This window comes from Oratosquilla oratoria, chromosome 33, assembly GCF_046742065.1.
Source record: "Oratosquilla oratoria isolate Oo_2021 chromosome 33, ASM4674206v1, whole genome shotgun sequence".
Taxonomy (NCBI): domain Eukaryota; kingdom Metazoa; phylum Arthropoda; class Malacostraca; order Stomatopoda; family Squillidae; genus Oratosquilla; species Oratosquilla oratoria.
In genome coordinates, this window is record NC_134809.1 from 5,521,124 (window position 1) to 5,593,212 (window position 72,089).

The following is a 72,089-nucleotide window of genomic DNA, read 5'->3' on the forward strand; positions in this document are numbered from 1 at the left end:
CAAAATTAAAGATCAAATCGATATAAAACAGTATGGCAACATGAAATCCTCCTCCACAACTCACTATCTTGTTAATCTTCTGGACTTCTTGCACAGCCACTTAGACAAGCGCAATACTTCTCTAGCCTTGACCTTTATTGACTTCAAGAAAGCGTTTGACCTTGTTGACCATAACATCATCATCTCCAAAGCCATACAACTGGGGATCCAACCACACCTGGTAGCATGGCTAGCCGACTTCCTGACCGGACGTCAACAGGTAGTGAGGTACCAGGGAACGACATCCTCCCTCCACCCTCTAACCTGTGGGGTCCCCCAAGGGACCAAGATGGGACCACTGTGCTTCCTCATCCTCATAAATGACGCATTAATGGACACCCAACATAGATGGAAATACGTCGATGACTGTACAGTTGGCATTCCCATCAACACCAGGCAGCCTGACTTTTCTCCACTACAAAACATCCTAGACAACCTCAAAACGTGGACTGAGAGCAGGAATGTGACAGTTAACCACAACAAGACCGTGGTCATGCATGTTTGTACATCCAAACAGGCGGTGGCACCACCTCAACTGTCATTAGGAACCCATTCCCTTCAAGTGGTCCAGTCCGCCAAGCTACTAGGCATCACAATAGACGACCACCTTAACTGGAACCAGCACATCAACAACATCATCAGGACAGCCTCTTACAAACTCTTCATGCTGCGCAGATTGAAGTCCCTTGGTACCCCATCACCAGATCTAAAGGGAGTCTACACCACCTTCGTACTCCCCACCCTCATGTACGCCTCCCCAGCCTGGTCATCATCACTTAACATCACACAGAGGAGCAAATTAGAGAAAGTGCAAAAAAGAGCGTGCAGAATTATCTTGGGTAATCAGTATGAGGGATACGAACACGCCCTCACCACCCTCAGCTTGCCAAGATTGTCCGACAAACACAGTGAGGCACTGAATAAGTTTGGACAGGACCTAATGCTACACCCACGTCACCGTCACTTCCTCCCACCTCCCACCACACCCACCCGCCATGCAACTCGGCATTCAAACAAAATCAAGCCCATCAGAGCGCCGAGAACTGACCGATACAAGAACAGTGCCATTCCATCCATTGTCCGCACAATAAACTCATCATAAATTTTAGACTAAGCATATCACTCTAATAATTACTATATTACTCATAAAAGTGCCCAATTGTATTATTGTCAGTGTATCACTGCTATCTCAATAAACCTATCATTATTATTATTATTATTATTATTACACACACACACACACACACACACACACACACACACACACTTTCAACGAACGGACGGCTTGACGAACGCTCTGAAGAAAAGTGCAGATTGAGGATACCAACGCAAAGAGAAGTGCCTTTTTGTATTTGCAGGGGGGGGGGAATTGCTCGTGAGGTAGTGGGAAAGTAAGGAAAGAGGAGAGGGGGAGGGATTACTGGGGAAATGGAAGATAATGAGGATGTGGAGGACTTGGCCCAGGCAGACGGGCGGAAGATCAACATGAAACGACCACCGGATGACGAAATGGCAAATAAAAATGTAAAGATTAGAAGTATAGAGAGGAGAAATACAGTAGAAAGTGACGAGAATATGTTCCAGGGATTTAAAGAGGGTGGGGGGGACACAACCCCCCCCAGACTGATAAGACTAGAGGAGAGAGTTGATAAGGTGATCGAGGACTTGGAACGTAAGTTAGGTAATGTAGGCTCCATTCTACAAAGAATTGAAAGATTGGAACAACTAGAGAAGGCTAACAGAAACTTAACTGAAGAAGTAGAGGACCTAAAAAGACAGTTAGGAAATGTAAAGGAGGAGAATGAGAAATTGAAGAAGAATAGTAATGAAAACAGTGAGAAAATAGCTACAGAAGCTAAAAATTGGAGAATAACTCAAGAAGGGAATAAGGTTTCATTCACTGACATAGTCAAACAGCAATTGAAAGAACATAATGAAGACTCAGTTATTAAAGTGATGAGACAGAAGGAGAATATAGTAAGAGAATTAGCTGACAAAAAGAAATGTATAATTATATTAGGAATGGAAGAGAAACATAACCCAGATAGAACTGCAAGAATCAAGGAGGAAAATGAAAGGGTAAGCAGTTTATTAAAATTAGTCCAGGAAGATGAACCAGAAATTATAAAGGAAATTGAGGAAAAATTCAGACTCGGAAAATATAGTACAGATAAGACCAGACCAATTAAGATTAAATTCAGGTCACAAACAACGGCAGAGAAAATTCTATCCAAGACAGGGAAACTAGCAACAAATGATCAATATAAAAAGGTATGGATAAAAAGAGAAATGAATAAGGAGGAAAGAGAGGCAGAAAAGCAGAAAAGAATTGAAGCTAAGGCAAAAAACGAGGAAAGAACGGAGTCAGAGAAAGAGAGATTCTATTGGAGAGTAGTGAACATGAAAATAAAGCAGTTCGACATACTAAAGAAAAACATAAGGGAAACAGAGAACACAATGGAAGTGGCAGAAAACTAAGAGTGTCTTACACAAATATAGATGGATTGATAACAGGATTGAATGAACTGAATGATTATTTGAAAGAAAAAGAACCGGACATAATGGGAATTGTAGAAACAAAATTAAAAGGCCCACTACCACCCAACAGTGTAGGACATGATACATACAATTATTGGATTAGAAACAGAGAGAAAAAACAAGGGGGTGGAGTTATGTTCCTGACAAAGAAGGATATAAACGTGAAAGGTGTCATATATGGAAAGAATACAGTAGAGATGATTATGATAGAAGTGGAAGACCGAGATAAGAAGAGCAGAAAATTTGTGATCAACTATGTGCCTCCGAAAACAGCCTCATGGGAGGAGAATGAACATAAAAGTATGTTAGAGGACACAAAGATAGCATTAACTAAAATAATGGAAGACGGAGGAAGAATAGTTATGATGGGCGACTTTAATTGCAAAGAAATCTGCTGGGAAGAAATGACAGTAAAGAGTGGTGATGACTCATGGGGAAATGCTCTACTTGAGATGATTACTGACCATTCAATGACACAATGGATACAAGAGAACACTAGGTATAGAAATGAAGAAGAACCATCGAGGCTAGACTTAATAATTACATCTGAACCTAGAATAGTGGACAAGATTGAATATAAAACACCAATAGGTAAAAGTGACCACATATTGATTGAACTGGAACTTAATGAAGAAAAATATATGAAAAGAAATGAACAATATAGAAAAGGAAGAATGATGTATGAAAAAACAAACTTTGATAAAATAAGAGAATTCTTCCAACAAGAAAACTGGGAAGAAATATACAAAGAAGAAACATCAGTGGAAGAGAAATGGAATATTTTGACAAAAATTTACAAAGAAGGAGTGGAAAAGTATGTCCCAAGACAAAAACAAGAAAAAGAATATGTAAAATGCTGGTACAACAAAAGTTGTAGGGAGTTAAAAGACAAAAGAGACAAAGCCTGGACCGGATGGAAAAAAGACAGAAGACCTGAAAAATGGAAAATATATACTGGTTATAGAAATGAATATGTACAAAAGTGCAGAGAGGAAAAAAGAAAATATGAAAAAGATGTTATAGAAAAGTGTAAAGATCAACCAAAACTATTCTACAGATTTGTAAACAATAAACTGAAAAACAAACAAGACTTGGAGAAATTAAGACAAGGGGGAGTTGAATACACTGAGGAAATGGAAATGGCAGAAATTATGAACAAACATTTTAAATCAGTGTTTACAAGGGAAAATATACAACCTGAAGAGATTGAGTGGAAGGAAAAAGTCCCCCCTATGGAAGAAATAGAAGTAACGAAGAATGAAATATTGACACACTTGGGTAATTTTGATGTCAGAAAATCGCATGGGCCAGATGAAATAGCAAACTGGATTCTGAAAGAATGTAGGAATGAACTGGCAGACAAAATACATAGCATAATAAGCAGTTCCTTAAAAGAAGGAAAAGTTCCAGAAGATTGGAAAAAAGCAAATATAGTACCTATATATAAAGGAGGAAATAAAGAAGAACCTACCAACTATAGACCAGTCTCTCTAACAAGTACAATAGCAAAAATATGTGAAAGAATTATCAAAAGTAGATGGGTAAAATACTTGGAAAAAAACAACGTACTAAATCCAAGGCAATTTGGATTCAGACAAGGACGATCATGCGTCACCAATTTAATATGTTTCTATTCAAGGCTAATAGATATAATACAAGAAAGAGATGGATGGGCTGATTGTGCATTTCTAGACCTAAAAAAAGCTTTTGACAAAGTACCACATAAGAAGTTGCTTAAGAAATTAGAATATGAAGGAGGAATACAAGGTAAATTGCTAAATTGGATGGAAGACTTTTTGCAAGAAAGAAAAATGCGAGTAGTGATAAGAGATCAGCACTCAAAATGGAATGAAGTAATAAGCGGTGTCCCGCAGGGAACAGTTCTGGCCCCAATAATGTTTGCTATATATATTAATGATATGGATGAAGGAATTGAAAGCTATATGAGCTTCTTTGCAGATGATGCAAAATTACTGAAAAGAGTGAAAACTGAAGAAGATTGTGAATCACTACAGAGAGATCTAAATAAAGTACAAGAATGGAGTAGGAAGTGGGAGATGGAGTTCAATACAAAAAAGTGTAGTATAATGGAATTTGGAAAAAGCAAAAACAGAATAACAGGATCATATAATTTGGGAGAAGAAGGAATAAAAAGAGTAGAAAATGAGAGGGACCTGGGAGTCATTGTTATGAATAATATGTCACCTGAGAAACATATAAATAAGATTTTTGGAGAAACTTATAATTTAATAAGAACAATCAAAGTGGCATTTACATACCTGGATGAAGAAATGGTGAGGAAAATCCTAGTCACCCTGATAAGACCAAGATTGGAATATGCAGCAACGATATGGTCACCAAGTACAAAAAAATGTATAAAAAAACTTGAAAGAATACAAAGAGCAATTACTAAACTGGCACCAACACTCTCAAAACTATCATATGAAGAGAGACTACAAAAACTTAAACTACAGACACTAGAGAAAAGAAGAGAGAGAGGAGATTTGATAGCTATTTACAGAATCATGAAAGGCATAGAAATTACTGATAGAGAGAATCTGATAAAATGGGATGACAGAAATACAAGAGGACACGGAAAGAAAATAAAAAAAGACAACTATAGAAGAGATTTGAAAAAGAACAGCTTTCCTCACAGAGCAATAGACAGTTGGAACAAGTTAGATGAGAAAGTGGTGTGTGCAAAAACAATACATGAATTTAAAAATAGTTTAGATAAAATGAGATATGAAGACGGGACCTCACGAGCATAGCTCCCCTTCCCGTAAAATACAACTAGGTACAACTAGGTAAATACACACACACACACACACACACACACACACACGAACAAGGATTGTCCAAATTGGAACTACCAACTCTGGAACAAAGAAGAGAAAGAGGAGATCTACTGATTATTTATAGAATCATGAAAATAATGGAAATCCTAGATAGAGATGATTTATGAAAGTGGGACAAGAGAAAAACAAGAGGACATGAAAAGAAACTCAAAAAGGATAATTACAGTAGAGATCTGAAAAAGAATAGCTTCCCACACCGAGTGGTGGATATGTGGAGTAAACTAGATAAGGCAACTGTGTGTGCAAATACTATTTAAGAATTTAACAAACTTGATGCTGAAAGATACAAAGACGGGACACTACGAGCATAGCTCTCTTCCCGTATAATACAACTAGGTAAATACACACACACACTCGTGCGCGCGCCATCTTTTGATCCAAAGGAAAGGGTGACTGTGTGCATTGTTTTTATAATTTCAAAGTCTGTGTAGGGACCGATCTCGGGACTCCTGCTATAGCAGTGCGAGACGGCACCACCACTCGAGCAAGCGGCTATGTGTATGTGTGTGTGTGTGTGTGTATGTATGTGTATTCACTTGGTCTTTGGATCACGTGTTGGACTCGTGATCGACAGCTATTTCCCTCCTGGAAGAGAGCTCAGAGCTCGTAGGTCCGATCTATGGGTAATGCTATGACCTTGCACACACACACACCCCCAACTCCCCGCCCACGAGAGTCAGAGTAACGACCCGAGGCACAGCGATACCGAAATAATTTCGGCCCTGGGCAGGATTCGAACTGGGTGCTGGGAGCATTTCTGCTTCCCAGTTCAGCGCTTTACCAACTATGCCACCGAGTCGGTGTGTGTGTGTGTGTATGTATGTGTGTGTGTGTGTGTGTGTGTGTGTGTGTGTTTTTGTGTGTGTTTTGCTTGACACCGTATCAATGGCGTTAGTCATTCGTTAAAGAAAAATGGATACCTATCTGGTTTTACCATATGCATTACAAAGAATAATTCATGTTGTAGGCAAAACCTCTATATACATAGTTTTTTCATTTTAGTTTATAGCCCTGAATGTCTTCAAGTCCCTTGTTTTTCATCGAGGTCTCGTTTTTTCTAGGTTTGGAAATGGAAACACTGCCGTTTACGACAGTAATGAAAATAAGTACAACATAGCTTACTTTTTCTATGCTTCTCAACTTTCTAGTCGTTTTGTATGCCCACTCTCTAATTCATTGTGATTTATAAGCATACATAGATACACCCTGCAGAACATGGCGACATTATATTAGTGTATGCCTGATTTCCAGAGATAATTTCCATCACTGATTTACGTTTATGAAATTAGGCCGAATTGCTGAAATAGAAGTTTCTTTAGTATCGACCAGCGAGGCGTGTTCAGTGAACTTTCGCGCCACTTGCCTACGTCATGTCGCAAGTGGCGGGAAAGATCATGGAGTTTCCTAGACATAGGATGAAATATTAAATATATGAACAGAATAATTACCACTGCCTCATTTAAATGGATATACAATCAGTCAGTTTAAGATCTCATACTATCTTGCACTTTGCTTGAAATTTTGTTCTCACGGCCAGGCCCATGCAGAGAGGGCCCCCCCCCCCCTCTCTGCATGGGCCTGGCCCGAGCACTTGCCCCTTTGCCCTATGCCCCAAAAGTGCCCTTCATCACAAAAATATATAAGAAATGAATGAAAAGTGATTTTTTACAGGCTTTTTCAATTTTCTTACTATTCAGAAATTACGTGAAAAATGGTGTCGCGCCCTACCGGATAGTTGCCAAATACGAATAATACAAAAGAGTGAAGTGCCCAATTTCCAGCCCAAAGCACCTGCCTCTTGCAATGTCTGTGCACGTTACTGCTCACGGCCGTTACAAAGATGTGAATTTTAATTTAATTTGCACGTAATGAAAAACTATCTGTGTAAGAAATACTTTTAGTTCATTTAATTATCAAATGATCTTCCCCGTCGGTAGTACGTCATATACAGTGAATAACATGTTTTCATGTGTGTGTGTTTTATTATTTCACAGGTATCTATGAGGAAATTGTATATAAATATAAGATTTCATTGGATATAGTGGATACTGAACAGACAACTACCATTTAGCCTGTGGATGCACTATCCCTCTTCGGATTATCAAATCTATATCTCTCTCCCTAAGTGTAGCTTGATTCATCACATCTTCTGTAATTAGTTATCACAGATGTAGATAATCAGAAGCGATAGGAGATGAGGGGGCAGCCTAGCTGTCGCCAGCAATGAGGAGAACTCTGTTGGACGATACAAGGACACACATTCTGCACATTTTTATGTGATCAATGTGATATCTTTGATGTCTACATGGGTTTCCATTAAGTAAATGAAATAGCTGGACAGTAACCATAACCACAAAATTCAAATATAGGAACGATCCAAAATTCCTTTTAAAAATCCTCGGCTGAAAGAATTTAATTTGTCATCGACATTTTAAATCACCAAACAATTCTAAATTGTGAACACGAGACTATGTCAAATTGAATTACACCTATTATTTTAAGTAAAGGTATTAGTTATCCACCTTTATATCCACAGGTCATAATAGTAAAAAAACCAATATATTCCTCATATCCTGGTCCATAAAGATTGCAACACTACCGAAGAGATTGATGAAACTATCACACTTATTTGCAGTCTCATGGATGATGAAAGATTGAAAGAAAACATCGCCACAAATGATAGATAATGATAACATTAATTCAAGGTATAAATCTTGAATCGGTAGAGACTTTTAATGTCCTCCTGTCAATCTCCAAACTATTTTATTCAATTGATGGAGGGGGAGGGGCTAATTTCTGGGGCCAAAATGGCAGCAAATACAGCATTTTTTTGTACAGTACTGTGCTGTACTTGGCACCTGTAACTAAGGCTTTTCCTATCTTGGTCTAATCTTGTGTCGAAGATCGAGAAAGATAAGTATTTTTATAGCTATTACCATCTCTTTATAGCATTGGGAATAAACTTAGGGAGCTAAAAGATTCTTCTATCAAAACCCTTGGATTATCCTGCAAATGATTTTTACCCCTAAAAATGTGCCTCATCATTCTTACCAATATCTATATAAAATCATACCAATATGCTACGGCATTACTTTGTTGTGATTTATATAAAAGATTGTATACTTCACATTATTATTATAGTCTCCCCGTAACAAGTATTCATTTTCTCTTTGGTTTAAATTCCAATTTCATTGTTTTTTATTTCCATAGCATAATTGTATATATGTACATATTACATCTCAAACTACATACTTCTTCACATGTTTTAATTCCTTATAAAACGGTTAATATGAGCCTTTCACTAGGTTGCAACTGCCGAGTTCGTTGAGTCCTAGCTCTTCGTTGCTAACGACAACTTCGGGAGGTAGTGTCAATAAAACCGTCAGAGGGAGTTGACAGCAAAACTTGCAGGATGGATGTAAGTCTTGCTCACATATTCTTTTCTAATGTATTTAGGTAGAGACGATACGTGATTATTGTGACAAGAATATTCCTATTAAATGAGTTATTAAATCTGTCTTTTACAAGATAGGGAGCAATTTATCGACATGGTTGTAAAATTTTCTTAGGTCTACCGGTATAAGATTGTGTTCACATTCCGTTCATGTTCTGCAGTTCAAGTCCTGTAGAAGGCAGAATTCATGCCAAGAACACATGAAAGGTGTACTGTTAATTTGAGTAAATCTTAGTTTCATTATATATTTTTTCTGTGTGCGTGTGTTTATTTTAACAGGTGAATAGGTGCGAATTAATTTTTTTTTGCACGAAACTGGAAAGCTCACATAGTATTGTGAACATTTCATTATTGTATAATCACAAGGATTAAATTAATTTTATCGTGTTATGTATGGAGAAAACAAGAGAAAAACAAATATATTATTTATGCTTTGTTATGCTGTGCTCTACTGGGTGCCTAGAAAGGCCACAGGGATAGAGCTAAAGGTATTGTAGTTGGATAGCTTATTCTTATACACCATAAAAAAAGGGTATGTGGTTATATGCAGTTGAGGTTCTAAACACTGAATTACATTATCTTGCTATGGAAGTTTTTTGTTACTAGTTGGCTCAAACACCAAAATTAACCAGTAAATTGGCAGCTGACATAAAGTATAAACCTAGTCAAACTTACCTAACCTGAAGTAGGTGAGATTAGAAAAACCTGTAGCATGCAGAAGACTGTAATTATATTTCGCCATGTTCATGAGGGTATGTAGCCAACATGGAGCAGTTCCTTTGTTGCTGGCCAGTGGATTGGAAGAAATAAAAAGGTAGTGAGGATTTGTACCAAATCCTTAATCAGGATCACCCCCATCAAGGATGATGAAATTATTTACGGGTGCACTTAAAAACCTGTTGAGTTATTTGGAGTTGGAAGGGTGACTACATGAGAGCTTGCCCAGAGTGACTATGGGGACTGCCGCTGGTGTGTGAGTGAAGCAATGTGTTTCCTGGCGTATGCCCTCAATTGACGATGATAAGAGAGATGTAGGAAAAGATTATCATTAGAGTTTGTTCTGCAGGACTAACATACACCTGTCATTGGCCACAATACTTCATATAGTCAGATAAAACGGACATTTCACCTCGGAGAATAGAAAATTAATAAACAGATTGGTATTGTCTGCAATCCTATTGCGAGTCTGCATAATCCAGAACAGCTTGATTTTCATAATTAAAACTCCCTTGTTAATAAATATCATAGCATCAATACAGCCAATGGTCCCCCTGGCTACTTATATATCTTACTGTGAGGTTGTCTAGATTAATGGAACAGCATTTGAGGCACTGTATCCTAAAAAGTGGACCTTGCCACATTAATCAATGTTTGAAGTTATTTCGTCTGTTATTGACGCAGCTGAGATGGATCACCACTGAGGGACAATGCGCCTTTTGTACTTCACCACTGGAGCTTAATCCTGCTTGGTAAAGTTGTATGTAGGGTGAGAGGTACATGTGATTTTTTTTTTTTTTTTTTTTTGTATGTTGGCATGACTGTGGTTGTGAATGAAATTTGAAATCGGTGTAACGAGTTTGATCATATTGACTAAGTGCTAGCGTATATATGTGACACTGATCTGTCACACCTCTGATGTCTGCTGTTGTGAAGAGGGGTTGGAAGGCTATTAAAGTGCTTAACTAATCGAGAAACAGTGAGGAAATAAGAAGTAAACTTATTGTCGTGATCCCCACCTCTAGGAGTTGTTAGCCAGTTATTGAATTAATTTTACGTGTCTGTCGTATCAAGTTTTAAAAGAGGCTAATGAGGGCGTGGTCATTTTCGCACTTACCAGGGATTGAACCCAGGCCTTCTGCATTCCAAGGCAGGGATGTTACCCACTCCTCCACACAGGCATTAGTTCACTTCAATGGGTCATCTTGTGAATTACCTAAATGGCTTCAGCATCTCAAATCTTCTGGAGCAAATTAGTATTGGCATGCCAATTCTATTAAGACAGTAACACTAGATTTGATGTAACTGAGTAATGAAAAGTGTGCCCAATGCACTTTGAATTCATTTACAGAGTTGGTAACTGTGATAGTAATTATTTCGTATCCTGGCAGGATAAAATAATAATATAACTATTTAGGGTGGTTATTCAAACTCAGAGTTGGCTCTATGACAGAATGTAGCAAAGATTTGAATGTTATTAGGTTGGGAGTGTTGATCATAAAAGGTGATGCATTTCAGATGGATTGCTGATTGAATAATCTTTTTTGACAGTCAATTGTTGAATGTTGTTCTAGCTATTGGCTCTCCTGTGTCATTATTAGTTTCGCATTAGAAGAGAAAGGAGGGATGTAGGTGGATACAGAAAAAAATCTGTAAATTCTAGGGCTGAGTGGAAAATTAATTTTAGTGCCAGAAAATGCAAAGTATTGGAAATGGGCCATACCTAAGAAAAGAAATTGTTTATTTGTTTAATTGGAAGTGAAATTGGTACAAAAGCAAATGAGGAGGCAGTTACAAGTGTTCATTATGGATAACTTGTCACCTGATAAAGATATCTCTAAGGTTGTGGGCAAGCCATATGGATTGCTTAAGGTGTGTAAAAGTTAATTTTTACTAAATATATGAAGAAATAATGAAAAAGTAGCTTTATATATCACAGATTGGAACATGCGTCACCACTATCGCTACTATCATCACCTTTGCCATCCCATTGCTACAGTGATGCACTTCACAGGTTTTCTAGCTCTTTAATGATAATAACAAATTTGTTTGGCATTGAATCAATATACTCATACATGAAGTGCAGATAATGAAAAGAACACATAGTATAATGTTCAAAAACTTCACAATATCTACCGGCTTATGCCAGAAAGTCAAGTGAGATTCGAATGAAAAATATGGCGTCATTCCTGTTTTATTTACTAAAGAAAACAAGATATTCAAAGATGGTAAATAATTACCCTCTTTCCCTAGATCCAAATAAATGCACAAACATAATCATATAAAAAATATTTACATATGTACAAGAGTCTCTCTCTCTCTCTCTCTCTCTCTCTCTCTCTCTCTCTCTCTCTCTCTCTCTCTCTCTCTCTCTCTCTCTCTCTCTCTCTCTCTCTCTCTCTCTCTCTCTCTCTCTCTCTCTCCTCTCTCTCTCTCTCTCTCTCTCTCTCCTCTCTCTCTCTCTCTCTCTCTCTCTCTCTCTCTCCTCTCTCTCTCTCTCTCTCTCTCTCTCTCTCTCTCTCTCCTCTCTCTCTCTCTCTCTCTCTCTCTCTCTCTCTCTCTCCTCTCTCTCTCTCTCTCCTCTCTCTCTCTCTCTCTCTCCTCTCTCTCCTCTCTCTCCTCTCTCCTCTCTCCTCTCTCTCTCTCTCTCCTCTCTCTCTCTCTCTCCTCTCTCTCCTCTCCCTCTTATCTCTCTCCTCTCCTCTCTCTCCTCTCTCTCCTCTCTCTCTCTCTCTCTCTCTCTCTCTCTCTTCTCTCTCTCTCTCTCTCTCTCTCTCTCTCTCTCTCTCTCTCTCTCTCTCTCTCTCTCTCTCTCTCTCTCTCTCTCTCTCTCTCTCTCTCTCTCTCTCTCTCTCTCTCTCCTCTCTCTCTCTCTCTCTCTCTCTCTCTCTCTCTCTCTCTCTCCTCTCTCTCTCTCTCTCCTCTCTCTCTCTACCTCCTCTCTCTCTCTCTCTCCTCTCTCTCTCTCTCTCTCTCTCTCTCTCTCTCTCTCTCTCTCTCTCTCTCTCTCTCTCTCCTCTCTCTCTCTCTCTCTCTCTCTCTCTCTCCTCTCTCTCTCTCTCTCCTCTCTCTCTCTCTCTCCTCTCTCTCTCTCTCTCTCTCTCTCTCTCTCTCTCTCTCTCTCTCTCTCTCTCTCTCTCTCTCTCTCTCCTCTCTCTCTCTCTCTCCTCTCTCTCTCTCTCTCTCTCTCTCTCTCCTCTCTCTCTCTCTCTCCTCTCTCTCTCTCTCTCCTCTCTCTCTCTCTCTCTCTCTCTCTCTCTCTCTCTCTCTCTCTCTCCTCTCTCTCTCTCTCTCTCTCCTCTCTCTCTCTCTCTCTCTCTCTCTCTCTCTCTCTCTCTCTCTCTCTCTCTCTCTCTCTCTCTCAGGGTCTTGTCTCCAGCTGAATAGAATTGTATTAGCCTGAACAAAATCTGGAGTGTAAGTTGTCTGGCATTAGCCAAATAGAATAAAGTATGTAATGGGTGTCATAGTGTCATAAGCGTTTGTGATTTGTCCATACCCCTTCACCTCAGGGACTCTTCAGAAGCCAAAATAAGAGAACAAATACCCTTCATTATAAGTAGGGTTGATTTAGATCAACTTGATCAGTTTCACAGAAGAGATGCCCTGGAAATGGACAGAACAAATTGGGAATAACAATTTTGTATGGGAAGGGTTGAAGATGTATGTGTTTGTGTATTGTACACGGGTTTGTGTGTTAGGTATGGCCTTGGTTTGGTGTTTTTTATGGTTGGGGAGGGGGGAGGGGAAGAGTTCCGTGTCATCATGAACAGTGTTGTCCTTCAGGGTGACTGTGTGAGGCTGTCATTTCGTAAAACATTGCCTGTCATCCCACGACCATTTATTTTTATTTTTTTTGGGTAGTATGGTGTGTGCGTGCGCATGTTTCTTAGAGAATGAGGTGGAAGAAACACTAGTCTTTTTATCATCATCTGTCCTCCCATTCTTCCTCATTCCTTCCTCCCATCCTTCCTTGCTCCTTCCCTCCTCCTCTCTCCTTTCCCTCCCCTGTCTCACCCCCTTTCCTCTTCCTCTCCTCCCCTTCCCTTCCTCCTCTTCTTCCCTCCTCCTCTCCTTCCCTTCCTCCTCTTCTTCCCTTCCTCCTCTTCTTCCCTCCTCCTCTTCTTCCCTCCTCCTCTTCCTCTCTCTCTTCACCTCCTCCTCCTCTTCTTCCCTCTCCCTCCTTCTCCCCTCCTCCTCTCCCTCTTTCCCTCCACCTCCCTCCTTCCCCTCCTCTCCCTCCTTCCCTCCACCTCTCCCTCCTTCCCTCCACCTCTCCCTCCTTCCCTCCACCTCTCCCTCCTTCCCTCCACCTCTCCCTCCTTCCCCCTCCTCCTTCCCTCCCCCTCCTCCTTCCCTCCACCTCCTCTCCCTCCTTCCCTCCACCTCTCCCTCCTTCCCTCCACCTCCTCTCCCTCCTTCCCTCCACCTCCTCTCCCTCCTTCCCTCCACCTCCTCTCCCTCCTTCCCTCCACCTCCTCTCCCTCCTTCCCTCCACCTCCTCTCCCTCCTTCCCTCCACCTCCTCTCCCTCCTTCCCTCCACCTCCTCTCCCTCCTTCCCTCCACCTCCTCTCCCTCCTTCCCTCCACCTCTCCCTCCTTCCCTCCACCCCCTATCCCTCCTTCCCTCCACCTCTCCCTCCTTCCCTCCACCTCTCCCTCCTTCCCTCCACCTCTCCCTCCTTCCCTCCACCTCTCCCTCCTTCCCCCTCCTCCTTCCCTCCACCCCCTCCTCCTTCCCTCCACCCCCTCTCCCTCCTTCCCTCCACCCCCTCTCCCTCCTTCCCTCCACCTCTCCCTCCTTCCCTCCAGCTCCTCGCCCTCCTTCCCTCCACCTCTCTTTCCCTCCTCTCCACCTCTCCCTCCTCCCCTCCTCCTCCTCTCCTTCCTTCCTTCCTTCCTTCCTTCCTTCCTTCCTTCCTCCTCCTCTCCTTCCTTCCTCCTCTCCTTCCTTCCTCCTCCTCTTCTCCTTCCTTCCTCCTCTTCTCCTTCCTTCCTCCTCTTCTCCTTCCTTCCTCCTCTTCTCCTTCCTTCCTCCTCTTCTCCTTCCTTCCTCCTCTTCTCCTTCCTTCCTCCTCTTCTCCTTCCTTCCTCCTCCTCCTCCTCCTCCTCCTTTCCATCCTTCCTCCTCCTTTTTCATCTTTCCTTCTCCTCCTTTTCTTCCTTCCTCCTCCTCCTCCTCCTTTCCTTCCTTCCTCCTCCTCTCCTCTCCTCTCCTTCCCTCCTCCACTTCTCCCCTCATCCACTTCTCCCCTCCTCCACTTCTCCCCTCATCCACTTCTCCCCTCCATCCCTCCAACCCTCATTCTTCTCCATATAACTGCCGCATTCTCCTTTAGTTTACTCGCCCGGCTGTCTCGTCCCCCTCACTTCCTGTCGCACACCCTCGCATCCCTCCACTCCCACCCTCTCCCCCTTCCTCCCTCCATTCTCCACGAAATGTAGAAAACAATGGAGATTTGGATGGTCAGAAAAAAAAGGAAGAGAAGATAAAAAAACATCGACTGTGTGTGGGGGGGAGGGGGAGGTCATCTGATTGACCACCTCAAGGTCTCTCGTCCTTTCCTCCCTTCCCCTTCCCCTTCCCCATCCCCATCCCCATCCCCTCCCCCTCCCCCTTCCCCATCCCCTCCCTTACCCTCTCCTCTTCCCACGTTTTCTTTGGCTAATCTTCCCTTCTTGACTTCACGCTCTCTTTCCTTCTCCGTTTTCTATCTGGTCTTCTTCCTTTCCACACTCGTCTCTTCCCCATCATTTCCTTCCCTCACTTCTCCCTTCCCCCTCACATCTCCCTTCCCCCTCACATCTCCCTTCCCCCTCACATCTCCCTTCCCCCTCACATCTCCCTTCCCCCTCACATTTCCCTTCCCCTGTCCATCTCCCTTTTCCCAACCCCCTCCCATCTCCCTACCCTCTTGCATCCCCCTTCTCCCAACCCCCTATCATCGTCCTACCCTCCTCCTCCCTTCACCCTTCCCCCTCCCATCTCCCAACCCCCTACCATCTCCCATCTCCCAACCCCCTACCATCTCCCTACTCCCTCCTCCCTCTCCCATCTCCCTCCTCCCTCCCATCTTTCTCCCCCTCCCCTCTCCTTTCCTTCTCCCTTTCCCCTCCCATCTCCCTCCCATTCCCCTCGTCTTTCATTTTCCCTTTGCCACCCTTTTCCCACTTACCTTTCTGCTTCCGTTTACCTTTCCCTCGCTGCATCACTCTTCCCACCCCCTTCCCTTTCCCTCCCTCGCGCTATCCCGGTTCCCCTTCCCTTTTCTTCCCTTCCTTAGCCCTCCATGACCTCATCTCCCCTTCCATCCACCCCCCATTGCTCTCCCCCTCATTTTACTCTCCTTCCCACTCCTCCCTGTGTCTTCACCCTCCCACTCCACCCTCCCTCTCCACCCTCCCTCTCCGCCTTCCTTTCCCTTTCGTTCTCCTACTCTCCCTTCCCTACCCTTCGCTTCCCCGTACCGCCCCTTTGCTCCCCCTCTCTCCCCCGTACTTCCCCTTCGCTCCCCCGTACCTCCCCTTCGCTCCCCCGTACCTCCCCTTCCCTCCCCTTCGCTCCCCCGTACCTCCCCTTCGCTCCCCCGTACCTCCCCTTCGCTCCCCCGTACCTCCCCTTCGCTCCCCCGTACCTCCCCTTCGCTCCCCCGTACCTCCCCTTCGCTCCCCCGTACCTCCCCTTTGCTCCCCCGTACCTCCCCTTCGCTCCCCCGTACCTCCCCTTTGCTCCCCCGTACCTCCCCTTCGCTCCCCCGTACCTCCCCTTTGCTCCCCCGTACCTCCCCTTTGCTCCCCCGTACCTCCCCTTTGCTCCCCCGTACCTCCCCTTTGCTCCCCTGTGCCTCCCCGTAGCTCCCCCGTACCTCCCCTTCGCTCCCCCGTACCTCCCCTTCGCTCCCCCGTACCTCCCCTTAGCTCCCCCCTAACTACCCATCGCTCCCCCGTACCTCCCCTTCGCTCCCCCGTACCTTCCCTTCGCTCCCCCGTACCTCCCCTTCGCTCCCCCGTAACACCCCTTCGCACCCCCGTATCTCCCCTTCGCTCCCGTACCTCCCCTTCGCTCCCCCGTACCTCCCCTTCGCTCCCCCGTCCCTCCCCTTCGCTCCCCCGTACCTCCCCTTCGCTCCCCCGTACCTCCCCTTCGCTCCCCCGTACCTTCCCTTCGCTCCCCCCTGCCTCCCCTTCGCTCCCCCGTACCTCCCCTTCGCTCCCCCGTACCTCCCCTTCGCTCCCCCGTACCTCCCCTTCGCTCCCCCGGACCTCCCCTTCGCTCCCCCGTACCTCCCCATCGCTCCCCCGTACCTCCCCTTCGCTCCCCGTACCTCCCCTTCGCTCCCCCGTACCTTCCCTTCGCTCCCCCGTACCTCCCCTTTGCTCCCCCGTACCTCCCCATCGCTGCCCCGTTCCTGCCCTTCGCTCCCCCTTTCCTCCCCTTCGCTCCCCCGTACCTCCCCTTCGCTCCCCCGTACCTCCCCTTCGCTCCCCCGTACCTCCCCTTCGCTCCCCCGTACCCCTTCACTCTCGCGTTCCCCTGCCCTCCCTTCCTTCCGTCTTCGCTCCCCTTCTCCTCTTCCCTTCCTCTCGCTCTCCCTCATCCCTCCCCCTCTTTCCCCATTCATCCCCTTCCTTTCGTTCCCCCTTCCCTCCCCCAAGCACTTCCTCTCCCCTTCCACCATCTACTGTCCCTCTCCCTCCTCTCTCCCCATCCTGCTCCCACCTTCTCTCCTCTCCCCCACTTTCCCTCTCCCATTCTTGCCCCTCCTCTTCGCTCCCCCTTTTTCTCTCCTATATTATGCTCCCCCTTTTTCTCTCCTATATTATGCTCCCCCTCTCCTCCTCTTCCTTCCTTCTCTTTTGTCCATCTCCTTTTACATCTAAGCCACCTCCTCCACGTCCTTCTCCCCTTCTTGCTCCTGTTTATCTTCATTTTGCTCCTCTTCCTTCACCTCTTTCTCCCCATTATGCTCCGCTTCCTCCTTCCACCTCTTCCTCCTCCTCCCACCTCTTCCTCCACCCTCTCCTCTTCTTCTCCCATTGCCTTTGCCTCCATCTCCATCTCCATCTCCTTCTCCTTTTCCACTTCCTTCTCCACCTCCTCTTCTTTTCACACTTCTTCTGTCTTTCTTCTATCTTATTTTTCTGTAAATGTAGTTAACCACTAGAATGTTTAGTGTTAGCTACATTAACTAAGTTAATGTGAATATAACTGAACCATTGTATTTTATCTTACAGCTTGAACAGCTTGACGTCTACAATGCCAAAAGTGGCAAATTTGTTACTTCTCTATATGGGGTAAGTAACCAAAAATTTGCTGTTCTATTTTGTTGTCCAGTACTACTCAAGATACAGCTCAACATTTATAAGTGTTAACACTTTCTTAACTGTCAAGTAAATTGTTATTCATAAGTTGTTTTGATTAATTGATACATGTACATTTAAAGATTCAATCATGTGCCATCACAATAAAATGGTTCCATTATCCTTCATAGATAATTTAAAACAAGTTGAGTGATGTAGCACACAATTCCTTGCCCAGGTTATCTTCCTGCAACAAAACTCTTGGATTACAATAGTGATTAACGATAACTTGTAGCATTTTAGAATTGAATATTAAATGCTGTATACAACAGCTTCAGCCATGGGATTAACAAGTACATTGGAATCACAACATAGGACCCATTTTTGCTATCCAAGATCAGTATCCAGATAGAAACAAAGACCCCTTTTTTCCAGCCTATCATCCATCCAACAGATTATGGATATTAACTTAAGTTCGGAAGGAAATTTGGAAAATTTTAGTTTCATATACTTGTTGCAGGTTATGTTGGGTATGGCACTGTAACCCTACATACAGTGTATTTGATTGTTGTACTTACATGGAAATAATTTTTATTAAAAGATATTTCCAACTCATTTGGTCATTTGGCTCAAAGTATATTGTACATTACTTTGGAAATACCTTTGAAGGAAGTTGTCCATATACCATTTCCTAGAAACCTATAGAAGACTTATAGCAAGACTAAGATTTTTGTGATTAATCTGTTTCATTTAATCTAATTGTTATTTTATGAGGCTGTAAATAGTTATAGAAAATGTACTCGATTCCAACAGCTAAAGACCAACAGCACCATCTTAGATGTCAAGAAACTTGTTCATATGCAGAAGAAGACTATGACCCCTTCACGTCAAGAGGTTCGACTGGAGCAGAAAGCAAAGGGTGAGGACAGATTCATTGTTTTCCAATTATTGTATAAATACTAAATGAGTAGATCATCTTTGATAATAATAATAATAATAATTATTGCTCTGAGTTGTACTGACAGACATTTGCCTCAACCAATCTCTGGGTGGAGGGAGAAATTGGACTATTTATGTTGTATTTGTAAGTGAATGTTTTTTCATCACTGATTGAAAGTGTTAGGAGGGTAGTATTTACTGGTTGCCAGATCTCCATATGTGAAAAGCGGGAGGAAACGTAGTTCAAAGTTGATAGAGATTTTGTGTGTGGTCCAGAGACCAAATGCCAGTCTTTTCTTTTTGGGGCTGCACCTCCAGTTGGGCCATTTTATAGATCTCTAGTAAGAGGTATTGGACCATTTTCTGTAATGTATTAGTCAGAATTGGGTCCAAGTACATTTACTTTTACTTGGACTCGAGTACAAATTTCCATGTACTTGTAGTTGTACAGGCCAGGGTTGGGTCCAAGTACATTTACTTGTACTTATACCCAGAGTTCTTGAAAAATATATTTCAAGTACAAGCAAATACATTGTATTTAATAATAGGTTATGATTCTAGCAAACTTTGTGATAATACTATTGGGTAAATGCACTCAACTCTTAAGTACTTGGACTTGTTAAGTACATAACAAATGTACTGTACTTGTACTTGAAAAATATTCAGGTACTTGGACTTACAGTCACTTGTACTTGGACCCAACCCTGGTATTAGTGTGGATGAGGAAATGATGTAGTAAGATTTGTCTTTATATATTTCTTAGGTTTATGGAGTTGGGGGGGGGGGGGTCATTATGTAATGAAGAGTTGAGGTAAACAAATTTTGGTTGTTGGACCCTGCTCTGGGGTTACTGACCTAAGCATGTGTACTGGGAGACATGGATGACTTCATCCACAAAGAGCTAAGATGGGAGGGATGACTTGGCCACCCCTTGTCAAATATAGGAAAAAGACCTTTTGGTATAAGTATTTATTTATGTATCACTGTTGGACTGTTTCTGTGTCACCAATAGTAATAACAGGGGAGTATTAGTTTGTCAGCTGTCCTTGTGTGACGATCTAGAGGAAATAAATTGATAGAGACCTTAGGCCTATTCCATAGATAGTATCAGACCATTGGGACTTCAGCTCAAGGTGGGCAGTGGGGAGTGGGGAGGTGATACTATCAGATGTCCATCTTGTAAAACCACCACTTAGAAGTCCTCATTCTAGGTCCCAAATATGGAGTGCTCTTGCTGTACTGATGTAGCTGATGCATACATGTTTGTGTTAATCAAAAATATTTTTTTCAACATCAAACAAAAAATAGCTTATGTACTGCAGTCACTATATGTCTTAAAACATTTTCCTAAGAACTTAGAAAATTTTCTATTTCAAAATTTCAGGTCTTAAAGATGATGAGGCTCTTGATAAATTAGGACTTGTATCAGGTGACAAAGTCTTCATTAAAGACTTGGGCCCCCAGATTGGTTGGACAACAGTGTTCATTGCAGAGTACACTGGCCCTTTGGTCTTTTATCTCTGGATCTATCAGCGTCCATGGCTATTTTATGGTGAAATGGCAGCCACTTTGCCCTATTCTACATGTACACAGTAAGTAGAGTTATGATTTATTTGTTGATAAGAAACTACTGGTAATAATTCTCCAATTAGGGAATGGGATGGAGTGAGGGGGCTCGGAATATCTCCCTTTGCATGCTAGAACTGTAATAATTGTCTTTAAATGTAATTGAATGTGTTACAAGTGAAAATAGAAGGGTCATCATTTACAAACAGTTAGCATGAGCTACCAAATTTTAAAATTGTTACTTGTGTATTCCTTTCATATTGGATATAATTCAAATATACATAATACATTCCTTGACCAAATTTTCCACAGCATTGCAGCTGGTTGTTGGGCAGTGCACTACATTAAGCGTATCCTGGAAACCATGTATGTTCATCGCTTTTCTCATGGTACAATGCCAGTTTTCAACCTCTTCAAAAACTGCATATATTATTGGGGTTTCACTGTTTATGTTGCCTACCATGTGAACCACCCCCTTTTCACGCCGCCACCACTTGTGCAGACGTATGCCGCTCTTGGAGCATTTGTGGTAAGCTATCTTGCACATAGTAGAATACAAGGAGAAGGATGGGTTGTGTTACATACGTCATGAGGATAGCTATTTAGTAAAGTATAAATTTATATCTTCAAGTATGTAGTGGTGAAGTAGTGGATTGTGATATACTTTTTATAATCAAATATGATCATTGTATCCTTTATTGTTATTTTGAATCTTGTTATTTTATTGTTAGGAAAAATAATGTAAACTATTTTTTTTTCTCTCTCCATAACCAAGCCTGTGTATTAATGCATAGAATTCTGCATATTATTCTTATAATAGTAGCAATATTGAGATAGTGCAAATACCATTTTTTCAATCCTCAGCTTTGTGAACTTGGCAACTTTAGTATCCACATCCTCTTGAGAAACCTACGCCCAGCAGGTTCAAAGGAAAGAAAAATCCCTTATCCTACAGGAAATCCTCTCACAAAATTGTTCGACTTTGTGTCATGCCCAAACTACACCTACGAGACAGGGGCCTGGGTAGCCTTTAGTGTCATGACACAATGCCTTCCAGGTAAGGATTATAGCATTGTAATTTCAAATCTAGAAATTTAGGTGTGCCAATACAATGCTTATATCGAGTGATTTCTCTGTTGGGTTGATATCTGGATGATTTTGGTGAAGTTAAGAATTTGATAGTCTTGTGGATTGCTTGTTTTGTGATCGTTTTTGCATGATCATGTTTTATGGTAAGAGGATATGTTATTGTAGATTTTTGAGTAGAATACTACACACATATATCAAAAGGCCTCTTGTTATCAGGAAAGTGGCCATCCACTCTTCCCCCATTTGTTTTCCCTTTTATCATAGCTGTTTATGGAGGAAAGCGCAACCCCCCCCCCCCCCCATTGCCTGGGGCAGAAACAATGCAGCTAGGTGCAGCACCTGCACAGCAGGGCCCAACATCCAAAGCTCTTTCCCTTACTGCTCCGCCTTTGTAATCCTTTGACCCTCCCTCCTTGGTCACTCAGGAGGTGCAGCCTTGGGAGGCTGACACTTGGTCTTTGGACTAGGCTCAAGAGGACCAGTTGTTATATTTAAATAGGTGGGAGGTGGGATTAAATTAGTGCCAGTTATCAGGACCTGCTATTGAAGATCTGCACCTCATTGCATCCCTTTTATCCTCAAGCATTGTGGTTGTGGACAAGGCAACACTTTGTCCAAGGTGATGAGATGAGGATGATGACTGAATGGGTTTTATTTGATGTGGATTTGTGTTTTGACTTGTCATTCCCCATACATGTTCTAATATTTCAGTCATCCCCCTTACAATAAAAAAGTCCTTTGGTATATGTTCTAATATTTCATTCATCCCCCCTTACAAGAGAAAGGCCTATAGTATGTGTACTAATATTTCACTTGTCTCCCTGAAAAGTTCTTTGGTACTAATACTTCAGTCATCTCCCTTTGGTATGTGCACTAATATTTCAGTGACCTAAGTATAGTTTATTCTCTTTACAGCTGCTATGTTTGCTCTTTGTGGATTCTACCAGATGTTTGTATGGGCTCAAGGCAAACATCGAAACTACAAGAAAGAATTCTCCAACTACCCTAAGGGACGGAAAGCAATTCTCCCCTTCCTTTTTTAAAAATTCAAAGAAAATGCTTTTTTCTTAGCTACTTTAATATTTAAAAACTAGTGTTTTTGAGTATTTTTATTTATCTGTAAAACTGCCCACTCTTTGGGGTTGTCCAATTAATTTTTTGTATGAAAAGTCCATATATACCTACAAGTAAATAGTCAAGTGCATAGTTGTTTCATAGAAATATTAGATAGGATTTTCTTCTGTTCCGTACAAACCGGTTAGTCTTTTGAGATTGTGCCATTTAGAAAACTGAAGAAATAAACATTGTTGTATAGTTACAGTATTACCATCCCACTCATGTCCTGGGCTACCACTCTGTCAATTTTAAAATATGATAAAAAACGAGAAAGGTATTTCATTATCCTTATAATGATCTTTGTAAGTTTTTCAAAAGTGAATATGGTAAAAATGAGAGCAGGTGTGAAATGGGGGAAAAGAATAACAAAATTTTGAAAGTAGTAAAAAGATGTTTTGGAAGGAAATTAAGAGAGGAAGGGGAGGTGAATCGAGTAGAGAAAAAAAGGTAAAAGGTGCAAATGGAGAGATGGTAATTGAAGATACTGTGGTAAGAGGAAGATGGGCAGAATATTTTAGGGAGTTCCTAAATGTGAAAAATAGGGAAAGATAGTTGCAGTGGGAGGTGCTAAGAATATGACGGTGAAGAATGAGGATAAATAAAAATGAGGTGAAAGCAGTTATTAAAATTATGAGAGCAGGTAAGGCACCTGGGTTAGATGGGTGTCATATGGAATGCCTAAAAAAAGGGAGTTACAGTGATGGTGAACTGGCTGGTGAGGTTGTTTAATGTTTGTCTAAAAGAGGGCAGAGTGTTGCATCCTTAAAAGTTAGCTGCAATGTCATCATCCAGCCTCTTCTGGTAACTGAAGGGCTGGATGGTGACCACATCATATCCTGACCAGGTGGAATCTGTCCTCTCAGGGTGGAGAGGATTCAGATGGATGGATATCAGGGAGTCTGGCATGCGGTAATCTGTTGTTTTTAAGTTTGTTGATGGAGCAGTGAGGAACATGATTATGGATATGCTTTGGAGAGAGTATTTGTGAGTGATATAGATATTTGGGTGTTGTTTTGATGTTTCTTGGCTTGTGTGGGTATTCTGCCATGTATAGTGGGTGAGCTGTGTTTGTGGAGACTGCAGCAAGTTTTCATGTGCCTCATGTCAAGATGATCCTGGACTTTGAGGACTTGTTTTATGGTGTAGATGGTCTGTAGGTGTTGTATTTGTGCAGCCTATAAATGTCTAGAGCTTTGTTCTATATAGTCTAGGGTGTTGTGGTGTGTCTCTATAAGATTAGGAGGTCAAGTGGGGCTTGCATAATTTATCACTGAGCATACATATTGTTTGTATACTGTAGTGGTAGCTTCTTTTTGTCAGTATTGTTCCTGCAATTGATTTAAGTGTGTTAAGTCTAGGTGTACATTTTATCTTTGTGTTGTTTGAATGACATGGATGTATTGTATGGTATGCCAAGAATCTTGAGTGTGTATGTGTGGTATGAGGGTGTTGTTGATAGAGGCATGGTATGTATTTGTGTTCTGCTGTGCAGTTGGTGAGAACTGTGGATTTGGTTGGGGCTATTTTGAGTCTATTTGTAGTGAGCCAGGTTTGAGTGTGTCAAGGTATAGCTGTAGCACACCTGCAGCTTTGTCTGTGTTGCAGTGTGTGCATGTAATTGTTATATCATCTGCATAAGAAGAGATTTGTATTTCTGTAGATATACTTCGGAGTACAAGTTGTAGGGTTACTAAAGATGGAAGGAAAGTGGAAAAGTAGGGATTCTAGATATTGAAATTTGATCTGCATTTCTTTTTCAAATGCTGTGCAGCTTGTGGCTGTACACCTTATCAACTGTTTTATAGCTTCTGGAGTCAATATTTCCAGACTGGGCACGAGTAATGTGCTTTCAAAGAAACCAGGGACAAGTTCAGAATTCCTCAAAAGGTTGACCTACAACATGGATTGTTCCCTGAAGTTTGAATACAGCCCTGTATAGCATAGAACAAGTTAATCAGTATGCAATACAAAGCCATCATAACTTTGAAAAACTGCTTGCAACACAAACCTGAATAAGGCACTGTTGCACTAGTACTATTAGACAAACCTGCAGTCTTGCCATGAAGTGAACTGAAGAAAAACCAAAAGACGAGTTTACAAGAGTCTTTATGTTGATAAGAACACAGGTACATGTGTTCACTTATGCAAAGTAGACCACTTGGAAAAATAAAGAAACTAACAAAGCAGGGGAATGTCTGTTGAGGAAGGACGGGAGAGGACAGAAGACGGGTGAATGGAGAATGGTTGTATATGGATGATGATGTGATGCATGAGGTGGAATGGGCGGGGGGATGGGGGGTGAGGTAGTATGTGAGAGCAAATGTTGACGCAGTCCGAAGGGATTTCTCCCTGTCCTCTCCTTTATGCATGGGGGGACGGAGAGGGGGGGGGGTCGCCGATTTAATGAAGTGGCCTTGCTGTGGATGTGCTGTGTCCTGCGACACTGCTTCTGACCCAGGGCAGTGGACAAGGTGCAGGGATGATCCGTCATCCAGGAGGTGCTAAGAGGAGGGGTGTGGAGTGTATTCAGGGATGGAATGGGTGGGAATGATTTTATGCCTTTTCCTTTTTGGCTACCTCCCTTGTAAGGGGAAAAAAGTCTTGGTATATGTATGTATATATGTACATCTTCAGTGCAAAAAGTACACAAGATGTAATATGCAAAAGTGCTCTGCTTTGTCAGTTTTTTTTTTCCCCAAGGGGTCTACTTTGCAAGTCTTTGTATATTCACTTGAGTTAAAAATATCACTAGCATCTCTTCATGCATGCAAACTGTTCCATTTGTACAAAAGACCAGTAAAAGCTGTTCAAGTACTAACTATGGTCTTGTTGAAATCATTTCTTGTTAAAGCTGTTAAAAATGCAAGTCCATCAGTAGCCTCATACATCTTGCAAGAAACCTTCAGCCTCAAGGCATCTTGTCATACCCCCCCAAACCAACCCATCCAATACTCAAAAAATATTGTCTGTATTAAGTATGTTAGGTATGGTCTTCATTAAGGTAACTGTATTTGGGTCAATGGTACTTATCAGCTGCTTGGTTTTAGTGTCTCTTATGAGTTAAAGTCTCTATTTAGTACATATTTTCTAAGCTCTGCTTTGGAAGACCTATGCCTTGCTGCATTGTTTTTGGCTTAAATGGTTATGAGGGACAAGGTCAAAGATAATCCTTCATCTGAGAAATGTGGAGATACATACACATACCAAAGGCTTTTTCCCAGATGGGAGTGGTTAAATGGGTTTTGTGTATAATGTGGGTGTATACTTTGACTGCAACTCCCTTATGAGAGGGAAAGGGCCTTTGGTATAGGTAACTGATTTTAAAAGTATATTCAAGTCAGGTTTGCAAGGCATGTTGCAGTGCCAGGCCCATGGTTAACTTTATTATGCATGTTGTCCTGGCAGCTTATCTGGAACCCTCAACCTGCTCTGAATGTGGTCTGTGAAGTTCCTGATTATTCTGGGATCACAGTTGCACCAATATAGATATTGTGTTGTATAAAGGCATTGAGCGAGATGCAGGGATGATCCATCATCCAGGAGGAGCCAAAATAAGAGGGAAGGAGGGAGGGGGGTGAATGGGAGTGGAGTATGTGGGGATGGAACTGGTGAGAGTGGATTTTATGCCTTTGTTTTTAGGCTATCTCCCTTGTAAGGGGGAAAACACCTTTGGTATATGTATGTATAAAGGCATTGAGGGCAATGTTCTTGTTGGCACCAAAAGGACAAGATGACAAAGGAAGAATTTGGCTAAGGTCTTGAACCAAACAAAATTTCCCATTGGTTTAATTATTTGTATGGTGTGGTTGTCTATGCTACAGTTCAGAACCAATCAACTGTAGTGCATACATACATATACCAAAGGCTTTTTTCCCCCTTACATGGGAGGTAGTCAAAAGACAAGGCATAGAAACCACTCCCACCCATTCCATCCCCTACATACTCCACTCCCCTCTCTCTTATCTTGGCACCTCCTGGATGACGGGTCATCCCTACATCTTGTCCACTGCCCTGGGTCAGAAGCAGGGTTATAAGACACAGCAAGGCAGCTTCATTAAATCAGCAACCCCACTCTCTGTCCCCTCATGCAGAAAAGGAGAAGACGGGGAGAAATCCCTTCAGGTTGCATCAATTTATTTCTCATACATACTCCCTCACCCACTCCCCCTTGTGCATCACAGCATCATCCATACACAACCATTCTCCATTCACCCCTATCTTCTGTCCTCTCCCATTCTTCCTCAACAGACATTCCCCTCTTTTCCAATGCCCCTTTTACCCCATCCATCCATCTCATCCTAGGTTGCCCCCTCACCCTCATGTTCACTCCTTCCACACCTCTTTTGCCAATCTTTCTTCACTCAATCTTTCCATGTGTCCAAACCATCCTAATACTCAGCTGTAGTATTTTAGTAAATTGTTTTTACTTGTATGTATTTCTCCATGATGAGGAATACCAAAGGAGACCATTTATAAGATTTAAATGGTATGCCACTAGCATGGGTTATCTGAGGTTTTGTGGACTTGAGGATTTAATAGATCTGTGGAATTAACATTCTCATACTATTCTATACAGTTTTTTTTATTTTTTTATTTACTTGTTTCTTATTGTACAATTGCAGATGATTTATTGGAAGTGATTTGGAGCAGCCTGTTGATACAGTATAAAATAAGGAACTTCCTAAAAGAAATTCCTGTTTGACAGTGCCTTAAATTTCTAAAGCTACAATTGATTACCTGTATTATATATTCTGAAAACAAATACCCAAATTTCACAATTGGCGTATTTTCTTTACAACAGTTAAGACTTTCTATTAACCTTTTTCCAAGATTATTTTTTCTTGTACATTTAAGAGCAATTTAAAAATATTACAATGTTTCTTCCTGCAAGATTTACACAGCTACAGTTCCTTGTAAGCCCAACCTCTTCAGTACAATGAAAGAAGAAATTCAATTGTTCCATGCCAGAAAAAATATATAAAATCTTTATAGTGTCAATGGACTATTGGTTTCTATTTCAGTATAGTGATAACCCTTCAACTGACTAAAACTGTCTGGCATTTACTGACACAAAACTTGTTAAGTTTGTCACCATGAAGAAGGGGTAAACATGACCTCTTTCAAGTTGTGTCCATCACTGCCAAGTCTATAATCTGAGGCCCAGTCAGGTCAATAACTTCCTCACTACTGGTGCTGACATCTTGTGGATCCCTGCTTAGTGTGTACTGTAACTGATGCAAAGCTGTCACCAGTACATGCAGCTGTTTACGCCGCAAGCTTAATTTTTCTTCAAGCTGATCCCGTTTGTTCTGAAATTATTTTAAAACCTACATGAGAAGGCTACACAATATTTATAAAGTATTAACAGTCTATTTTTTCCCAGAGATCTATGTGAAGGCCCATGTGTGACTACTGGCTATTGTAAGTCAGTGCTGGAGGCAACAATTATTATTATAATGCAAAGCCCCAGTCCAGATATGCCTATTTACTTATGATCCAATAACCACACTAAAATCAGGAAAGCACCCAAACAGACTGAAAACATAAATGACGTACTTTCAAAGAATGAAGTTCCTGTGTTAGATGGGCCAATTTATTTGCTGTGTCTGATCGTGGAGGATGCTCTTTGATGAGTCTGGCCAATGCATCATATTCCATTCTGTTCAGGCGCACTCTCTTTGCCTCTTCTAATTCTTGCTTGGCTGAATCAATTGAGACTTTAGCATTCTCCACGGCTCCACAAGTCTCCTTCCTGCAATCATAAAATATTTTGTGGCCCATTTCTATATATGCATACATGTACATACATACACACACACATATATATATATATATATATATATATATATATATATATAATATATATATATTTATATAGTAAAAGAGGTGTGGAAGGAGTGAACATGAGGGGGTGACCTATGATGAGATGGATGGATGGGGTAAAAGGGGCTTTGGGGAAGAGGGGAATGTCTGTTGAGGAAGGACGGGAGAGGACAGAAGACAGGTAAATGGAGAATGGTTGTATATGTATGATGTGATGGATGATGTGATGCATGAGGTGGAATGGGTGGGGGATGGGGGGTGAGGTAGTATCTGTGAGAAAAATATGATGCAGCCCGAAGGGATTTTTCCTCATCTTCTCCTTTTCTGCATGAGGGGACAGAGAGGGAGGTCACTGATTTAATGAAGTGGCCTTGCTGTGGATGTGCTGTGCCTTGCAACACTGCTTCTGACCCAGGGCAGTGGACAAGATGCAGGGATGACCCATCATCCAGGAGGTACATACATATACCAAGGCTTTTTCCCCCTTTCAAGTGAGGTAGCCAAAAAGGGAAAGGCATAAAAACACTCCCACCCATTTCATCCCTAAATACACTCCACACCCCTCCCACCCTCCCTCTCATCTGAGCACCTCCTGGATGACGGGTCATCCCTGCACCCTGCCCACCGCCCTGGGTCAGAAGCAGTGTCGCAAGACACAGTACATCCACAGCAAGGCCGCTTCATTTAATCGGCGACCCCCCCTCTCCGTCCCCCTTTGCATATAAGGCGAGGACGGGGAGAAATCCCTTCGGGCTGCGTCAAAATTTACTCACACATACTACCCCACCCCCCACCCCCTGCCCATTCCTCCTCATGCAGTCACAACATCATCCATATACAACCATTCTCCACTCACCTCTGTCTTCCGCCCTCTCCCTTCCTTCCTCAACAGACATTCCCCTCTTCCCCAAAGCCCCCTTCACCCCATCCATCCACCTCATCCTAGGACGTCCCTCATGTTCACTCCCTCCACATCTGCCTTCCATACCTCTTTTACTAGTCTTTCTTCACTCATTCTTTCCATGTGTCCAAACCATCCTAATATTCTTTCATCAACCCTATCTCCAAAATCCTTTTTCACCCCTGTTCTCCTCCTCACCTCCTCATTTCTCACTCTATCCAGCCTAGTAACCCCCACCATACTTCTCAGACACCTCATCTCAAACACATTCAAACTCCTTCTCTCTTCTTCTCTTATGTTCCACGTTTCTGCCCCATACAGTGCTGTTGGCACAATCACTCCTTCATACAGTCTCCTCTTCGCATCCATTCCCAAATGTCTATTCCTCATTACACTCTTTAAACCACCAAGGCATTTACTCGCTTCTCTCAATCTACATTCTACCTCCACCTTCACTCCACCTTTTCCTGCTACACTTGCACCCAAGTATCTAAAACTATCCACTTCCTCCAGTCGCTCTCCCTTAATGTTCACTTCCAGTCTACTGCCACTTTCACCCCTTGTACATCTCATCACCTTACTTTTACCCACATTTATCTTCAGCTTTCTTCTATCACATACTCTCCCAAACTCTGCCACCAGCTTCCTCAATCACTCCTCTGACCCTGCCACAAGCGCAGTGTCGTCCGCAAACAACAGCTGGCTCACCTCCCACTTTTCTCCATTTTCTTTAACCATCTCCAATCCCTGACCCACTACCCTAGCATTCACCTCTCGCACCACCCCATCCATGTATAAGTTGAACAGCCAGGGCGACATAACGCATCCTTGACGAAGTCCCACCTTTACTTCAAACCACTCACTCTCTCCATTTCTAATCCTGACACAAGCTCTACTACTCTCATAAAAACTCTTGACAGCTCCCAAAAGCTTTCCTCCTATCCCATAAATCTGCATAACCTCCCACAGTGCCTTTCTGTCTACCCTATCATAAGCCTTTTCCAGATCCATAAAAGCCCAAAAAACATCCTTCCCCTTTCCTATAGCTTTCTCACATATCTGTCTTACCACAAAGATCTGATCTACACAACCTCTACCTGTCCTAAATCCACACTGTTCCTCACCAATTACTCCTTCTGTTCCTCTCCTAATCCTCTCAATTAAGATCCTCCCATAAGCCTTCCCTACTACACTTAACAGGCTAATCCCTCTGAAACTACTACATTCACACTTGTCCCCTTTTCCCTTGTAAAGAGGAACTATACAGGCACTTCTCCAGTCCTCCGGTACTCTACCCTCTCTCCAGCAAACATAAAATAACCTCACCAACCAGTCCACCATCACTGAACCTGAGGTGCCTAGATAAAAGGGAGGGAAGTGGAGTGTATTAGGGCTGAAAGGTGGGAGTGGTTTTTATGCCTTTGCTTTTTTTGCTACCTCCCTTATAAGGAGGAAAAAGCCTTTAGTATATGTATGTGTGTATATATGTATATATATATATATATATATATATATATATATATATATATATATATCTATATATATATATATATACACACACACATACACATACATACCATGGGATTCTTCCTTCTTATAAGGGAGGTAGCCAAGTCAAGGAACCTCCCCCTCCCCACCCCCACTCTTGTTTCCCTTCTTAGCTCCATTTAGTGAAGTTATATCCCTAAATAAAATCAATGACAATAATCTATACAGGTTATTACTAAGCTAAAGGGGATTAATAAAGATAATCTTAACCACTACAGTACCTTATTACACCTTAAATGAATAATAATCTGTAAGGGTATTACATGGAATGCTGCATAACTCTGGTTAGTAACAGTGCCAATGAAGTCCCCAAGTATTGGTTACATAAAACTTGCATCCCCATATAGGGACCTGAGATTTCAAGTTCACCCAAGAATTTTATTTCAACAAGTGATAATTTAATTCAGTTTAAAAGGGTCCTCTCTGGGCCCTAAAAGGGATTGAAATAAAGACACAACAATACTAAGATAGGTAAAGAACAGCCCTACTAAGAACCTTACCTAAGCTGATCATACTGCTCCACCTCCAGTTGGTTCATCTCCACTATAGCTTTCCACTTCATTGCGGAATTATTAATACTTGCTAAGTGAGCTTGTAGACGATCACACTGATTTTGACTGTAATAATGTGGAATAAAAACATTATCTTGGGTTTTCAATGTCATTATTTCTAAATAATTTTATCACTATGTAATGACAGATCAGTAATAAAACCCTTCAACAAAATAAACATAATAATATTATCTTGGTGTCACAAGTGCCGATAATGTTATTTGGCTGAGGGTTGTATAACTACATAGTCTTGATCAATCTGGATTTCACTGAGAACAGAGTCCCTCTCAGTTCCACATATCTAACGAATGTCTGCTTTTGCCACAATGAATTTTGAAATAATGACAAACATAAATATCTGTACTGTCAAAGCATTGCTTATCTTGACCCCTTCAATGCATGACATGATTTAACCCATTCAACTCCGATGACAAGATGTCTTGTCATTTGGTCAAATAAAACAAAAAATCATAAAACACCAAAATGTTTGATCAAACACCAGAAAAATATGACGTCAATCCTCGCTTCGCTCGCAGCGAAGCGAGGATTGACGTCATATTTTTCTGGTGTTTGATCAAACATTTTGGTGTTTTATGATTTTTTGTTTTATTTGACCAAATGACAAGACATCTTGTCATCGGAGTTGAATGGGTTAAATCAGTAACACAGAAAATGTTCCATGACATTACAACATAGTTTCTTCTTAGAGTGATTTATGGGAAATCCCGAGGAACTTTGAGGGCCACTATGGGACTGTAGATTCCAGTCAGTGAAACTCGTAGCTTAACCTCTTTAATGCCTACGTAGGCGTCATGAGGCATGAGCGGATACAAGGATGCCAGTGTTGGCGTCTTGATTATGTTTATTTTGTAGTAAGTGAGTAAACCCCGAATTCTGAAAACTGGGTTGGTCACATTTTCTGTGATTATTATTACTCAGTGTAGAGAATTAGTAATACAGCAGTGACTTTTAAGTTTTATAACACAAGTATTGTGATGTATCAATCATTGTACTTCTGGCATCTGATGCTACATGTGAGAATTTGACTTGTACTGAAGAGGTTAACAGCATGATGCAGTCTACTTCATTATTGAAAGTATACAAAGAAAATTATAAAAAAAGGGAACAAAATATAAATATAAAATATATGAATAAAGCAAATAAACGGTTTTCCCTATTGCACAGGGTCAAACTAAATACCACTAATCTTGCTACAACAAACTATATTTCATCATTACCTTTCCTGGAGGGGTTCATCAGAATCACACCATTTGACAAACTGTTTCATGAACATGGTCATGACCCGTGAATCTCCAGTGCCATCCCCATCAATGAGGAGTCTACGTCGAATGATTTCCTCTGCAACATATTGATTATAAATCAGTTCTTAACACAGATATATGAAACACCTTGATACAATTTTTGTAAAAAGGTATCTTTCTATATCTATATATCAAAAGGCCTTTCCCCTTATATGGGAGGTAGCCAGACAAGGCATGCACCCAGCCTCCACTTACAAAGCTAATAAAACCAAACCAAACCAGAACAAATCAGACAACACAAAACCATGCCTAAATGTTGAATCACGCATCAATAGGTACGTAGTTGTGCCCAATGCACCTTTGTGGTCTGATCAACCAAAACAAAACAAAACCTAACTTTGAAAATAAACTAGACAAATTCTAGAGTACAAAAGATTTACTGTATGATTACAAAGCCAAATTCTATTATAAGAAATTGACTGCCACTACCTAAGACCTAAAAATCTAACTAAGAGCTGGAGCTAGATTCACAGGCATATGCCTTTTCCAAGTGTTATTTCCATGTCTAATCTCTCCCATGACTGTTTTGAGGCATATCCTTGTATCTTGTGTTTTCATTCACATCATGACTGTTTTCTCACACCCAGGCTGGACATTCCAATGTTAAAAGAACCCTCACTACATAAACATCACTAAGTGCTTTGATTTTTAAAGGTAATTACTTCCACTATTTCTTTGTTTTGCTGTTAATATTTTTCTTCAGATTATATTAAAAAAAAATGTCATCTGGAATCAATAACAATACTACTTGTGATTTCTTGTATAGTAAATCTTGTGCATCACTCACTTGAGGGTCCTATGTGAATGCTTTTTACAAAGTACCTTTGCTTATAAGTTTCTTTTTTATTGTGATTCTATCATTTTACAGTCAAAACACCATTGAACATGTCTCTTTTTCACCAATATATATAATTTTTTTTTTTTTTTTGCAGCTCAGTTTTGGTGTGAAAGACCATCATTTTTTGTTGTTGATATTTTTTGTCCAAATGCTGATGAAATATTTCTTTTTGCATGACTCTTGGTAATGACTGAACTCCTGTACTTTACAAAATCATTGAACATGGTTAGAAAAAAAATTGCATCAGCCTGGACTTTCCTCATACAATTTGAGACAGGAAGGTAATACATGTGAGAATAAACACCTTGTGAGATCGAAACCTTTATTAGTACTACATTTCGCTTGTTACAGCTTTTTCAAGTACTTGAAAAAGCTGTAACAAGCGAAACGTAGCACTAATAAAGGTTTCGATCTCACAAGGTGTTTATTCTCACAGTCTTGTCGGCTTTTGCCATTGTGATTCAAGGTAATACATAATTTCCTAATTCATTCTGGCAAGCTCTATCTGTCATAGTTTGTGTGATAAGCTCCTGACCCATAAATTCTATGCCCTCGTGGAGACAAAAGAAAGGTCTGACAATAATGAAATTTCTCTAGTGTAAGGTATTTCCTTGATTAGGCAAGGTTAGGTTATATAATTATCCAACCATCATAATAGTTCAGTTTGGTTATATTAGGTTAGGCTAGGTTCTATTAGGTTATTACTGCCTAAAAATAAAAAAAATCCTATTTTCTCAGCAATTTTAAAACATTGGTATGTGCTCTCTACACTAATGTACCAAATCTATAATTCTCAAAACTCAGTAACACTATCATTAGTTTCTAACTATTTCTTGTTGAGTGCGATTACTTTCTAAAATCCTATATTTACCAACCATTTATTGTGCTCCCAACCATTTAAGAGACACTACAGAAAAAATTGGAAATATTCTTGAGATTCTATGATCTAGAATTGACATTTGTGAATCATATGTATATGATGAATATAAACTATGAAACAAAATAGTCAGCTAAAACCAAGACATCAAAGAGCAAAATAACAAGGCCTGGCTGAGAGGGATATGTATTTGTATGTGATTATATCCTTGATGGAAGGCATACACTTACACTTAGATACACTTAGAAGACTTCTGTCAGTGATCGACTGAAGTCATTTTAAACAATCACTGTAAATATGGAACTTGCATAAAAAGAAGAAAAAAAAATCAGAGAATTAAGAATATGTTGCATAAGTGCATAACTTCAATACTTAATTCCTTCAAAAGTATGCATTTACGACGGTAATTATATACACCATCGTTCATATCACAAGATTTCTCACCAGAAACACATAAGCCACATATAAAATTCTATGCGTAGTCTATGGTTGGGTGAAACTATAAATTGACCCACAAACACATTTTCCTTTTTTTCTTATTTTCATCTGATAGATTTATTTTTCCTATGGAATGGTTATGTTGGATTAGGTTATGTTAGGTTTTAACTTTTGAGCTACTGGAAAGTAGGAACTGAAATTACATGTTAAATATTCATGTTTGCATGCTTTTTGAATTTTAACCAAGAATCATATACAAATGGACATGTGTGACAGTCAAAATAGTTTATTAATATATTTGTGGAATGTGAAAATTTATAACATTATAACATAAATGATCTTGTTATAAATTTTCACATTAATCTACCTATCTCTGGATCAAAGATACTTATAATTTTTTAATCTTATATGCTTTACAGAAGAAATAAAAAATATACAAATTGATTCTTGGAAATACAGGTTTTCAGACTAATATAACAAAATGTATTGATATTTATTATCTTCATTTTTGATAAGCATGGGGCAAATTTCATCACCGAATAAATAGCTGCAATATCCACTTCATTAACAGTACTGGGATGCTAATTGCCTCTTATTTACACACATACCTTCTGAAGTCATTTTAAACAATCACTGTAATTATGGAACTTGTAAATAATTATCTAAAATTGCCTATTCCACTTTTCTGTCGTACTTCACAACACTTTTGTTTTGATACCGTCGCTTTTGGTGTCTGACACCAAACACTACCGGTACTTTTTTCGTTCATTAATTGAATGCATTATTTTATAATCGCAACAATTTCCTATCGAGTATTAAAACTCTATATTACGATTGGCGTATTTTTCAATTTAAATTGTGTAACAAAACAAGTAAAGCTATCCTTGTGGCAAGACGGGAAATAAACACGAATATTGAATGCAAAACTTCATATTTATTTACTTTTCTGTGCTTACCCAGTTTGAAATTCCAGCAACGTGTGACTCTGGTATTTGGTTGATTTTAAATATATGTAACCTGTACTACACAATCAATTAAAAAACCTGAGACTGACTTATCTGCCATTTATCTAACAAGGAGCTACCGCCGTGTGTCGCCTACTCAGGTGCAGCCTAAGGTCTACCGCGGAATCCCCATTCCTCCGAGACGCCCCCCTCACCTGTCCATTAAACATGTGTCCTGCCCAAATACATAAAAAAGTGACCTAGAATAAGTGTATGGAAATATGTAATACCATGTTTACTTTTACATTTCTTCCTTTAATATGTATGTAATTAGAAATCCAATTATCTATCTAAGTCATTCCTAGGATATGTACAAAATGTGTGTTTATCGCTAAAATAAATGTATAGAAATGGTAGACCAAGGCCTAAATTTATCCTTAGATCTTGTGGTAGACCTCACGCTATAATGCTAACGTGAGGTAGACCTCACGCTATAATGCTAACGGGAGGTAGACCTCACGCTTTAGTAGGACCGAACAGTGTCTGATATACAAGTGCCTTATGTCTAACGAGCGAACACTTATGAAATGTGATCATTAGTTTTGGGTACATCTCCCGAAATAGCAAGATCACATGAATATAGATGATAAAACTTTGTATATTATGGGATTGATACAAAGGATTTCTTTATCTAGTTAAAGATACGTCAATGCAATCGTCAAAGCATTTTATCCTACTATATCTTTTTATCCCGTAACATTTAAGGAATCAAAACGGCACAAAATACGCAACTTTTACAAAATTTATGCACACACACACACACACATATATATATATATATATATATATATATATATATATGTGTGTGTGTGTGCGTGTCCTGTTCTAGAAGAAAATCTCTACAAGTTTTTAAGCTTAATCTGTGGTTATTTCCTTTTAAAGTTTATATTGCCGAACTTTTCGGAATATACAAAGCGACAGAAAAGGCTCAATCTGACACACATAGTAACTGTTATATTCTCAGATTCTTTGAGTGCATTACAGTCAATTAAGTCAGGTGACCAAATGGGAATTCTCTCTCGGGTAAAATCATTAGCGCACTTTCGACGACCAAGTTCATTACTCTTGGGTTCCCAGCCACATTGGGATCTCCGGGAACGAGAAAGCGGACACGCTGGCCAGATCTGCGTTAGAAAAGGACTCTATTATAGATATACCCATAGACATAGGCACTTTCAATTCTATCGTAAGAAAACAATTACACGCCCACTGGCAACACCAGTGAGACAATCTCCACATTACACATACAAAAGGAGCACATAACAGACTGGTCAACAAGCAATAGACAGGAGGAAATCGCCATAGCAAGGTTGAGGATGAATTCCACCTACATCACCCACTTAGATTCTGACATCACTGGCGTATTTCCTCCCCAGTGCAACACCTGCAACACTACACTATCTATGACACATACTCATACACTCCATGTAATATAACACAGCGCCAGGCGCTTATACAGTACATCACTGTAAACTCAAGAACATTCAGTTAAACGTGACAAATCTTTTGGCCAATGACTGTAGATAGATTGATGGATAGATAGACTTTATTTGGCAATGAATCAATGTACATGAAGTGCAAATAATGACAAGAACACATAGTTCGGAATAATAAATGCAAATTGCCGAGGATAACACAAGAAGCATGTACGCTTATTTCCATTGTGGTCCTCATCAGATTGTTATTCTACACTAAGTCACACAGACAACATACGTAGGGGTTAAGGGGACCAGAGACAATCATGCGTAATACCAGTCAGTGCACATATGACACATAAACATTGTTATAGTTTTGCTAATATTACTTAAATGTTTGTACACATCGGAATATTGAGACCAAAAATTTGAACACCATCACAAAAAGGAACATTGCATTAAGCAAAGGAACAACAAAATAATGTTAAACTGTAACAAAACAGTATGAGTGAGTACTATATCAGAGTAGTACTATTAATGATATACTGCATTATTCTACAGCTGTATCATCATGTATGAGTGAGTACTACTGTATATCAGAGTAGTGCCATTAATGATATACTACAATATTCTACATCTGTAACAACATGTAGTTATAGTGAATGCTACACTGCAGCTAGGGTCACCTATTAATTAAATCTAACATTTAACCTGAGTCTCAGGACGGAGTGGGCGATTAGTATGAGCACTAGGGAGTAGTACATTATAACCTGAAGCACAGGGGACCAGTACTCGAATGAGTAAAACAACAAGGAGAACGAGGAAAAAGGTCAGATCATAACTGTTCTCGGACCCTACCTGAGACATATACCATATTATGACTGGCAAAACAAAGGTGGAAACCAATTTGTAAACATCAATCATTGTTATACTAAACTAAACTTCTGAAAAAAAAGGGGGGAGGTCAGAACAGTTATGAGTGAACGCAGATTTGGATGGTATTACTCATGGAATCAGGTATCCCTCACTAAGCTAGTAGTACATAAAATCAAGGCTGTTCTCTGTCCATAGCTGTATCCTAATTGACAAAATAGTGTCTTATTTGCGCACAGCAGGACTGTTGTGGAAATTGTCATGGCAAATTAAATAGGATCGCAAGTTCACACCAGACATGACTCCCTTATGGGTCGATAGCCTTAGATACAAAAAAAAAATCCAACAACAATTGACTGGATGTGCTGTGCAAATCTCCTGCATTGTTTTTTTTTTTTTACCTTATATTTGTTGAGCCATAGTGTTCTCAAGTTAATTCAAATATGAACACTAAGAGTCGACTGCGAGGTTATTCTTATTATCTAGATTAGTCGTAACATTTTTTTTAAGGCTACCGAGCTATAAGGAGGTCATTAATCCTGGTGTGAATTTATACAGTCTCGACGTGGTCGTGTTTTCGTATATGTCGTAACAGTGGTAGTAGTAAAAGGCTGGATAGGTAAGATGGGGAGAGGGAGGGAGGGGGAATTTGGAGGATTAGTGTAAGGAATGAATTAAATGGAAGGAAGTTAGAATTATGATAGGTGTGGGGCAGACCCACTTGATCGGTACAGTTAGTTAGAGGGCAGGATAGATAAGATGTGGGAGAGGGAGGCAGGGGGGAATTGGGGGTTTAATGGAAGGAAAGAATGAAAGGAAGTTAGAGTTGTGATAGATGTGGGGCAGACCCACTTATTCGGTTATTTTTTTAGTCTCGTGGACTATGCGTTACACATGAACCATCTTCATGTTTCTGTTCTTTGAATTTAGGAATTTCATTTAATTCCACGAATATATTGAAACTTTGTTAGTAACAAGAATTCTATAAATGGGTTAAATCGGAAAAAATCTGCTATTTAGCTTCTTTCCTAAGAAGTACAGTACGGAGTATTTCATTTACTTTAATTAAAATTCTTCGGCGGATCAGTTTTATGTTTTATTAAAATTGAATTAAAATTCTGTATAACTATCTTTACTGTGTTTTATTTAGTTCGTGAATAATAAAATTTCATTTGCTTTTCACTTAGTGTTTATTTTCCCCATTAAAGGACTGTACAGGTGATAATTTTCTTTAGATATATACGGGGTACACCATACAAAATTATAAACTTCAAAAGTCCGGCATTTTAAAAAATCCGGCAGTCCTTAGGTCCCGAGGTTGCCGGATTTTTGTGTCAACCTGTACTCATAAGTATTTCTGATTTTAAACGTATTCTGTGATTAGTACCTTTACAAATGCTTACTCAAGCCTGAAAAGGAATGAAGATATTCTTATTCATTAACCTTTGTATTAGTGAAATTAATACTCCATTCGATCAGTGGTAGGTTATGTGTCTATATTTAAATAATGATCTTGAGAACACGCGATGTAATTTTCACTGGGCATAAAATTAATACTATATATTAAAGTTAGCCCTGAAAAAGACTCAATTTATATATTAAATATGAATTGTTCGTATGTATATATATATCTTTTTGACATTACTTTTTATATCATACGCATTATATACATTAAATGATAATTTTTAATTATTTTGTATCGATATGTCTAAATTTGTAAATGACATTATAAATAATTTGTATCCATGGGGTATTCACCAGTAAAACCGATAAATATAATTATTTACCTTTCACAATTGCTCTTCGTGCCAGACAGTATCGAAATAGAAATGTATCTTTGCTGAGCTGTAGCTCATAAATTAAATGTTTCTGAATGTCTTCTCTCAGTCTCACTCACTGTGGCTCCGGAAAGAATCTTCAACAGTGTCTATTCTCTGAGTATGGGATACATAAGTTTGCGTGTTCTACCCATTAGTCAAAATAATGTAACAAAAATTCTATAAATGGGTTGATTTAGATATACATATCATAAAATTCTTGTACATTGCAGGGGAAATATATGTGCTAATAGGTTGGTAATGACGCTGTGAATCCCACATTCAGAGAAAAAAAAAAAAAACACTTGAAGATCATGTGTACATTACGACCACTTTTTGTGACTAACATTTTCTACTGTACTCCTAGTGATATGCATTAATTTAAGATAGAACATTTCCTCAGTAATAACAGGTCAATAGCAATGAAAAAATATTTTCACATTACATCCATATTAGTCACGGTAGAATTTTGCGGTTATATCTATATTTTCAAAAATTGAAATAGCCCATTTTATTCTCTTGCCATCTATTATTATTATATTATCATACTGATTACACTGTACAACAAATTTCAGGTTAAAATAAAACAGTTCTCATGTGCATTTAATATGAAGTTCAGTGTGCTGAATTCGAATTTGATAAATAAAACTTTCATATCACGTCACATGTTTCTGTTTCCAATGTGCAACTGAACAGTTTTGTTGTTGTTGTAAAGGGTTATCTATGAATAGCCTCCACTCATTTGGTTCATAGGTCTGCTCAAGGGCATTGAATAGGTCTCTAATGGCATTACGATATGTCAAATAGTTTTCCAAAGTGAAGAATTGCTGTAGATCTGCAGAACGCTTCCTAAATAACTGTAATTCAAGTACCTTCATCCAACAGATTCCACTGTTGCGGACGTGAGGCCTGGAGTTCACTCTGTTGCTTAGTAAGTGTTAAATCACGAACTAGATAATTGAGTTCCGGTTGGGTGTTGACGTGTGGTTTCTTGTCAGATTCCAACTCTGTCACATACGTTGTATCTTGAGATTCTGAATCGTCCGAGTTGCTCGTGTCATCGTTTGGTAGTTTAGAGGGCGGCTGTGGTACAGAAATATCACTTGAATGTCGAACTGGTCGAATAGCAGACTGAATATATCGATACATAATAGATTTCTTGCCTTTTTTGTTGCGACTGGAAATAAGATAAGATCAGAATAAAAATGAAGACATTTTTATTCATTAACCTCAGTATTACAGAAATGAATGCCCTATTCGATCAGAGTAGGTTATGTTATATTCATATCACGATCTTACGAAGACGCTGTGGAAATTTTACCGAATATAAAATTAATACAATATATTAAAATTATCCCTGCAAAACCCTCAATATATATATATATCTTTTACACGTATTATATGCATTCAAACAAAGTCTCAAAGACTATAATCTAACCGAGCAAGTGGGTCTGCCCCACATCTATCACAATCTTTCCTTCCATTAAACCTCCGAATCCCCCCTCCCACATCTTATCTATCCTGCTCTCTAACTAATATATTTTTAATTGTAATTTTGAATTATTTAAAAGTCCACGGAACTATAAAAATAACCGAGCAAGAGGGTCTGCCCCACATCTGTCATAGCTCTAACTTCCTTCCATTTCATTCTTTTCTTACACTAAACCCCCAAATCCCCCCTCCTTCACTCTCCCCCATCTTATCTATCCTGCCCTCTAACTAACTAAGGATCGGCACTTAGGCATATAATGGCTCTGGTGAGCGAGTGAGCCAGTCCGATGCGATCACCATGGTGTCACGCTTTACATTTCATAAATATTCGTTCGTTCTGTACAGGTTCATGAAAGTCACAGTATATTGTCAAGATTATTACGTACCGGTTATGGATAACACGTCCTACCAACTCGGTACTGAGGGGGTCTATCTGCATCTTACCTTTTTCGTTTAGAAGTGAACTTCAAATACTTTTCCACTGTCTATGTAATGACGTCGGGAACTGGAAGTATGATGGTTTGTCCGCCAAAGGTGCCCGTGAACGAGCGTACCTCGCGTGGGCCACTGTGATCTATGCCAGTTCCCACAAATGAATGAGATTTTCACCACAATATTCACATAAGGAAATCTTGATTTCCACATTTTCCCCACAAAAAGAAGGGAATATTATATACACAAATAAGTTAATTACAACATATAATTTGCTCTCAACACATCCCATGTGAGCAAATTTCTCAGACACAAGTTTGTGAAAAATTTCCCACAAAAAGGAATTGGTGCGACTGTGTAGACGTGGCTTAACGTATGAGAGTAACTAATATGACAGAACATGTGAGGAAATAATATATATCATTCAAATGTAAATATTTGTATGATATGTTCATAATACTCGATGCCTCACGATTTGTATCGATATTTTCTATAGCAGGGTAGTATCGAAAAATGTTGATATTTTGATCATGATACTCCCACCTCGACTGGAGGTAAATTGAATGTTAATAATCTCAAAATTGAAACTTTCCAATCCTCCTCACCCTTACATATCTCCTGCCCCACATTCATCCACTAAAATTTAGGTGATGAAGGCGGGGCAGGAGATATGTAAGGGTGAGGAGGTATTGGAAAGTTTCAATGTTGAGATTATTAGCATTCAATTTACCTCCAGTCGAGGTGGGAGTATCATTAGAGTCTAGAATGTTCTGTTGTACTCACAAAATTCATGCATCAATTCATTATTGAGCACTTACCCAGCAATAATAGATCAATAGTAACATGAAAATATTTGCACATTACATCCGAATTGAAGTATACATACCTCTGGTCACGGTAGAAATTTGCGGTTCCATTTATGTTCTCGAATTTTGAAATATCAATTGGTTAGTTAGAGGGCAGGATAGATAAGATGAGGGAGAGGGAGGGAGGGGGGATTTGGGAGTTTAGTGTAAGGAAAGAATGGAATGGAAGGAAGTTAGAGATAAGATAGATGTGGGGCAGACGCACTTGCTCGGTTAAATTGAAAAATTCTTGCCATCTATAGTTACTATACTTAGTATTATACTGATTACTGATGTAATCATAGTAGTAATCTAAACTTTATACATTAGTGAAACTGGGATGGTGATGTAATTAGCTGTTTTTGTCATCACAATTTTTTCAATGCAAAGTGAAGAATATGTTTTCATAATGTTTCCATTACTATTCGTTTGATGACACAATGAATGAACAGTATCTGCTGAGCAAACACTTATGAAATGCGATCATTAGTAAATGTTAGGTACATCTCCCGAAATAGCAAGATGTGAACATGAATATAGACAATAAAATTCTATATTTCATGGGACTGTTTGATGCAAAGGATATAATTTAACTGAAGGTACGTTGATGCAATTGTCAAAGCACTGTTCAAATATATCTTTTACCCCCACAGCATTTATGGAGTTAAAACAACACAAAGTACGCAAATTTTACAAAATCCACGTCCAGAATGATTTAGAGAATAGCTCAGAAATAAAATGGTCAGGTAGATCACCAGTGGAGTGCGCAGAGCAAAGGAATCACCACAGAAATTATAATGTACTCAATGGTATTTCTAATTTTAAACGTATTCTGTGATTAGTACCTGTACAAATGCTTACTCAACCTTGAAAAGGAATGAAGATATTAGTATTCATCAACCTTAATATTAGTGAAATTAATACTCCATTTGATCATTGGAAAGTTATGTGTCTATATTTACATAATGACACTTGAGAACACGCGATATAATTTTTACTGGGCATAAAATTAATACTATATATCAAAGTTAGCCCTGCAAAAGACTCAATTTATATATTAAATATGAATTGCTCGTATGTATATTATATATTTTTCATATTACTATTTATATTTTATGCATTATATACATTAAATTATAATTTTGAATTATTTTGTATCGATATGTCTAAATTTGTAATTGACATTATAAATAATTTGTATCCATGGGGTATTCATCAGTAAAACCAATAAATATAATGCATAATCATATACAACACTCAAAAACAAACAAAAAAACAACACATATCACTTTTAGTCGTTCAACTAACCCTAATAACTATTATTATTGTTACTGTTTAATTTAAGATGATAGCACGTGCGAACCAATCGCACGTGATATCATCTAATCAATGAGTATGGTAATAGGAGTCACTCCCCCCCCCCCACAACGTATGTAATAACAAGAAGAAACATCACTAGACGTCACCCTAATGGGAAAAGAAATAAAAACATACTCATTGATATATGTTTAATATGTTATTATGTTTACTATATACATTACAAAAAAAAAGAAAGAAAAAAAAAATGGATACGACATATAGAATTAACCCCCACCCCCACTATCATAACACAAGAAGTGTAACAATCAAGAACTAACCCCATAGAATTCAAAACCTTTTAAGTAGGCAAGAATAGTCGTATACATTTCACAAAAAAAAAAAAAAAAAAAAAAAAAAAAAAAAAAAAAAAAACCAACCAACAACAATAATTAACAAATAACAACAACAACAACAACTCAAGGAAGAAGAGACGAAGAGACGAAGACCGAACTAAGAAGAGATGGACCAACACCCAACAAAGAAACCACAAGTAGCAGTTGCTTCCATACGGCAATACCAACTTCAGGAAAAATTTATCTATAATTAAAACAGCAAGTGGGTCTGCCCCACACCTATTAATCTCCAACTTCCTTCCATTTCCTACTTTACTTCACACACACACACACCCCTCCCCCCTCCTCCCCTCTCCTCCACCTTACCTATCATATCCTGTAGTAGTAGTAGAGCTTTGGATAATGTCACTTGCCAGTGTATCAATCTGGAAATATATCTTTGCTGAGTAATAACTCGATTATCTGAACGGGTCTGAAATTCTGAAGTCGCTCTCAGTCTCATACATTGAGGCATTCGGAAGAAATTTCAAGTGTCTGTTCTCCGAGTATATGATACATACTTTTGTTTGATCTACCCATTCGGTAAAATAATGTAACAAAAATTCTATAAATGGGTTAATTTAGATTGATATATCATAGCATTCTTATACATTCCAGGGGAAATATATGTACCAAATAGGTTTGTAATAACGCTGTGAATCCCACATTCGGAGAAAAAAAAAAACACTGTTGAAGATCATGTGTACATTACGACCACTTTTTGTGACTAACATTTTCTATTGTACTCTTAGTGATATGCATTAATTTAATATAGAACATTTCCTCAGTGATAACAGGTCAATAGCAATGAAAAATATTTTAACATTACATCCATATGAGTCACGGTAGAATTTTGCGGTTCTATTTATAATTTCAAAATTTGAAATATCCCATTATATTCTATTGCCATCTATCTCTATTATATTATCATACTGATTACACTGTACAACAAATTTCAGGTTAAAAAAAACATAGTTCTCATGTGCATTTAATATGAAGTTCAGTGTGGTGAATTCGAATTTGATAAATAAAACTTTCATATCACGTCACACGTTTCCAATGTGCAACTGAACAGTTTTTGTTGTAAAGGGATCCATCTATGAATAGCCTCCACTCATTTAGTTCATAGGTCTGCTCAAGGGCATTGAATAGGTCTCTAATATCAATACATTCATCACCTAAAATTTAGGTGATGAAGGTGGGGCAGGAGATCTCTAAGGGTGAGGAGGATTGGAAAGTTTCAACTTTGAGATTATTAGCATTCAATTTACCTCCAGTCGAGGTGGGAGTATCATGATCAAAATATCAAAATTTTTCGATACTTCCCTGGTATAGAAAATATCGATACAAATCGTGAGGCATCGAGTATTATGAGCACATTATACAAATAATTACATTGGAATGATATATCTTATTTCCTCACACTTTCTGTCATTTTAGTTACTCTCATACGTTAAACCAAGATCTAAGAATATAAGGTCTAACCACTTCCGACCGAATTTCGAGGGAGTTGGCGCAGCGGGCCCGTGAACGTCACCTGGCTGCTCAAAGTGGGGTTAGCGGGTCCTATAGCTGTCAGTTGAAGCTGGTCCGTCGTTCAAAAATGACGTTGCCTTCGCTCGCACTGCTCCACGCAATTAGTTATATTCTGACAAATATCATATAAGATATATATATAAATATATACAAAATATTATAGTTCCTGTCTATATATATGAATATATAATATATATGATATATAATATATATATACATATATATATATATATATATATATACATATATATATATTACAAAGGATTACAAAGGCAAAGCATGCCGACAGGAGACCTTTTGATCCATATCTAGGTCGGATGCAAAAAAAAAAAAAAAAAAAAAAAAAAAAAAAAAAAAAAAAAAAAAAAAAAAAAAAAAAAAAAATATTAATAATAAATTAAAACTATAACAATGTAAATAACAATTAAAATACATAAATAAATGCATTGGTATAGTTGAATAACAAACAAACAGGTAAATAGTAAATGATAATAAATTGACATATAACTAATAATAAATGAAAATCAGACAGACAAAGTATAACAAAACAAAAACAAATAATATAACATAAATCATAATAATTACAGCATCTTACTTAGGTATTTATCTAAATGATTCTTAAAGCTTCGAACTGAACTACATTGCACTACCTGTGCAGGAAGTTTATTCCATTCATTAACTACACGGTTGGCAAAGTTGTTTCTACCTACTTCCAAATTGAATCTATTTCCGGACAGTTTGAGACCATTGTTTCTTGTCTGATTCTCATTCAATGTGAAAATTTGGTCACTTTTGATGTTGTCAATTCCCTTTAAAATCTTAAAGACCTGTATCAAGTCACCGCTGAGTCTACGCTTTTTTAGGGAAAACAGATTCATGTGCTTAAGTCGATTTTCGTATGATTTATTTTTGATATTTGGAATCAGTTTTGTGGCTCGCCGTTGTACTTTTTCCAGTCTGTCAATGTCTTTAATGAGATTCGGTGACCATACGGAAACAGCATATTCCAAATGTGGACGAACTAACGATTTATATAGCTTGTTAATGAGTGATGGACTTTTGAAATCAAAAGATCGCGCAATCAATCCCAGAATCTTATTTGCTTTCTCAGAGGCTGAAATACACTGCTTGGATGATTTGAGGTCGTTACTGATAATTACGCCGAGATCTTTTTCACTATCCACTTTTGTTAACGAATTTCCAAATAACTTGTAATCGTACTTGCTGTTATTTTTACCTATGTGCATTACCTTGCATTTACTTGTGTTAAATTTCATTAGCCACTTTTCAGACCATTGCTGTAATTTATCTAAATCTTCTTGAATATCTAATTGGTTTGAGTGATCATTTGCCACTCCGCACAGTTTTGTATCATCAGCAAATTTGGAAACAGTAGATTTTAGTCCATGGTCTATATCATTTATATATACTATGAATAGAAGTGGCCCAAGAACGGAACCCTGAGGAACTCCACTTGCAACACTTTTCCATCCAGAAGTTTTTCCATTTAAAACAACTCTCTGTTTTCGACCTTTCAACCAATTACTAGTCCAACCTAATAGGCTACCACTTATTCCATGCAAAGCTAATTTAGTAAGAAGTCTTTCGTGTGGGACGGTATCAAAAGCTTTTGCAAAGTCTAGATATATTAAATCTATATTGTTTCTTTTGTCAAAATTCGAGACAACTGTGTTGTAGAATTCGAGTAAGTTAGTCACGCAAGAACGTTTCCGTCTGAAACCATGTTGGCTATCATTTATCAAACGGTTACTTTCTAAATGATATTCGATAGCATCTCTGATGATAGTTTCCATTATTTTTCCTACGATCGAAGTCAAACTAATAGGCCTATAGTTATTTGGTTTCTTTTTGTCACCTTTTTTGAATATGGGAGTAACGTTAGCTAGCTTCCATTCTCTTGGGATATTATAGTTCCTGTCTTCCTTGGCGTTTTACAGTTTTCTTCAGTGTATCACAAAGAGAAAATGGACTCAGCCAAATGACGTCAGAAGCTGCGCAGAAGAATTCCAACGGTCTGACCTGTATATTTAGACCTTGCGTTAAACCACTTCTACACAGTCGCACCAATGCCATTTTGTGGGAAATTTTTCACAAATTTGTGTCTGAGAAATTTGCTCACATGGGATGTGTTGTGAGCAAATTATATGTTGTAATTAACTTATTTGTGTATATAATAATTCCTTCTTTTTGTGGGGAAAATGTGGAAATCAAGATTTCCTTGTGTGAATTTTGTGGTGAAAATCTCACTCATTTGTGGGAACTGGCATAGATCACAGTGACAACACTGCACAGTCGGGGCACGCGAGGTACGCTCGTTCACGGGCACCTTTGGCGGGCAAACCATCAAACTTCCAGTTCCCGACGTTATTAGAGAGGCAGTGGGAAAGAAGTTGAACTTCACTGCTAAACGGACAAGGCAAGATGCAGATAGACCCCCTCAGTACCGAGTTAGTAGGACATGATGTCCACACCAAGTACATACTGGTCTCGACAATACACAGTGGCATTAATGGCCCTGTATAGAGCACACGAATATTTATGGAATGTAAGGCGTGACACCATGGTGATCGTATCGGACTAGATCACTCGCTCCCCTCCCCCATCACCACTTTCCATTTCCACCATCTCTTACTGCCTATTATAGCTATTGGCTTGCGAAATAAACAGATTTTAAAAACGTTATTGGATGTCCCTACTGCAGAAAGGCTAAGTGAAATATATCTAATATCTTGTTGATTCTAACGCAAAATTCGTTTATTACGTAAAATATTCAGGTCTCCTTTGACCTTTTTTGTTATAATTATTTTGTCAGCCTTGTGAGCGGCATGTCCAGACCAGGATTGTCGCCCCTCTAAATGTGCCCGGCTAGGGCACAGCCTGCCGGGAACAGTAGGACCGTGTGGACCTGGCATAATAACTGTCGATCACGAATCCAACACGTGTTCCAAGACAATGGTAAATCACAAAAAAAAAAAAAACACGGGACACCACGAACGTAGCTCCCCTTCCGGTAAGATACAACTGAGTAAACACACACACACACACACACGCGCGCGCGCGCAGACAGAGCAGTCCGAGTTTGAATCCCGCCCAGGGCTGAAATAATTTCAGTATCGCTGTGCTGCGAACCGTTACTCCAACTCTCGTGGGAGGGGAGTTGTGTGTGTATTCACCTCGGATCTGCTGCAGTCTCTGTCGAGACAGCCAGACACCACCCTACGGCAGTGAGCTCAGAGCTCATTATTTGCCGATCTCTGTGTGTGTGTGTGTGTGTGTATGGTCACAGCATTACCCATAGATCGGTCAAACATGACCTCTCATCCGGGAAGGTAGTTGCTGTCGATCACGAGTCCAACACGTGATACAAGACCATGGTGAATCACACACACACACACACACACACACACATATATGCATACATACATTTATTTGTTCATTTCAAGGTCAGTGTGTTGGGGGGTCGTGGAATGGCGTCCTGTGGGTGAGGAAAAACAAACAAGTATAATGCCGTAATAAATTACAACGAGAGAGAGATACATGCCCCCTGTCACGTTTTCATCTGTCGTTCTCCGAGGTGAGTGAGCGTGACTTCCCGCCGTTGCCTCAAGGACCCCAGGAAGACGGAGGCGCGGAGAGCGACCAATACACTCTCAGGGAGGTGAGGGTCAACCTGTCCCTAAGACAACTCGTCCCTGAGACATTTCGTCCTTGAGACGACGCGTCTCTGAGAAAACCTACCTCTGAGACGACGCATCCCTGAGAAAATCCGTCCCTAAGACGACGCGTCCCTGAGACAACCCATCCCCTGAGACGACGTGTCCCTGAGATAACCCGTCCCTGAAAGAAACTGTCCCTGAGACAATCCGTCACCTGAGACAACCCGTCCTCTGGGACAGCTTGTCCACTCAGACAACTCGCCGGGAGAGAAACTCCTTAAGACAACCCGTCCCTAGGAGAACCTGTCCCTGAGAGAAGTCTCTGAGACAATCCGGTCTAATTCCGTGCCACTCCGATAAGACGATCACCAATTAGACGATCACTATTTGGACGATCACCGACCAAACGATTTATATAGAAGCATTGGTCGAGCGAGTTATTAGAAAAGACGCATTATGGTACATATATTCAGTGCGTGGGTTTTTAGTTTGTTCGGTTTGTTTAGCATGATTTTTGATAAAAATAAGGTCCTAATTTAGAGATAACTCGTCCTAATTTTAAGACAATGCGTCTCAATTCTGAGACAATCCGTCCCAAATTTGAGACAATTCGTCCCAATTTTGAGACAATATGTCCCAATTTTGAGACAATTCGTACCAATTCTGAGATATCTCATCCCAATTTTGAGACAATCACGACTTAATTTGGAGACAACTCCACAATTATCGATTTCCAAAGTCGACCTGTCCCCACTAGGTTTACATATTACTTAATCAAAATAAAATAATATAGTCTGATGTGGCATATTCCATAATGTTTTATCAACTACATTATTGGGTATATAAATCTTAGAGGAAATATGAGAGGTCTTAATGAACTGCAATCACAGTTACTCTCTTTCAATGTTATGTCGTTATGTAATTCGACGCAATAATATTATAAGTATAAGTCTGTATTAATGATATTGTATATCAATTTTTTGTTATCGTAAATAATAGATCTAAAATATAGTTATCAAATTTCTTGTATTTCAGTACGATTTATGTTTCATCGATATTATGTTACTACACAAATAAAATAGATTATAGACGATTTTAGTGGTGAAATGTTATTTGCACGTTGTGAAAGGCGATACACAAGTGTTTCACATTTCAAAAAAGTCGTGTGTAAAACATAAAGGTAAAAGTTTTATTGAAACTCCTAAGGAGGGGATGATCCATCCTAAACAGGGAAGGAGTGACATAGGGACGGGTTGTCGGTGCCCTGCCCTGACCTCATCTAACCTAAACTAACCAAACCTAACGTAAACTAACATGACCTGACTTGACCTAGTTTAGCCTAATCTAACCTAACATAACCAGACGTAATCTGACTTAACTTGTACTGACCCGATTTAATTTGACATGACCTGACTTAATATAATCAAACGACCTGATCTGACCTGACATCGTGGCTTGACCTGACTTAATCTGACCTGACAAATGTAGCTTAATCTTACTTAACCTAACCTGACTGAGCCTAATTTAACCTAACCTAATTACGAGTATAAAACGAAGACCAAGGCTGACTGACCAAAGTATTGATTGTTTGTGCTTCTTGAAGAATTATCATGGACAGTTTTTTGGTTCGTGCATGATTATGTGCATGACTATGTGAATGAATGTATGCATGATTGTGTGCATGACATGTGCATCACCATGTGAATAAATGTGTGCTTGACCAAGTACATGATTATGTGCATGGCTGTGTGCATGTCTATGTAAATAAACATGTACATTATTGTGCACATGACTGTGTATATGACTATATGCATGAATGCATTATTATGTGAATGACTGTGTGCATGACAGTGTACATGGCTGTGTGCATGGCTATGTACATGGTTATGTGCATGATTGTGTGCATGAATATGTGCATGACTGTGAGCATGAATATATGCATGACTCTCATTCTTTACCATCTTGTTATCATTGCATGGACCCATGCTTATATCAGTTTGTAAATAAAAAAATAATTTTGCTTTGCTGTAAGATAACGTATCAGTTTGTTTACCCGTCAACCAGCAAACATATTCTACCAAAAATGAAGTACGCAGGATTACCATAGAGCATCAATTATATTCTTATTATTGTTGTACAGCTTCACTCTACGTAGTAACGTGACCTGCGCGTCACGCATACCATCATAAATAGAAAATACCTATTGTACTAGATTTGTCGCTCTATGAGCGCAATAAATTTATATAAATAAAGGGAAAAAAGTCATAATTGGTAACATAAGAGTTCGTAGTAAGGATAGACTACAGTAAATTAGATTCCCCGCTCAAAAAAAAAAAAAAAAAAAAAAAAAAAAAAAAAAAAAAAAAAAAAAAAAAAAAAAAAAAAAAAAAAAAAAAAAAAAAAACTGTAAAAAGGCATCGTACTAGTTCCCCTTGAGAGGGATAGTTCGTGACGTTAAAACAAATTATCATAATGTAAATACACGCGTACAGTAGCCATAAAGAATTTGGACCCATCCAGAGCTTTTCGTGACACAGTTCAAATGCGTTGCCTATCAACTTTTTTGTTTTTATTTATTCAAGGAAATGACCTAACTGTAAGCTAAATGCCACATCGTCACTGTACCCACAAGGCCTTGCGGTAATTATTCAGAATAAACACAAAGAAGGGTCGCCCGGCGAAGGAAGGGTTGACCAGGGAAAGAAGCCACGGAAATGTATGAAACCGCTTGCTGTCACGCAGATCGAAGGGCCATTTACACCGTCAAACAGTTTGTCAAACGATTGTTTGAAGTGATGTTTGACCGTGTGAATGGGGTATCCGATTGTCAAACACGTCTGTCAAACGTTTGACAACCAAATACCCCTATTCACACGGTTAAACATCATTTCAAACCCTTGTTTGACAAACCATTTGACCGTGTAAATGTTCCTTTAATTAGGTGAAAGGGCCACACAGTATGAATATATATATATATATATATATATATATATATATATATATATATATATATATATATGTTTTTAAGGAAAACAATTTCCTTAAGAAATATGCTGTATATTATCAGATTTTTGGATATACACAAATTCCCTATTCTAAATTACCAAACCAGTTTAATTCATAGAATTATTATATAAAGTGAGGAGTCTGTGTCTAATGGAGCTTTGCCACGGACGAAGCCGCCAGCATTGGGTTTCCAACTCCGTGCAGCCGGGGCAAGTGGCAAGCATCAATGGCCATCGCTCGGCTTTTCTTCTCACGGGGCGGGGACGAAGCCGCACCCGCCACCACAGCGAACTGATGACCAGGGAACCAAATAAGGAGGATTCTCTCTCCGGTGACGCCAGGCGCTTTTATTCAGCTGAGGGATGACCCTGATGCAGTGGGATGAACGCCCCTAAGGCGCGAGGAACGTCGAGGATCAGGGTCTTCCGGTTTGAGTTCGAGGACTGATTTCCCGAAGAGGTTGAGAACCTTCAGAACTCGAAGTCAGAACGCCCAGAAGGAAGGTCCTAAGGCGCGAGGAACGTCGAGGATCAGGGTCTTCCGGTTTGAGCTCGAGGACTGATTCGCCGAAGAGGTTGAGAACCTTCAGAACTCGAAGTCAGAACGCCCAAAAGGAAGAAGAACCAGAGTTTCTCATATGCGTCTCATATGAGTCTCGACTGACGACGATTAGAATGGCTTCGCGTCTTCTTCATGGGTTGTTTCCAGAGAGGAAATAGAGGACTTCTTGTTGTGGGCACCATACACATACTTGGGCAGTTGGGCGTAGCTTAGTCCTCGACTGACGACGATTGAGGCCTTGACATCAACCTCGAACTGCGAGAGAGGCCTTGAGGTCATCGATGACGTTCCTCAGATGCGCTGTTAGCAGCATCTCCTCCTCTAGCCTCTCTCGGAGAACCTCGTTCTCCAGCAGGAGCTCGTGGCAGGACCTGCAGCCGGAGTCCTGGTATGTTGGGTCTTCCTCGAAGTCTTGGAGGGCGTCACTCCAGACTTCGGGTTCTTCAGTGTCGAGAAGTGCAGGTTCTTCCTCGATCTCATCAGACCTGTTGAATCCTTTGTCCACCCCGAAGAACCGCCCGACGAAAGTGTAGACGAAGGAGTCGAAAACGACTTTGATCCAGTGTGCGCCCGTAGAGATCATAACTTGCTATATGACGTCATGTCAATGCCAGGGCTCCGAAAAGTGAGGGACCCTCAGACAGGAAACCAAGACCACAGATGACGTCGAAGAGGACTGAGCTGGTCTACTTGGGACTGAGCCTGTGCTTGGCCTCATTGACACTTCCTATGTCGATGGGTCTCCCTCAACTGAATAAAATCGCCCGTTGACAGACAAGAGCGAAACGATGTGCCCTTACGGTGGTGTAAAGTTTGATCTTAACGTGTTTAATTACCCACAAACAACAGTGTAATTACATTTTTCTTGATGAGCGAACTAATAATGTGTGTGTGCGCATATATACAATCTTTGGTGTAGTTGTCCCTGTTGCTTCTAGTCGAATATTTTGTCGTTCTTGTCGTCGTCAAGGTATGGTAGTGTGGAATTGCTGTTTCCCATCAGACTTTTTATCCTTTTCCAAAATACCTTCTTTTTTGTCGTTTCCTTTATCATTGTTTCCCGTTTTATTTCGTGTCGTTCTTCAGTTTTCTGTATCGAGCTTTTAATTCCAATGTCCACCCAGTCAATTGAACAAGGTGATGTATATTATCATACTGAATTTGAAGAAGACAAAATGCATATCTAGTGTGAGGCTGTGGGATTGTTCTGTGGTAGTTAATTGGAATGCTACCGCCTATTTCTTCCTGTATACCATTATACCATTCTCTAACTGCTTCGTCTATTTTTGAGTGGTGTTTGTTGTTGAGATCAGCTTCTTACTTCTGCTTGAGGTTCTCTTTGAAGGATTCCCAGTTTGCATTCTTGATGTTGAGTCTTGGTGGCGTGCTTTACATGATAGGGGTGTGAGAGAGTGCTACTACGATTGGGCGGTGGTCACTTGTGCTCAGTGGTCCGGGTGTGATATGCATGTTCATGACTGCGTCATTGTCGGTGGGTATCACGTCTGGTGACGTGACGCTGTTCTGTCGAATGCAAGTAGGCTAAATATGGGCTCATGTGTCTTAGTTTCCTCTTCTCGTACTGTCGTGTATTGCCGTGCCTACACTGTTGTGGTTGGAGCGACCGAATCTTCAAAGTCCAGTATTTCTGTGCTTCTGGCCTGACCTGCCCTCTGGAGCCGACTTTGGAACCAGGCTAGGTGCCAGTTCCGTGTTGTGATGTCTGAATTGGCATCCGTGTTGTTGTTGTTGTTGTTGTTGCAACCGATGTTGATGCCTCCATCGGTTCCTTCCTCCCTCAGTGGTGCATTGGCGTGAGGTGCTCCAGTTGGCGACCTCTATCGCTTGCAGTATCTTTTGCGAGAAAATTGGTCCCCCTTCTCTCTACTCACTTGTTTTTGTCCACCAGGATCGTGTTCAGCTGAACCTGGAATGTGCCTAGTTTAACAGCTTTCTTATAATGAGCATGGAGGTACGCTAAGAACATTATGTTTCTCTTGTCTCCAACTTCCTGTGTTTCTGCGTTTGGGGGATTTAACATTTATCTGAGTGTTAGGCAGTGATAAAAAAAAATTCCGGCGTTGAGAGCAAAACATTCCCATGTGGGAAGTAGAAATGCTTCCGCATTATTCTGACATTACATAATAATATATAATATTAATGCTCCACGGAGGAAGAATGGGGGCAGAGGAAGGAACAGAGATAAATTACGGAAAGGAAGGGGAGATAGGAAGATTACCGGAATGCCGGCATATAGGAGAATCTTATTCTAGTCGAGAGTAGGAGCGATATTGCACACACAAAGAATGCATCGAGGGCGAGTTCGAGGAGGCTGTTTATGTGGCAGAGTTCCTTTAGTTTCACGGCGAATGAACCGGGGTAGCGAATATTATGAAGGTGAGCTTATATGATGCCCACCATTGGGCGTCGTTGGAGAATTAAATGTGTGTGTGTGTGTGCGTGGGTTATTCTGTCTTCTGGATATTGGTCTTTGTGGGTGAGGCGAAAGTGGGAGTGTTCCGGGGTGAGAGTATTGGGCGAGTTCTCTTTTGGGCTTCAGGTGCTGCCCTCCACGTTGTATTGGGCAGGAGCGTGAAACGGCTGCGTGGTTACCGGCACGGCTTAAACATGCTTGCATGCCTTGTGGTCGTGCACTGTTTCGGAGCACTTGCTGTCCTTTTTCCTTACAGTTTTGTCTTCTGTGTTGAGAGGAGCAGCACCGGTAACATTGATATACCGCTAAGTCCTTCTCTTTCTTCGGGTTGGCCGCCGCTGATACGATGAGGTTGCAAAGGCGGAAACCTTTTGTTTCGAGGGCCGTGTCTGCTTCGCCCGCTGTTCCAAATGTAATTTTGAAGATTCCAGTGTGGACTCCGATCTTTGTGACTTCGCAGGTCTTGATAAATTCGTGTTTCCTCAGTTCATTTTCTGTTTCATCCGCAGGCCGTTTCCCAGTAGACCAATCGCTGGGCTTGTCGACCGGGGGTTAGGACTGGTTGAAGAGAGGGTCTTGGAGGGGATGAAGATGGGGTGCAGGTCGTCCTCGGCTAGGCACTGCACGGTGAATCCTTCTCTGTTTTCTCGAAGTCGTAGCACGAGGATAGCGATCTTACAGAGCGCTGTCAACGCTTCCTCGAAAGTTGGCCGTTTACCCTGCCTAACGAAGGTGTGTTATTGTGCATGTGGGTGTGTATGATATGATGAGGATAAGAAAGGATAAGAGTAGAGTGAAGGGGTTTGATAGGTAGGTAACGTGGGTCGTGGTGCTCGTATATCATAATACTACCTGCGCGTAGGGCTTGCCATGTTGTTCGTTGGTAAAGGTTACAGTGTTGTCCAAGCCAAGATCTAAGAATATAAGGTCTAACCACTTCCGACCGAATTTCGAGGGAGTTGGCGCAGCGGGCCCGTGAACGTCACCTGGCTGTTCAAAGTGGGGTTAGCGGGTCCTATAGCTGTCAGTTGAAGCTGGTCCGTCGTTCGAAAATGACGTCGCCTTCGCTCGCACTGCTCCACGCAATTAGTTATATTCTGACAAATATTATATAAAATATATATATAAATATATATAAAATATTATAGTTCCTGTCTATATATATGAATATATAATATATATGATATATAATATATATATATATATATATATATATATATATATATATAAAATATTATAGTTCCTGTCTTCCTTGGCGTTTCACAGTTTTCTTCAGTGTATCACAAAGAGAAAATGGACTCAGCCAAATGACGTCAGAAGCTGCGCAGAAGAATGTAAACGGTCTGACCTGTATATTTAGACCTTGGTCCAAGCCAAGCGAAACGCGGAGGAGAGAGAGAGGTCATCTAAGCACGAGCCATTGTTATTTAATCGAATCAGTCATTAGAATTAATAATAATGATAGATAATGACTACAGGATAGTGAGTAAAAAGGGGAAGAGGAAGTGAGGGTGGGATGACAGGTGAAGGTAAAGTTTTGAAAGTGACGGAAGTGTCAGGGTGATAGTGTTGGGCGTTGTTTGTTAGTTTCTGTGTTTGAGCAGGACATCCTACCTCTACTCTAATTCAGTTATTGTCCTAGCTAGCTAATTATGTTTTATTATTTTGCATGCAGGAAGTAAGCGTGTTTCCGTTTTCCTGATGGGTTTTGATTAATATTCAATTTGGTGTTTTTTGCATATAGCGTAAGGTTTGAATTTATCACATATTTTTGTAGGTGGTGGAGGATAAGTGCGTTCCAAGGAGGCTAATGTACCTTGTGACAGTTAGTTGTGTTTTGTTATTTATATACTAGTCTTCGCACATGGAACATGAGAGAGGAAGAGAGAATGAGTCTGAATGTGTTTGAGATAAAATGTCTGAGAAGTATGATAGGGGTTACTAGGCTAGAGTGAGAAATGAGGAGGTGAGGAGGAGAACAGGGGTGGAAAGGGAGCTGGGAGATAGGGTTGATGAAAGAGTATTAGGATGGTTTGGACACATGGAAAGAATGAGTGAAGAAAGATTAGTAAAAGAAGTGTGGAAGGCGGAGGTGGAAGAAGTGAATATGAGGGGGCGTCCTAGGATGAGATGGATGGATGGGGTGAAAGGGGCTTTATAAAAGAGAGAAATGTCTGTAGAGGAAGGACGGGAGAGGACAGAAGATAGGGGTGAATGGAGAAGGGTTGTGTATGGATGAGACTGTGATGCATGAGGGGGAGCGGGTGGTGGGTGAGGAAGTATGTATGAAAAAAATTGACGCAGCCCGAAGGGATTTCTCACCGTCTTCTCCTTTTCTGCATGAAAGGACGGAGAGGGGGGATGGCCGAATTTATGAAGCGGCCTTGCTGTGGATGTACAGTGTCTTGCGACACTGCTTCTAACCCAGGGCAGTGGATAGGGTGCAGGGATGACCCGTCATCCAGGAGGTGCCAAGATGGGAGGGTGGAGGGGTGGAGGAGAGTGGAATGTATGGGAAATGATTTGGGTGGGAGTGGTTTCTGTGCCTTTTTTCTTTTTTGGCTACCCCCCGTGTAAAGGGGAAGGAGCCTTTGGTATTTGTATGTATGTATGTATGTATGTATGAATGTATTATTATTATTATTATTTATAATTCATAATTTATCATTATTATTAGTGGAAGCATTGGTGGATTAGCCAAGGATGGTTTTGAGTCTTGGCAACCATTTGTGGTCTTGTGTGCCTTTGGCGCCTGGTGGGGGTCGTGGTATCAAGTTATGATGCTCAGTCTCATAAGTCTGGTGTGTATTGCTTCTAGTTTCGTTGTTTCGTGTAGTTGTTTCTTAGTGCGGAGGTTTGTGGTTAAGTATTCTTCTTATTGGTTTGTTTTGTAGGGTTTGCATTGTTTTGATGGTTTTGGATGTACTTGTTATTGTAATTATTGATGGGTATTTTAATTGTGGTCTTGCTAAGGGTTATAGTTGTATTTGTGTTTTTGTGATCAGTCATCGGAAGCGTCGTAGTCTGTTGAGTGTGTCGTGATTACACGAGCCCGGTTCGAATCCGGGGACGACAGTCGGAATTATTTGATCGACATCACTGTCACTGGTTATTCTATTCAAGTGTGGCAACGACGATAAGTCCATCAAGGAAACGAACCAGCTTAACCACTAGCTACAAGCTGGCCTAGTTCTCTGTAGAAATAAGTACAAACGATAGTTTGGAGTTGACTTAGTTCCTCGGGAGTAGATTAACTTCTGGGCTGGTAAATTATTTAGGTTCGATAGCTCAGTCGGGAAGGCAATGGCATCGTTATTTCACGAGCCCGGTTCGAATCCGGGGACGACAGTCAGAATTATATATATATATATATATATATATATATATATATATATATATATATTTAATATATTTCTTATCTATCCTGATGCGAATTCATGCAATGAAATTTCCTACACCGTCGAAACGACAATGTTTATTTTAGACAAACGACGTTCCAAAATATTTATGAATTTAACATTATTGATCTTTTTACAAATATTGAAAATGTCTGAGCAATAATTTGATACAATTATCAATATAAGTAAGCAAAACGTGTTTAATATGCAATTGCATTCATAATTATTCAATTTAGATAATATGAGATACATTTTAAAGAATGTATATCTTAAGTATTTTTATCTATACACCCTAGTTTCCATTATATATTTGTTCAAGAAAATAATGTAGTTACAAATATGGGAAGTGTTGTATGTAATATCATGCATAATTATATATTTTTGAAATTATAAGATACATTTTTGAATAATTTTTCTGTAATTTCATTTGTAAAATATTACTCACACAAACTATGATTTCATCGCATAATATATATTCAAACTTATATACAACATTAGGGGGTTGATTACGCTATGTGAACTCAGGCCCGGGAATGTATCTTGCATGATAATTAGTCCTAATATGCATCACTGCGCTGAAGTTCCCTTTACCTTTTCGACATAAATGTTTAGTTGGCCAATGGCCTTCCAAAACTTCATTGTTTTTGACATTTTAACTCATATTAACCGAAAAAGGGAGTTTGACGTATAAAATAATCCATTTACCAATATAATTAAAAAAAAATTGTTTAATATGTAATTATATGCATAATTATATATTTTAGATAATATGAAATACATTATCAAAAATAATATATGTACGTATTTTTGTTTAAAAACATTGCTTATACACAATATGCTTCATTAATATAAAATATATATATACATTCCAACGTCTATACAATATTGAGGGGTGACTATATTATATGAATTTTGGTCTGGAACCTGATGTATTCCATTCTCATCGAAGAGGGATGGGCTGGGCAAGGCTAGGTCCTTCTTTAGGGATTCACCCCACGCATGTCCTCCTCGTAATGTTGTTACCTTAAAGCAGCTTCTGTAGGAGGAATGCTTTCCAGAGACTTTGGTTTCCTGGAAAACATCTGCTGCCTTGCTTCCTTGATGTTGAAGAGATCAATGGTGCGGTCATACCACAGCACCACGAATCTCTCAGAGACAGTGAGCTCTTCGTCAACTAACATGTGCATTGGACAGTGACAAGGAAAGCCTGCCATGTCTCCTATACACTCTTTTTGCCTCTCCCGGCAAAGAGAGATGTCACATCGCAGCCTGTGAAAGCATGGACAAATGGCAGACTCAGGGCCTTGGATGATGGCAGAGCAGCAATGATCACGTGAATGGCCACGACATACCTTTGAGACTTTCCACAGTCCACAGTTCAGAGATGGTGGAAAGTGGTGGAAACATGCCACAGCAAGTACAACAACATTGTTCAAGGATGGCTAATGAAACTCGGTGTATGAATAAATTATCAATTGATAGTACCACAGAGTTCAGACGGTGAAATTGAGTCCTTCTATGGTGATTTAAGTCAGGTACTGGATCAAGAAAAAAGTAAGTACACGTTGGTAATAGGAATAGGCGACTTTAATGCTAAAGTGGGGAAGAAGATGGGAGATGAGTCGTGCGTTGAGAAGTTTGGAGTAGGTGAAAGAAATGACAGAGGCGAGATGTTTGTAAATTTTGCGGAAAACTTAATGAGGATAATGAACACTTTCTTCCAAAAGCGTGTAGGTCGTAAATGGACCTGAAAAAGTCCAAACGGAACAACAAAAAACGAAGTAGGCTTCATATTAGCAGATGAGAACAGGAGCATTAGCAATGTTACGGTCATAAAGTCAACATTGGTAGTGACCATAGAATGGTAGGTTCACAGCTAGATTCAATTTCAGAGCCGAAAGAAATAAACTAGTTTTAAGAAAGAAAATCAACCTTGCAAAGGTTAAGGATAATAATAATAATAAAAAAAAGAGTTATAAATCAAGAATAGATTCGAAGCTCTAAGATCCAACGAGGACACCGTCCAAGACATGAATTTAGATTTAGTGAATATCATAAGGGAATCGGCAGAGAAAGTAGGAAGTACAACAAGTATTAAAGAAAGAAAGAAATATTCTAAAGCTAGAAATTACCTAATTAAAAGAAGAAAGACCATGCAGATTAAAAGCAGTAAAGATGAAATAGAAAGAGTAGAACTAAACAAGCTTATCAACAAAAGGTAAAGATCAGAGAAAAGAAAGAGAAACATGGATGGAATAGAGGAAACTATTCGGTAAAATAAAAGTATTAAAAGGACTGAGCGCAGACATACTTTAGGAAGACAGCAAATGGCATGTTTAGAAAAATAGAAGTGGAGAAATCATTATCTGCAGAGACAAAATGTTAAAAAGAGTAGAATTTTTTTTACCTAGAGCTTTACTCGTCGAAGACCATAGTTGAACCAATAAATTCATCTGTAGACGTTAGTAATGTACCAGAGATGACAAAGGAAGAAATAGAATTTGCTCTAAAATATATAAAACCAGGAAAAGCACCTGGGGAAGATGGTATATCGATAAATCTGTTGAAAGAAGCAGGGAAGGAAGTTCATATTGAGTTAGCTCAGTTGTATACCCAGTGCATACGTCAAGAAAGCGTTCCTGAATCGTGCTGCAATGCTATAGTGATTTTGCTTCATAAAATAGGAGATCAGAAGGACCTTAGTATCTATCGACCGATTAGCTTGCTATCAAATGTTTATAAGGTATTCTCCAAAATCCTTCCAAGATACTAAGTCAAGTTTGGGATGGAAACCAACGGAGAGAACAGGCAGGTTTTAGGAGCGGATACTCGACTTTGGACATATTTGCAGTTGACAATAATGTAGACATTGTCGTAATACGACACCCAGATTTTGGTGGATGATTAAGTTTTTCTTACCACGGGCTTTAAGTGTGAGCCCGTTTGGTGGGTGATTGTACATAAGAGTATGTGTGAGCCCAGCCACACACACTCATACATTCACAAGGTGTGCACACGCATATGAATGCGCATGCACTACTCCGTGAATGCACCCTTCTCAATATAGCTGAATTAGATGATAGGTGGTTCCTTAACAGGATGTAATGAAATGGCCTAGTGTGGGTCTTGTGGTCTCATGGGGTCTCCTTTTTTATATTCTTATGTGCTCATTATTACCGTACAGCTTCAATGTACGTAGTAATGTGACTTGCGTGTCACGCATACTATGTATAAATAGAAGATGCCTAGTGTAGATTTGTCGCTCTATGAGCGCAATAAATTTGTATAAAAAAGTCATAATTGGTAGCATAAGAATTTGTAGTAAGGGCAGACTACAGTAAATTAGATTTCCCGCTCCTAAAACTCATTTGTAAAACGCAGTGGTTATTTTTACGACAAGTCGTAAGAATAGTCATCAGGCTATTCTTACGACATTATTGATAGCAACCTCTATCGAGAACTTTTGAGCTATTAAGTTTTTTGTTCTGCTCTTATTCTTTGTTTTTAATTTTTAATCTGTTTTCTGTATTTGTTTTCTCTCTGTTCTTTTTTTCTATTCTTCGCTTTTTCTTCTCCAAGCTATGCTTTAAAAAAACTATGTTTTATTTATGGAAATAACATTTCTAAAATAAATCATATAAAATATTTATTTAAATAAAATTTACATGTAAATTTTTTTTTCTAATAAATTTTGCTATATAAGATAATATTATTATTGTTTTTTAGTAATATTGCATTGAAATTTACTTGTATATGAAATGTGTTGATAAATTCATATAACTAAAAGGGAGTTCCCATTATTTTCTCATGTATATGAGGCGTATACAAATATTTTAATTTAAATTTTGAACAGGTGTTTCATACACCTCCACAATTACCAATGCACATCAATGTATTTAAATACAATACTTTTCGATCAATAATTCATCATTATTGGATATGTGAACATTATACTACGTGATGTACATCCTCTCTGAAGGTTAGCTTGAACTTTTCCATCACTTGAAATAATTCATTGGGGCAGAAACACACACACACACACACACACACACACACACACACACACACACATATATATATATATATATATATATATATATATATATATATATATATATATATATATATACACACACGCACCATGACTCGCTGGCGCAGTGCTATAGCGGTCCGAGTTCGAATCCCGCCCAGTTGAAATAATTTCAGTATCGCTGCATTGCGAGTCGTTCCTTCAACTCTCGTGGGCTGGGAGTTGTGTGTGTGTGTGCGTGCAAGGTCACATTCCCCATAGATCAGTCATATATGAGCTCTGAGCTCTCTGTCGGAAGGGAAATGGCTATAGATGACGAGTCCAACACGTGATCCAAGACCATGGTGATACACACACACACACGCATACACAAATCACGAATATATATTCAAAACTAATGTTACCCTTATATAAATAGTATAATATATATATATATTTATATATATATGTATATATGTATATATATATATATATATATATATATATATGTGTGTGTATTTTGGGAGCAGGTTCTCTTTTAAACATGTTTGATTGAATACGACAGCATTCTGGAAGTTGTTGATTTTCTTTCTTGTATTTTCTATATTTCTAATTATATTCTTCCCTTACATATACATATATGTGTGGGTGTGTATGTATATATATATATATATAAATATATATATATATATGTATCTATATATATATAACATATATATATATATATATGCAAAGTAGACCACTTGGAAAAAGAAACTAACGAAGCAGAGCGCTTTCGTATATTACATCTTCAGTGCAACAAGTGATGTAATATACGAAAGCGCTCTGCTTCGTTAGTTTCTTTTTCCAAGTGGTCTACTTTGCATAAGTGAACACACGTACCCGTGTTCTTATTAGCATATATATATATATATATATATATATATATATATATAGATAGATATATATATATAGATAGATATTAAATCAGATATTCTACAGTAAAATGAGTAATATATAACAAGTCTATATATTTATATATAGAATAACATTTGATAATAAAGAAATACTTCTAATAAAACAAATACTATATAAGCTGTACGTACTATTATATCTTGATACTTATACTCTAAGAAATTTGATAAAAAGAAATTCTTGGATTAATTTTCATATGACCAATTTCTTTAGCTTATTGCTTCTCAAAAGGCCCTCAAAGTTTCTTTAGTAACTTTGGAGAGGTGTAAAACCACTTACATAGAAAATTACTTCAAAGAAGGACAAATCGAAAGGGGTAATAAGGATAAGGGGGAGCCCAAAATGCTTGTGATACATAAATCATTATCAGCCCTATTTACATTCACGTGTAAGGAGTGTGGATGTTGGCTCTCTGTAACTGATGTAATTGGTCCGAACTAAATGTGTTTTGTGGCAGATTATAGGTATGCATATCACAGACAGATTTAATTTTTATCTTCTTATTTTTTATAGAAATGTTTCTCGCCTTCATCACAAGCCATCCATTAAGTTATTAATTGTATATATATAAAAAAGCGCGGATATGTGTGAACACCTTCATTGACTTACATTGCAATTGAACCATCTCGGTTCAAAGTGCGGCGGTGGAAACCGGTAGTGTGGACAGGGCCTTTGTCTGTTATGGGAGAACTGGCCTCCCTCCCTCTAAGTAGTGCTGGGCTCATTAGAAGACACGGCGCATGTCATCGTCCCTTGTATCCATTCGCCTCTTCACTCCAAATGGGGACGCAGAGGATTCAGAGTTCATAATTGGGGCAAGTTTCAAGAGCTGTCTGGAGTGGAGAGGGTGTCTGCATGGGAGCTTTCCCGGAGAGACCGCGCCTCTCGTCCTATGGCACCGATTGATGATGATGAGGAAGCTTACGACTCCATGTGGCCCTTACGAAGGATCTAGTTTCGAAGTCTCATGTTCTCATCTCGAACTCTGCTCTGGTTCTTGTTGATGGTCCCAAGCATTGTCCTGAGGCTACCTGGTTCCTCTTCTGTGATATAGAATATAGAAAGAATGATATAGAAAGAAATAGAGAAAGAAGTGAGGAGGGATGAGGGGAGGAAGGGATGGAAGGGAGGAAGATAGGAGGGAGAGGAGGGAGGAAGGGAAGAAGGGAGGGAACCCAGGTGCTGTTGTTTATACTGATTTGTGTTTTTTTTGTGTGTGTGTGTTTTTGGGAGGTTATTTTCTCGCCAAACAAGGTCCCTCTCTGCTTCCTTCGCTTCGAGCATTGCGTCGTTATCGTCTCCATACAGATCATCGAACCACATCTTACACGAGTACACTCTCTTTGTTTTTCTTACGAGAAACGTCACTTGATATGATGGTAGCCCTGTGCAAAAGTAGTGGTTCCATTTTTCGAATATGTTGCAGCACGTGGAGTGCACCATTTCCTTTTCGCCCCCTCCACATGCCGCGCAATCGCTTGTTTGTTTTTAATTCTGCGCGGGCCGCCATGTTTCCTGCGTCGATCGAATGGGACGACACGTAATATTTGAAGTCGTTTTATATATCTCTAGAAAGCTAAGAGGATTTACACTGGAACTTTCACAGCACACTTTCGATGTATTCACACGTCCATTAAAATGTTAGTTAATAGTAACAATTGAATTCAAAAGTTCACGATAGAGGGTGCTATCAACCATGTCGTGAGAATAGCCTGAGGACTATTCCTACGACTCGTCGTAAAGATAGCCACTGCCTTTGTAAAAAGACACCGTGCCAGTTCCCCCGTGAGAGGGATAGTTCGTGACGTTAAAACAAATGATCATAATGTAAATACACACGTACAGTAGCCATCAAATGTTTGGACCCATCCAGAGCTTTTCGTGACAGTTGAAATTCGTTGCCTATCAACTTTTTATTTTTGTTCATTCAAGAAAACGACCTAACTGTAAGCTACACGCCACATAGGAAAATATATCGCGTACTTGAAAAAAATATGTATATGTTGATGTCGTGAGGACTATAGCATGGGTAAAAAAAATTGGTCGTCACTGTACCCACAAGGCCTTGCGGTAATTATTCAGGATAAACACAAAGAAATGTCGCCCGACGAAGGAAGGGCTAGTCAGGGAAGGAAGCCACGTAAATGTATGAATGTCAGGCAGATTGAAGGGCCGTTTACACGGTCAAACGGTTTGTCAAACAAGTATTTGAGGTGATTCTTGACCGTGTGAATGGGGTATTTGGTTGTCAAACACGTTTGTCAATCATGTTTGACAACCAAATACCCCATTAACACGGTCAAACATCACTTCAAACCCTTGTATGATAAGCCGTTTGACTGTAAATGGCTCTTTAACTAGGAGAAAGGGCCACACAGTGTGAATATATATATATATTTATATATATATATGTATATATATGCATATATATGTGTATATATATATACATATATATGTATATATATACATATATATATATATATACATATACATATATATATATATATATATATATATATATATATATGTGTGTGTGTGTGTGTGTGTGTGTGTGTGTGTGTGTGTGTGTGTGTTTAGGATTTTTTTGTATATACACAAAAATCCCTGTTCTAGATTATCAAACTAGTTTAATTCATAGAATCCTTGTGTAAAGTGAGGAGTCTGTGCCTAATGGAGCTTTGCTACGGACGAAGCCGCCAGCATTGGGCTTCCTACTCCGTGCAGCCGGGGCACGTGACAGGCATCAATGGCCGTCGCTCGGCTTCGACGCGGGGGCTTTTCTTGTCATGGGGCGGGGACGAAGCCGCACCCGCCACAGTGAACCGATGACCTGGGAAACAAATAAGGAAGGTTCTCTTTCCGGTGACGCCAGGCGATTTTATTCAGCTGAGGGATGACCCTGATGCAGTGGGATGAACGCCCCTAAGGCGTGAGGGCAAGTAAGAGCACAAGGAACGTCGAGGATCAGGGTCTTCTGGTTTGAGTTCGAGGACTGATTTACCGAAGAGGTTGAGAACCTTCAGAACTCGAAGTCAGAACGCCCAAAAGTAAGAAAAAGAACCAGAGTTTATCAGAACAGGAGGCTGCTGTTACAACGGCGCACATGCATATTCACCACGAAGTACTGCAAATACAAGTTCGAAGAAAAAAGGATGACGATGGTGATGGACAATATACGTCTTTTGGCAATTGGGGGTAATCCTCGACTGACGACGATTAGAAGGACTTGACATCTTCTTCATGGATTGTCTCCAGAGAGGAAATAGAAGACTTCTTGTTGTGGGCAATATACATCCTTGGGCAGTTGGGCGTAGCTTAGTCCTCGACTGACGACGATTGAGGCCTTGACCTCAACCTCGAACTGCGAGAGATGCCTTGAGGTCGTCGATGACGTTCCTCAGATGCGCTTTTAGCAGCATTTCCTCCTTTATCCTCTCTCGGAGAACCTCGTTCTCCAGCAGGAACTCGTGGCAGGACCTGCAGCCGGAGTCCTGGTCTTCCTCGAAGTCTTGGAGGGCGTCACTCCAGACTTCGGGTTCTTCAGTGTCGAGAAGTGCAGGTTTTTCCACGATCACTGCAGACCTGCTGTGTCCTCTGTCCACCCCGAAGAACCGCCCGGCGAAGCTGTAGATGAAGAAGTCGAAAATGACGTTAATCCACTGGGCGCTTGTAGAGGTCATAACTTGCTATATGACGTCATGTCAATGCCAGGGCTCCGAAAAGTGAGGAACCCTCAGACCGGATGCCAAGACCACAGATGACGCCGAAGAGGACTGAGCTGGTCTACTTGGGACTGAGCCTGTGCTTGGCCTCATTGACACTTCCTCTGTCGATGGGTCTCCCTCAACTGAATGAAATCGCCCGTTGGCAGATAAAAGCGAAACGATGTGCCCTTACAGCGGTGTAAAGTTTGATCCTAACGTGTTTAATTAATTATCCACAAACAACAGTGTAATTACATTTTTCTAACTAATAGTGTGTGTACGCACACACACACACACACACACACACACACACACACACACACACACACACACACACACACACACACACACACACACACACACACACACACACACACACACACACACACATACACACACACACACACACACACACACACACACACACACACACACACACACACACACACACATACACACACACACACACACACACACACACACACACACACACACACACACACACACACACACACACACACACACACACACACACACACACACACACACAAACACACAGATATATAAATATATATATATATATATATATATATATATATATATATATACCCCTGTACATGTATATGCGTGTGTAATTATATATGCATATGTATGTATATACGTGTGTGTGTATGCATATGTGTATGTATGTTTACATGCATGTTTGTATTCTCGTAGTTCTTTCTACGTGTCTAAAGTCTAAACAAGGACAGAACAGTTCACGAGGAAGCGTACAAGACAGAACGCGTGACAAACCACTCATAACGTCACACAATTGTCTTTCCTAAGTGTTCTTGTTCAGACCTTGACGTGGCTGTTCACACGAAACCCGGAACGCCATCGAACCCGAAACCCGTAAATCCAGGTCGACGCAAAGAGACCCGTCTTGGGTCACTTTTAGACCCTCGCGAGGACGCGCGCACGCACGCACGGGAGGGGAGACAGGCAGAAAATGGTGGCGACGGAGAGTTGATACCTTGACGTGGTGGATAGGCTTGAGAATCTTAATGACTACAAAAGCTATGTCGATACAGAGGAAATCTCTGCAGGGTCATCCATATTGAACAGGTTTTGTAGGAAAGATGAGACAAAGAGCAGCTTGCACACAGTCGCTGATAACGAACAGGTGAATTCCTCATAGATATATTGGGCACTGTCATAATGATGGCGTTGACCACTGGGCACCATATATATATATATGTATATATATATATATATATATATATATATATATATATATATATATATATATATATATATATATATATATATCAACTTCCAAGTAAGCTGACGAGGGAGATGGAAACAAAGCTAAGGACTGCACAGAGGAGAATGGAGAGATCAATGATGGGAATAACACTGAGAGACCGAAAGAGAGCAAGTTGGGTGAGAGAGCAGACTAGAGTGAAAGATATTGTGGAAGCAGTAAAAGAGATGAAGTGGAATTGGGCAGGTAAGTTGGTGAGAACGACTGATGAGCGATGGAGCAGGTGTGTTACTGAATGGACGCCGCGAGATAGGAAGCGTGGAAGAGGGAGACCAGACAGAATGTGGAGAGACGAGATCGAGAAGTTTGCAGGAGTGACGTGGCAGAGGGTGGCACGGTCGTGTGAATCATGGAATGCTATGAAGGAGGCCTTTGTTCAGCAGTGGACTCAGGATGGCTGATTTGATATATATATATATATATATATATATATATATATATATATATATATATATATATGGCTCCACTGAATATAATGGACCAGAGAAATATTTAATCAGAAACCAGACGATTCTATTACCTTGGAAGATTCCTCATTCCTCTTCATAAAATGTTAAAGACTACTCTGTGTGATCTCTTGTTGTTCGAAGCACTTCTTAAAGGATTAAATATTTTCTCAAAACCTTTATTAACGTCCTCGAGTACATCCGCCACCACCGCCTCACTCACTGGCCCACTGGGGGTTGCCACACACTCCAGAGCAGTGGTTCTCAAACTGGGGGAAATTTTAAGCTACCAGGGGGGAAATACTTACACTACCTACTAACTAAAAAAAATCTCTGATGGATTTTCTCATGTCTGAGAGAGAGAGAGAGAGAGAGAGAGAGAGAGTGCCTTTTTATCAGTATATTTGTACATTTGAAAAATAGATTAGTAAATAGTCACAGTGTATTTTAACTACTCTTTCCCTGCTACACATGAAGGGGGAAATCTGGATAGTTGACCTGGGTGCAGGGGGAAATGACAGAAAAAAGTTTGGGAACCACTGCTCGACCACATCATTACATCTGGTTTACTAACGACATACGTTAAGTGCTTTCCCATACAGACTCTCTTCTTTAACCATATCGCACTTGGTCTCCTGTACTCCCTACTAAGTGGGACTTCTTCTCTTCACATCTGTCTCCGCATCTCCATTCCTCCGAAATTACTCTCTCTCTCTCTCTCTCTCTCTCTCTCTCTCTCTCTCTCTATATATATATATATATATATATATATATCTTTCTATCTATTTATCTATCTATCTATCTATCTTTATACCTGTCTATCTGCCTATCTATCTATCTATCTATCTATCTATCTATCTATCTATCTCTTTCTATCTATATCTTTCTCTATCTATATCTATCTATATCTTTCTCTATCTATCTATCTCTATCTATATCTTTCTCTATCTCTCTGTATCTCTGTCTCTCTATCGTTGTAATTTATTACGGCATTATACTTGTTTGTTTTCCTCGCCCACAGGGCGCCATTCCACGACCCCCAACGCACTGACTTTGAAATGAACAAATAAATGTTTGTATGCATATATATGTGTGTGTGTGTGTATGTGTGTGTGTGTGTGTGTGTATAAAAGAATGACATCAACATGCCGACGGAAATGACATCATAGATATCCAAGGAAAGGTGTTATCATTGTTGCGACGCTGACGTTCCCCCTCGCGTCTTTAGCCCCTTCCCTCCCCCCAATCTCCACTTGGACGACGTGCATTGTTTGTTGTTCAGGCTATCGGCTCTTAGACAGGATGGTGGATGTGTGGATGGAACACATGACAAAACCCCAACGGAGGAAATCCCAAAAGGAAAATTGGGGTCAGGATATAATCTAACCTAACCTAACCTAACCTAACCTAACCCAACGTAACCTATCGATTGAGTTTTTGTCCGTTGGGGTATTGTCTGTTATCCGTGTGAGTGTCGGGGGAAGGGGAGTTTCCCGCTAAGGTTTCCTGTTCTGGGGAATCTTTAGCATCACTGGGATTCTGAGACAAAATCCGAATATTTCCCGGAATTCCTGGACTTTTTGCACCAGATATTTGTACGGATTGATGCTCTACGGTAATCCTTCGTACTTCATTTAGGTAGAATCTGTTATCTTAGTTGACGGGTAAACAAACTGATGCGTGATCTTACGGTAAAGCAAAATTACTTATTAGTTTGCAAACTGGTATAAGCATGGTAAAGAATGAAAGTCATGCACACAGTCATGCACATAATCATGTACATAGCCATGCACACAGCCATGATCACTGTCATGCACACAGTCATTCACATAATAATGCACTTATGCATAGTCATACACACAGTCGGGTACTCAATCATGCACATAGTCATGCACATGTTTATTCATGTAGTCATGCACACAGCCATGCAAACAATCATGCACACAGCCATGCAAACAATCATGCACACAGTCATGCATACATTTATTCACATATTCATGCACATGTCATGCACACAATCATGTACACAACCATGCACACGTTTATTTACAACATAGTCATGCACACACCAAAAAACTGTCCATGACAATTCTTCAAGAAGCACAAACAGTTAACACTTTGGTCAGTCAGTCTTGTTCCTTGTTTGATAATTAGGTTAGGTTAGATCAGATCAAGTTAAATTAGGTTAAATTAGGTCAGTCAGGTTAAGTTAAGTCAGGAAAGGTCAAGCCACGTTTTGTCAGATCAGATTAGGTCAGGTTAGATCAAGTCAGGTCAAACCACGATATGTTTGGTCAAACTAGGTCAATTTTGGTTAGGTCAGGTCATGTTAAATTAAGTCAGATTAGGTTAGGTCAGGACAAGTTAAGTCGAATTACGTCAGGTTAGGTTAGATTTGGTTAGATTAAGTCTGGTTAGGTTAAATTAGGTCATGTCAGGTTAGGTTAGATTAGCTTAGATTAGGTCAAGTCAGGTCAGGTCAGGTCACCGACAACCCGTCCCTATGTCACTCCTTCCCTGTTTAGGATGGACCATCTCGTCCCTAGGAGTTTCAATAAATCTATTACCATTATGT

The 72,089-nt window shown here is 39.8% G+C and overlaps 2 protein-coding genes across 3 annotated transcripts; one reads left to right on the top strand and one right to left on the bottom strand.

The window, feature by feature from the left end:
- The first annotated feature begins 8,755 nt into the window (after positions 1-8,755).
- Sc2 (trans-2,3-enoyl-CoA reductase Sc2) lies at positions 8,756-22,890 on the top strand. The gene is made up of 7 exons (XM_076172507.1): positions 8,756-8,853; positions 17,842-17,901; positions 18,721-18,826; positions 20,231-20,438; positions 20,725-20,941; positions 21,277-21,469; positions 22,417-22,890. The coding sequence occupies exons 1-7, from the start codon at positions 8,848-8,850 to the stop codon at positions 22,542-22,544; spliced, it is 918 nt and encodes a 305-aa protein (XP_076028622.1). The 5' UTR covers positions 8,756-8,847; the 3' UTR covers positions 22,545-22,890.
- A 4,293-nt stretch (positions 22,891-27,183) lies between these two features.
- thoc7 (THO complex subunit 7) lies at positions 27,184-35,995 on the bottom strand. 2 transcript variants are annotated; one of them, XM_076172509.1, is made up of 5 exons: positions 35,872-35,995; positions 32,679-32,799; positions 31,390-31,506; positions 28,174-28,369; positions 27,184-27,926 (listed from the first exon to the last, which is right to left on the bottom strand). In XM_076172509.1, exons 2-5 carry the CDS (start codon positions 32,738-32,740, stop codon positions 27,738-27,740), a joined length of 564 nt encoding a protein of 187 aa, XP_076028624.1. In that variant the 5' UTR covers positions 32,741-32,799; positions 35,872-35,995; the 3' UTR covers positions 27,184-27,737. The 2 variants fall into 2 exon arrangements, with proteins under 2 accessions (XP_076028624.1, XP_076028623.1); XM_076172508.1 differs by lacking the exon at positions 35,872-35,995 and adding an exon at positions 35,524-35,682.
- Between the last annotated feature and the right edge of the window lie 36,094 nt (positions 35,996-72,089).

What these genes read in the sequence shown, in the direction of transcription:
- Sc2 (XM_076172507.1), top strand. An exon ending in TTGTTACTTCTCTATATGGG is followed by an intron (nt 17,902 to 18,720) that starts GTAAGTAACCAA and finishes CGATTCCAACAG; the next exon opens with CTAAAGACCAACAGCACCAT. An exon ending in CCCTATTCTACATGTACACA is followed by an intron (nt 20,439 to 20,724) that starts GTAAGTAGAGTT and finishes AATTTTCCACAG; the next exon opens with CATTGCAGCTGGTTGTTGGG.
- thoc7 (XM_076172508.1), bottom strand. An exon ending in GAGCAGTATGATCAGCTTAG is followed by an intron (nt 28,370 to 31,389) that starts GTAAGGTTCTTA and finishes TTATGATTGCAG; the next exon opens with GAAGGAGACTTGTGGAGCCG. An exon ending in AGGAACTTCATTCTTTGAAA is followed by an intron (nt 27,927 to 28,173) that starts GTACGTCATTTA and finishes AAATAATTTCAG; the next exon opens with AACAAACGGGATCAGCTTGA.